Genomic DNA, 72,089 nt, shown 5'->3' on the forward strand with positions numbered 1-72,089 from the left:
TTAGTTTCAAAAAAATTTTAGTATTATTTTAGTAGTAGACGTTATAGTTTGTAGCAGGGCAAGGGTCCTATAAAGGGTTGTGCCACCGCCAACTTCAGAAGCTCAATCGTCAAGCCTCAAGTCTGTAAGTTTAATTTTTTTAAAATATTTTAATGATGTCACCTGCATGTTACATGATATATGTTTTACAGTACACTTTTAGCTTTTTACATGCTTTAGGAATTAAATTTTTGAAAACTAGATTGAATTGCATGATGGGTTACGTTTAGAATTTGGACTATATTCAGATAGTATGCCTCCCAGACGAGCCCCTAGCACAGACAGGCAAGACAATAATCCTGGAGGAAACGGAGGCTTTCCACCACTACCCCAGGAGATCCCGCTACTCGGGTTTTGGAGGGGATTGTGCGACTTATGGAGCAGGTGCAGCAGACTCTGAGACCCTAGAATGATATATATGAGTAGCTCAGACGGCTCAACCCGAAGGAGTTTGAGGGTATTACTGACACATTTGTAGCACTGGGTTGGATACAGTCACTGGAGCAGCACTTTCAGTATTTGGACATGAGAGATGGGGACAGAGTTAGATGTGCCACATATATGCTAAGGGATGATGCATCCTTGTGGTGGGAGGGAGCAGCGCAGGGAGTGGATTTGGCTACCCTCACGTGGAATCAGTTTAAGGTCATCTTATACAACAATACTTTACAGCTGACGTCAGGGGACGCTTGACATGTGTAAGAACCGGATTTTTCCATCTCGTAATTAAATAATTGCAAGGAAATTTGTTTAGCATAAGACTTTATTAATAAATAGGATATGATTATGGGGAAATTAATTGTTGGAAATCTTGATTACCAAGTCAAAAATACCTACAATAAGGCTAGCATATTCTCGAAAATATGCAAAGGGATATACTATATTGGGTAGAGACCATCCAAGACTAGAGGAATCAAGGCATGGACCTAGAAATTTTTGAAATTTTCACATACAAGAATAAACTATAAGGAAGTTGGAAACAAATCCCATAAATTAGCCATCATATTTTTCGAGAATGGCAAGGAAATTTGGAGCCAATATTATATGCAAAGGGATATACTATATTGGGTAGAGACCATCCAAGACTAGAGGAATCAAGGCATGGACCTAGAAATTTTTGAAATTTTCACATACAAGAATAAACTATAAGGAAGTTGGAAACAAATCCCATAAATTAGCCATCATATTTTTCGAGAATGGCAAGGAAATTTGGAGCCAATATTAGGGGATTTGATATGATTTTTAGTGCCAAATTTAGCTCCACCCTCCTCCCCTATAAATAGTGCATCAACCCTAGTCATTCCCCACACCTAATTTTCGAAAGTCCTTGCTGCAAATTTTCGAGAATTTCAGCAACTCTCCCTAGCGAAACTCTGCCCAAATATTGTCTCGAGGTTAGCCTAAAAGTCGAGCCGAAGCGCTGTCCGAGCCAGCACAAGAAGCAACCTAAATCCCGAAGCCAAGCATCTTCATTTTCTAGCATTCAGACACTGTAAGTGGGCTGTTTTAAATTTTGTTTTATGCACATGAAAATTTCGGTTTTGTGGTTTAAAAATACGGTCGAGTACCGTCGTTTTGTCTATATGTTTTTACGAAAGTTTTACGTTTATGTTTGACACTGTGAGGATTCCCTGAAAATGGGTGGAATTCCAATATATGGCCCTTAACAGTGGGATAGAACTGTGTTATGGCCTCGCCCCCTTAGAGGATTAAAACTTAGGGACTGACGTCAATAAACCGTTAAAGGTGAAAAATCGCAGTGTTATTATGTTATGAAATTTACGTTACGTTTATGAAAAGCATGATGTACGTTTATGATATGTTTTGAAAATGTTATTAAATTGGTTATGTTGTGTTCAAAGTCCCCCATTTACTGAGTATTCCCAAAATACTCACCCCCCTTACAACCCTTCCCAGATAAGTCCGAAGAGCAGGTTGAGGACGAAGAGTCGGAACAATTTTGGGGTTGGTGATTTGCCAGATTAGTAATAGGCTTTATTTCGAATTTTCTTATTTAAAGAATTGTAAGACGCTTCCGCATTATTTACTATTTCCCTGGATTTCGTTATTGTAAAGACAATGTTTATTTCGTGGAAATTATGATATATAAAATGGTTCGGTTTATACTGTGCTACGAAAGGCTTGTTGTTTCGATTGTGTGATTGTTAAACAACGCCGGTGTCAATCCCGAGTTTCGGGACGTGAAATTTAAGTGGTATCAGAGCCGCCAGGTTCATAATCCGAGTGGAAAAAAAATCGATTTTCAAAAAAAAAAATAAAAAAAAATTCTGGAATTCCGGCCAAACAGGCCCTTAGCGCGATCCGCCGCATTTTTCGCCAATTCCGGCCGCTTCCGGCCGCTTCCGGTAGTATTTCTTTGATCGGAGACCAGATGTAGGACCGCCTCGACGAGACGAATAAAAGCCCTCAAACAATTTCAGATTTCGTGCTCGGGTGCAATCGGAATTTCGGATCTACGGATTTGGCGTACGAACTTTAACGCCGAATCTTATTTCGTCCAATTACCCTATCAATCCTACTCCGATTTTCAATTCCTTTTACCCAAACATTATACTATCCATGGGTAACGTTTTCCAACAATCAATTTTGAGATCGGATCAACTAATCGGAAACGCCCAATTCAAGTGAGTTAACCGAGTTTGAGCGAGTTCCGGCCAATTAGGTAGTTTTCCGACCGATTCTGGCCGTGCCACCACCGGTTCTGTGATTCTGACCTCTTCGCCGACGCACGCCTTTCCTCCGACCATACTCTGGCGAGTCAACCCGGCGAGTCAACTCGGCCGAGTCAACGAGTCAACCCGTCAGCATGTGTCCTTCGATTTTTCGTAGGAAACTCCGAATTCGGTTCCGTCAACTGATCTGAAATCCTCTCGACATACTCTTTCAATCCATATGCCTATCTCAAAACTTTCCATTTTTCGAAATTTTCAAAAAATTTTAATTTTCAGTATCTTACTCTATCCTGATATTTTATTCTATCTTAGTGATTTTGTTCTAGGAGTTTTATTTTACCTTTCTTTTTCCGTTGTTGCTATTTTATTCATTACGACTTTTATTTCCTTTAGATTGGTCATGTTCTTTCTTTTAGAAATCAATAAAAATTTGTTCTATTTGGTTCATTGATTTCAATTTATTTCAGCACAACCTATTGTATGAACTTTACTCGTACAACAAATTCTTAGAACTTGCAATCTGTAGGAAATGGCCGGCAGACCCCCAAGACAGAACCGCAACCCGCGTTATGCTAATATCAACTGTGAAGGCGGACAGAAGAACGAGCAAGGAAATGGACCCCCGCCGGCAGTCAACTTAAGCCAAGCTGATCTGATGGCCATAGCCACTATTGTGGCGACAACACTGCAAGGGTTGGGAAACCCGAGCGCCAATCAGCCACCGCCACCTCCACCACCAAATGGAATCAAGTTCCACTATGAGTCACTCCGCAAGAATAGGTGTCCAACCTTCAGTGGAGCCGCTGACCCTGAAGTTAGCCAGAGTTGGCTGAAAGGTGTAGAGACTCAACATCGCCTATTGGAAGTTCCCGAGGCACTGAAAGTGGACGTGACTGTGCCGTTCCTGGAAGATAAAGCAGGAAAATGGTGGGAAGCAATCTCGCCAGCCATGACAGCTGCAGGACCAATGACTTGGCAGCGATTTCGAGAAGCCTTTCTGAAACAGTATTATCCAGCCGAGGTCAGACTGCAGAAACTGAGTGAGTTTGAAAACTTCACTCAAACTCCGGATATGTCAGTTGTAGAATACACCTCCCAGTTCAACGCCTTAGGATCTTATGCTCCGGCAATCATGGCGGACGAAGTTCTAAAATTACACCGCTTCAAAAAGGGTTTGAACAGCAAAATACAGTCGGCTTTGGCAGTCTACCAACCTGCGAACTTCTCAGACTTGATGGGCGCAGCCATCCGAGCTGAAACTGATATCCAGCGCAGAGAGAAGGAGATTAGGAACAAAAGGCCTATGAATGATCAGTCCTCTCATGGCAGTCAGTCGTTCAAGAAACCGAACCACTCCGGCGAACCACCTAAGGGGCCTTCGCCCGCCACCAACTACCAAGCCATTAAGCCTTGCCGAACTTGCCACTTACGACACCTGGGAGAATGTCGTAGAGCCAGCGGCGTCTGCTTTGGATGCGGAAAACCAGGACACCGTATGGCAGATTGTCCAGCCGCCAGCAACAAAACAACTGGACCAGGTAAAGGAGACGGGTCAAGCTCAGGGGCGAATACCAATAAACCACGGGAGAACAAACCGAATGCCAGGGTGTTTGCCATGACGCAGGAGGAGGACAGATGATGCAAGCAATGTTGTGTCAGGTACCATATTTTTTGGCAAGTGCCTGCTTATGTGTTATTTGATTGTGGCGCTACGCATTCTTGTATATCTAAGAGATTTGGTAAGAAGTTAGGACGTAAGCCCGATAAGCTAACCGAACCTTTCCAACTAGCCACGCCTACTAGTAGAGCCATTGAAACTGACGAAATTTACAGAGATTGAAAAATCAGTATTGGTAATTAGATTTTTAGAGCCGACCTGATACAGTTGATCATGGTCGATTTCGATATCATCTTAGGAAGGGATTGGTTAGCAAGAAACAATGCGGTAGTAAATTGTAAGGGAAAGGAATATCCCTACCTATTTGGAGACCAGGCCAACTCCAGTTTCGAGGACGAAACTTCCCATAAGGAGGGAGGGATGTAAGAACCGGATTTTTCCATCTTGTAATTAAATAATTGCAAGGAAATTTGTTTAGCATAAGACTTTATTAATAAATAGGATATGATTATGGAGAAATTAATTGTTGGAAATCTTGATTACCAAGTCAAAAATACCTACAATAAGGCTAGCATATTCTCGAAAATATGCAAAGGGATATACTATATTGGGTAGAGACCATCCAAGACTAGAGGAATCAAGGCATGGACCTAGCAATTTTCGAAATTTTCACATACAAGAATAAACTATAAGGAAATTGGAAACAAATCCCATAAATTAGCCATCATATTTTTCGAGAATGGCAAGGAAATTTGGAGCCAATATTAGGAGATTTGATATGATTTTTGGTATGATTTTTAGTGTCAAATTTAGCTTTAACCTCCTCCCCTATAAATAGTGCATCAACCCTAGTCATTCCCCACACCTAATTTTCGAAAGTCCTTGCTGCAAATTTTCGAGAATTTCAGCAACTCTCCCTAGCGAAACTCTGCCTAAATATTGTCCCGAGGTTAGCCTAACAGTCGAGCCGAAGCGCTGTCCGAGCCAGCACAAGAAGCAACCTAAATCCCGAAGCCAAGCATCTTCATTTTCTAGCATTCAGACACTGTAAGTGGGCTGTTTTAAATTTTGTTTTATGCACATGAAAATTTCGGTTTTGTGGTTTAAAAATACGGTCGAGTACCGTCGTTTTGTCTATACGTTTTTACGAAAGTTATTACGTTTATGTTTGACACTGTGAGGATTCCCTGAAAATGAGTGAAATTCTAACTTATGGCCCTTAACAGTGGGATAGAACTGTGTTATGGCCTCGCCCCCTTAGAGGATTAAAACTTAGGGACTGACGTCAGTAAACCGTTAAAGGTGAAAAATCGCAGTGTTATTATGTTATGAAATTTACGTTACGTTTATGAAAAGCATGATGTACGTTTATGATATGTTTTGAAAATGTTATTAAATTGGTTATGTTGTGTTCAAAGTCCCCCATTTACTGAGTATTCCCAAAATACTCACCCCCCTTACAACCCTTCCCAGATAAGTCCGAAGAGCAGGTTGAGGACGAAGAGTCGGAACAATTTTGGGGTTGGTGATTTGCCAGATTAGTAATAGGCTTTATTTCGAATTTTCTGATTTAAAGAATTGTAAGACGCTTCCGCATTATTTACTATTTCGTTGGATTTCGTTATTGTAAAGACAATGTTTATTTCAGTGGAAATTATGATATATAAACTGGTTCGGTTTATACTGTGCTACGAAAGGCTTGTTGTTTCGATTGTGTGATTGTTAAATAACGCCGGTGTCAATCCCAAGTTTCGGGGCGTGACAACATGAGAGTTCATGAGTCTCCGACAGGGGGACTTGTCTGTTGCCGAGTTTATTAGGAGATTCGATCGGGGATGTCATTTTGTGCCCCTTATTGCGAGGGATGCAGTTGAGAAGTTGAGGTACTTTATGGATGGCCTCAGACCCACTATACGCCGGGATGCCATGCTGATGAGGTCGGCTACTTATGATGCTGCCACTTCTTGTGCTTTTCAGACATAGCAGGCCCTGAGGGATATTGATGTGGAGATGCAGCGGAAGAGGCATCAGGCCTAGCAGAGCTCACAGCCGCAGAAAAAGCAGTTTACAGGGCCAGCCAGAACCAGGGGCAGCAGAAGCCCCAAGGACAGTTCAAGAGGCCGGGACAGCAGAAGCCACTACATGCTCTAGGTGCTCCTAAGCCAGAGGAGAGACAGCCCTGCAAGCAGTGCAACCGTTTTCATTACGATAAGTGTATGTAGGGGACGTTCAATTGCTTTATTTGAAAAGAAGAGGGCCACAAAGCTGCGGATTGCCCTAGAAACAAGGGCCCTACTACTGGCAGAGCCTGTGTTATGCATGCTGAGGAGGCAGAGGCTGAGCCAGACTCGACACAAATCACCGGTAACATTCTATTTATCGCCTCGATTACATGGTTTATTATATTGGTTGATGGGATTACTTTTTGGATCGGGAACTTAGAATAAAGTAGGTTGCATGTTATAACTAGGTGGAGTAAGGGTTGAATTGACTTAATCAAGAGTATCAAGGGTCAAATTGCAATAACCAAAAAATTGTAAGGACCAAATTGCAAAAATCGAAAGTTGAGGGTCTATTTTGCAAATTCTCTATATATGGGGTTGTTTTCATATTTTCTGAAATTTTAGGGATCAAATTAACGATTTTTGATATTTTAGAGCCTAGATTGACTAGATTCGAATTTTTATAGGACTAGAATGCAAATTTTCAAAAATGAGGGACAAAATTAAAGAAAAATTGAAACTTTAGGGTTGAAAATGCAATTTCCAAAAATTCCTAGGGTAAAATTGTGTAGTTTTCGAAGGATTTTAGGACTAAAATGGAGATTTTCGAGGATTTTGGGTAATTAATGATAAAAAATTTCCTTAAGTCTCAACACGATCAGATTTGATGGTGTGTTTTGTCGTAGGAAGGATATTTATTTCAGAAATAGCCACATATGCACTGCTAGATTCTGGAGCTACACGTTCATTTATATTCAAAACATTTGTCAAGTGACTAGGAATCATACCAGAGGCCATGGATTTGAGATTCAGAGTTTCGATTCCTTCCGAGGATCAGATGTTTACCTCGAAGATCGTAAAAAGTTTGAAGCTTCGATTACAGAAAAATGTGGTACAGGCAGGTTTGATTGTTCTAACGATGACCGATTTGAAATTATTATGGGTATGGACTGGCTTTCTTCGAATGGAGTTTCGATATATTTTCGACGGAGGTTAGTATCTGTCCGACCGCCCAACGGTAAATCATTCATTTTTTAGGCAGCCAAGAACCAGCAGATGCCACACATCATTTCTTGTATCTGTGCGAGGAAACTTATGAGGAGAGCCTGTCAAGCATTCCTGGCGAGTATTGTGACAGTTTCTGAGCCAATCAGCTAGTGTGGAGGATGTTGAGGTGGTCAGGGATTTTCCCAGTGTCTTCCCGGACGACGTTTCAGGCATTCCACCAGACAGGGAGGTGGACTTTTCAATTGAGCTGATGCTGGCTACAGTGCCAATTTCTAAGGCACTCTATCGTCTAACACCTGATAAGATGAAGGAGTTGAAGGATCAGATTCAGGACTTGCTGGGCAAGGGTTTCATTCGCCCGAGTTTTTCTCCATGGGTGCAACGGTATTATTTGTGAAGAAAAAAGACGGCATCATGCGACTCTACATTAATTACAGGGAAATGAACAGGGTTACAGTCAAGAACAAGTATCCTCTTCATAGGATAGAAGACCTATTTGATCAGCTTTGGGGAGAATCGGTGTTTTCAAAGATAGATCTTCGATCAAGATACCACCAGCTGAAGGTCAGAGAGTCTGACTTGCACAAGACGACTTTTCGGACACGTTATGGGCACTAAGAGTTTATGGTGATGCCCTTCGGACTGACGAACGCGCCAGCAATCTTCATGGATATCATGAATTGCATATTTCAGTCGTATTTGGATCAGTTCGTCATAGTCTACGTAAATGGCATTCTGATATATTCGTAAGAGCAGAGAGGAGCACAGTCAGCACCTGAGATCCGCAATACAAACTTTGCAGAACATACAGTTGTATGCCAAGTTCAGCAAGTGTGAGTTCTGGCTAAACAAAGTGGCATTCTTGGGCCACATCATTTCTAGGAGTGGATTCGAGGTGGATCCTAGCAAGGTCGAGGCAGTCAGAGACTGGCCAGTGCCTAAGAGTGTGACAAAGATCCGTAGTTTCTTGGGATTTGGTTGGGTTCTACAGGAAGTTTATTCAAGGATTTTCTTCTATTGCAGTGCCCATGACTGCTTTGACAAAGTAGAATGCCAATTCATTTGGGGATCAGAGTGCCACGAGAGTTTTGATAATCTGAAGCAAGTGTTGACTTCAGCGCTAGTTTTAGCTATGTCATCAGGGCAAGGCGAGTATGTGCTATATACAGATGCTTTGAAGCTAGGTTTGGGTGCGGTTATGATGCAGCATGACAGAGTGATAGCCTTTGCATCCATACAGTTGAAGGTCCATGAGAAGAATTATCCGACTCATGACCTCGAGCTAGCAGCAGTAATATTCTTCCTGAAGATTTTGAGGCATTATCTGTATGGGGAGAAATGCAAGATTTTCACTGATCACAAAATTTTGAAGGACTTCTTCACCTAGAAAGAGCTGAACATGAGACAGTGGAGATGTTTGGAGCTAGTGAAAGACTATAATTGCAAGATTAGCTACCATCCGCGTAAGGCTAATGTGATCGTAGATGCCCTGAGTAGGAAGAATGCAGTGATTGCTCAGTTGTCGGTATATATACCATTGCACGGAGATCTTCAGAGGTTTGAGCTTGCAGTTTATGTCCGGGGAGATGCTCCTAATCTTTCTACCTTGACAGTACAGTCGACACTGAGGGACATGATTCGAGCAGGGCAGACTTCTGATGAGCAGTTGCAGAAGTGGAGGCAAAGAGATGAGTCTAAGGGGCTGAGACTGTATTTTGTGGGGGATGGCATTGTCCGATACCACGACTGACTATGGGTTCCTAGCGTTGATTTGATGAGAGAGGAAATTATGAGGGAAACCCACAACACCCCATACTCTATTCACCCAAGGAGTACGAAGATATATAAGGATCTACAAACCTTATACTTGTGGCCAGGCATGAAGCGAGATATTTTGCATTTCGTGTCTGAGTGTTTGACGTGTCAGCATGTTAAGGCAGAGCATCAGAGACATGGAAGGAAGCTGAGACCGCTCCCTATTCCCGAGTGGAAATGGGAGAATATCACCATGAATTTCGTGACAAGGCTATCGAGGACAGCTGGAGGGTATAATGCCATTTGGGTGATAGTTGATCGGCTCACCAAGTCAGCTCATTTTCTACCGATCAAAAAGACTTCCACCATGACTCAGTACACAGAGCTGTATATCAGAGAGATAGTCAGAATGCATGGGATTTCAGTGTCCATCGTGTCAGAGAGGGACCCGAGATTCACGTCTGCATTATGGAAAAGTCTGCATCAGGCATTGGGTACCAAGATGTTATTCAATATAGCCTTCCATTCTCAAACTGATGGTCAGTCTGAAAAAGTGATTAAGATATTGGATGATTTACTCAGAGCTTTCATGATCGATTTTCAGGGCAGCTGAGAGCCGAAATTACCTCTCATGGAGTTCACGTACAACAATAGTTATCAAGCATCTATTGGTATGGCCCCATAAGAGGTACTTTATGGGAGAAAGTGTAGGTCACCAGTCTATTGGGATGAGGTAGGGGGAAGAGCAGAGTTGGGTCTGGAAATTATCAGACAGACTGCAGAGCTAGTGGTCAAGATCCGGAACACGATGAAGATCGCTCAGAGCCAACAGAAGAGTTGTACAGATCAGCGGCACAGGGATCTAGAGTTTGCAGTGGATGATCATGTGTTCATGAAGGTCGCACCAATGAAGGGTGTGATGAGATTTGATAAGAAGGTCAAACTCCGTCCTAGATTCATAGGATCATTCAAGATCCTCGAGAGAGTTGGGACACTAGCATACAAAGTTGCCTTACCGCCGAATCTGACGGGAGTTCATATCGTGTTCCACGTCTCGATTCTGCGGAAGTACATGTCGAACCCTTTGCATGTGCTGAACTATGAGCCTCTGCAGTTGACGCCAATCTTGTCTTTTGAGGAAAGACCTACCCGGATATTAGGCAGGTAGGCAGGAGAAGAGGCTCCAAAACAAGGTGATCCAGATGGTCAAAGTCCAGTGGCTAAATCATTCCAAGGAGGAGGCTACTTGGAAGACTGAGACAAAGATGAGGAGTCGCTATCCGGAGTTATTCGGTTTGTTTTAAATTTTGAGGACGAAATTCAATATAAGGGGGGAGGAATTGTAAGGTCTAGAAATTCGAACGACGTAACATGACTGCATCCGAATCTAGGGTTTTATTTGAAATGTGTATTTAAATATTTTAATGCAATAAATACATGATTATGGCATGAATATGTGTTTTATTTCATGGTACATTAAGATTGCATGTTATAAAGGTTTTAGTAGTATTTCATGCTCGAACGAGGAATGGAGACCAGAGACAGTTAAGGAAAAAAAATTTTAATAAATAATTATTTTTAATTATTTATTATATGGTGTAAATAGGTGTAATTTTTGAAAATGGACCTTTGTATAGTATTTCTACACATTGAGTCATATTTTAAACCAGTATGCAATTTTTAGGAAATCAGATGACTTTTTGAGGGTTCGGAAAATATTTTCAAAAACTCACCTAAACGATATATTTTATGGTAGTGTTTTTGGACTTAATGAGACTAATTGATATGAATCCACCTAACTCCACCTCAAAAGCTAGCTCATGAGAGGAAGATTGTGAATTCATATATATTTTGCCCAAGACAACTCTTGCTAACCGATGTGGGACACATCATTCCCGACCCCTTTAGACTGCACGTCCTCGTGCCAACTCCTTCGTTAACCCACACTCCATGGCACTTCCAGGCATTCCCGACCCCTTTAGACTGTACGTCCTCGTGCCAACTCCTTCGTTAACCCGCACGTCTAGGGCACTTCCAGGAACATGCACCCACACGACCAGTCAAGAGTATGGCTCTGATACCACTTGATACGATCCCGCCCACGAGATCTTTGATTTGTCCCGATCTTTGAAACAAGTAATCGATAGATGTGATAATCGCCTCTAGATCACGCGGTCTAGCAACAATTAATCAACGATAGAAACAATCGCGTTCAAGAGAACCTCCAAAGAACCCTGTCCTTGGCAACCCTCGTGAAAATCGATAGACGAACGACAAAAGAATCCACCTTTGAAAGTTCGATTTTGAAGACATCGAAGTGTATTTGAGAGAAAATCTCACAATTTGATATCAAATCAATAATGAACAAAAGTTGAATTGTTTACATGGTAATCTAGCTTAAATATAGGTAACGGAAAACCTAAATACAGAAAATTGCATATTTAAAGATATCAAATCTACTTGCCAAAATAATTAAAACTCTAAAAAGGAAAAAATATTCTCGCCCAAACGTAAAGGGCACGGACCCCGGGTAGACCTCCGGGTAAGGGTCCGTGTACACTCGGCCAAAAACACTCTTCAGCAAACAAAGGACACGGACCCCGTGTACAGGTCCATGCTCGGGTCCGTGTAGGCTCGGCTGTTCACAAAGATGCCTGAAAATTGTTCCTTTGGCCTCCAACGCGCTAAGTCGCAAGCTTCCAATTCATCCTCTACTTGATTGTGATGCAACCCGAACCCTTCGATCCTTTTTTCCAAGCTTTCATTGGTTGAATGAAGGGCAACATTCAACATCTTCGAGCGTACTCTCGGGATTGGTTTTTGGAACACATAGTGGCTGGCTAGATTCATATCACTAATTTAATATATAATGGGCCTAAAATTCTTCACAACCTCATTATTTTTAATTAAGGACCCATTATACACACAATACTATATCTAAACCTACCTTCAAACCCTAATCTCCTCACTCCCATAAGTCGGCCGCCCCTCTCCACCTTCAGCAGCAGATTTTCGAAAAATTCAATATCTCCCCACTCGACTTTCCTCAAGTTTCTTTCAAAAAATCTCTTCCTCGTCCCTCCAGTTCCGGTTCTACGCGATTGTGTCAAGGTTTTCGAGCGTAAATATGCAGAGGCACGCCCCTATATCTCGTTTTTCTCATCATTCACAATCACGATATGTTTATTTATGATTTTATGCATGAAAAATATCATCTCTATCATGTTGCATTTGATTTACACGATTTTGATATGAATATATGCATATACTTTGTCATGAGGCTCACGTTTTTCCTTGCTTGTGTGTAAGAGGCTGCTAGATCTCGACTCCTAGGGGCTGTGTCACATCAATATCGAAGGTGGCTAGGTGTGTAGATCGGTTTTGGGGTCGATTTAGGTAAGGGCCGATCGGATCATGGTTTTGTTTGGGACGACTTAGTGGAGATCGTGCTAAGGAGGAGAGGTGGCTGTGTAAGGGTCGAACCAGGCCATGGTGCAGATCCTAGTGGGTCTGAGTCGTGGTCCAGGATAGCTCAAACACGGCTGGTCACGGCCTAGGGGCATATCAAGGAGCTAGGGTCGGGTTGGGTAGGTTTTTAGCTTGTTTCATGTGGTTCTCGCACATCTGCGTGCATGGGGATAGGGTCTGAGGCTAAGTCCATCCAGGAGGGTCCAAAGGTAGTATATGAGAGGTTGCTTCGAGTCTGGTCTGGGCTGGTTGGAAATAGGAAGGGTTCGGCTTTGAAAGTCGATTTTGGGATTTTTCCCGCCTCGATTCTGGTCTGGGCTGGTTGGGAGTAGGGACGGTTTGGCTTCGAAAGTCGATTTTGGGATTTTTCCCACAGGGTTGGTGCCGCGACGTTGTCCTTGTGGCGCCACGGCACTGGCACTGGTGCATGGCGCCTAGGCGCTTACCCAACGCCGCAGCTCTACATTGCCAGCATCTAGGCACTAGTACTGTACGTTTATTGTCAAGATTTTTGTGGATATTTCTCGTTTTGGGGTTTCCAGTAAGTTAATGGTTTAAGTTGAGTCATACGGGGTTTGGTTAGGAGTCGGTTAACTATGATTAAAATTTGATCAAGTCTCGGGTTAATTCAGGTTAAACGGGACTCCGGTCTTAACCCTGAAACAAAATATAGAGGTTAATGCTGGGGTTCGGGATACGTTTAAGAAAATGATTACAAGTATGTTTAAGGAGTTTGATAAGTTTGAGCGGGTCGAGTTAGCAGTCCTGGCAGTGCCCTGATAACCAAATTGCATGTTTAAAAATGTATATGTTTAATAAGAATATGAATTTTTATGAAAATATGAAAACTAAGTTGCATGCTTGGTTTTAAGAAAATGTACGAATATGCATGAATTTTATAAGTGGTGAATACGATGACATGTTTTTGAAGGAGATGAGTTTTTTGTGGCTAATACGAACATTAACACAAACACGAACATGTAAGGCCAAGGCTCAGTGGATGGGTAAAACTGTCGTTGATGTCCCCAACGTTGGGTACCGCGGTTATATGAAGATGGATTCATCGATTTAGAGCTAATATGAAAGACACAACTAGTGATCTGAATTCAATAAAATAAAATGAACACGTATATGATTACATGATGAGAGATGATTCGAATACGTTTATGTTATTTCATGTTATGTTTAAGTTCACCTTGGTTTTAAGATCATGAAGCTTACTTTAATTACAATATTTTTCACTGTTGCATGATATATATATGTACTTGTTATAATGGTTCAGGTGTGTCGAGTTTTTAGGCTCACTAGGTGTGATTGTTGCAAGTGAGCATGATGAAGTAGAGACTGGAGGCGCCGAAGACTGAATAGGCGGAGCTGGGAGTGTGCACGATAACCCGAGGACTTTACGTTTTTCCGCATATTATGTTTAGGGGTCATGGATGAACATTGTTTTTACATGTTTTGCACCTTTTTATACGTTGTGGATTTGTCAGACTTTTGTGCATGGCTTTAAATTCCTTTCCACAGTAGGCTATGAGTTGATGTTAAATGGAAATGATTTAACTGCAGTTAGTTTTATTCAGTGATCGAATAATTTTTCAATACGCATGGTGAACTGTTTTTATTCTCATGCTTGTGTATGAGAATTTTCGAATTTAGTTTTAAAAAATTTCTAGTATTATTTTAGTAGTAGACGTTATAGTTATAGTATAATGTATAAAAATAAGGATATTATTCCGCCGATATTGTATTACACAAATTCTTTATATATTCTTTAGCAACCGATAATTTGAAATCAGATGTTAACTACTAGAATTTAATTAACTAAATGGCTCAGAGGTTAAATAAGAAATATAAAATTAATATTTAAAATCAAACAGGAAATCAAATTTTTGGGAATCTTGGTTCACATATCCATCGTTATTTTCAATAATTAATCTCGACTCTTGTTCATTGATTTTGAAAAAATTTCCTAAATAATTAACACACTTTCTCAATCTATGTTAAAGTAATTCAGCACGGTGAAATAATTAAACATCTATAATTATTTATCAGATGTGAATTGTATGCACGATTTATGGGGTCATACATTGCTTCCAATTTCTTGGGGTCCATAGATACTTATTTTTCTTAGATGAAATGACCCAAGAAAGTCACGCTCCTTAGCCAGAATTTGTATTTCTTGAATTTGGCTTAAAGTTCTCTCTCTCTCTCTCAATGTCTAAAGAGTGAGGTGAAGATGTTCTTTCTGGTCTTCTTCCATTTGTAAGTATACGAAAATATCATCAACAAAACCACCATAAACTTGTTAAAGAATGGTATGAACACTATAGTCACGAGATCTATGAATGTCGCTGGAGTATTTGTCAATACAAATGACAGTACCAAGAACTCGTAAGTCCACTTACTAAATTACGATCCAAAATAAAAACATGGAATTCTCGTTGGAATATTCCAGTTTCTTGGTATAAAGTTGGACATAAACTTGATCAACTCGCTGCTACACTGAATGCTACTAGCTCGATAGAAATTTTTACAGCATATCGCCCGCCTCTTGTAGATGCTACTTCTCGAAATACGAAGAGGTTTCTGTTTTTTTTTTTTGGTGGTGTGGTTCTTCGTCAGATTGTGAGATATTTATAGACTAGAATGATTAGCTGAATGAACTGTTGTTACAACTAAATTTATTATTGATAATGACTATTAAAAAGATTGTTACAACTTCATCTTAATTCAGCTGAATGTACCCTTTAATTTCTTGAATTTGATGGTTAAAAATTTTGGATTTTCACATCATCTCTTGTGGTACAATGAACATCCATAAGCATGTCTAAGTTATTGAAAACTTTCGACCTTTCCCACTCGGTCGAAAAAGAAAGCTAATAACAAACAAAACGTACTTAGTAAAAGGCTTGGATTGGGACAGACAAATAATGTGAAGCATGAAAGTCGGATGTCCAAATGAATAAGAAAGCAAGTGCAACATGTCCCATCCATATTCACAATAAAGACATTCATTGTATTGAAGATTTACAAACTCTTTAACACTTTTAAATATCAACATTTTTTTTACAAAGACCAAAACAAAGTTCACAAACTCAAAAATCTATGTAAATTTAATTTTAAAAATTCCAAAAAAAAAAAAAGAAGAAGAGAAAAAGCATTGTCTCTATCCATCATACGCCCGTTACTCGGTTTTAATCAGAAAATGGTCACCACACTCCTTCCCCCTTCTTCTATATAAGCCCTCAGACCTTCCACCACCTCTACTGCTCAGTCTCTCAAGCTCTCTCCTCTGTAAGCTTATATATACAACAATCCCACCAAGAGCTTCCCTTTTCTCTGCTGAAAACCATGCCCGAGGCACCAATGGAAGTTGCGAACCATACTGAATATAGTGTGGTTGAAAACAACAAGAATAAACTAGATTTCATTGAGGAAGTCACCAAGAATGCGGATGAGATTCAGAGGAAAGTTCTCGCCGAAATCCTGACCAGAAATGCCCATGTTGAGTACATTAAAAGACATGGCCTTAATGGACGGATTGACAGGGAAACTTTCAAGAAAATCATTCCTGTCATCACTTACGAGGACATTTTTCCCGATATCAATCGCATAGCCAATGGGGACACCTCTCCCATTATCTGTTCTGAAGCCATCTCTGAATTTTTAACTAGGTGTGTGTGACTTTGATGTGAAACTTTTGAGTTTTAAACAAGTTGATTTGTTTTGAGTTTTGAATTTGACAAAAATGGTTGTTTACTTTGTGCAGTTCTGGGACATCGGGTGGGGAAAGAAAAGTGATGCCCACCATTGAAGAGGAAATGGGGAGAAGATCATTGCTTTACAGTCTTTTAATGCCTGTGATGAGCCAATTTGTGCCTGGTTTAGATAAGGGAAAAGGGATGTATTTCTTGTTCATAAAATGTGAGACCAAGGACACCAGGTGGGCTACCAGCTCGGCCTATTTTAACCAGCTACTACAAAAGCTCCCATTTCAAGGACAGGCCTTATGATCCCTACACAAACTACACTAGCCCGAATGAAACCATTCTTTGCCCTGATTTTTACCAAAGTATGTATTCTCAGATGCTTTGTGGCCTTTGTCAGAACAAGCAAGTCCTCCGAGTCGGCGCCGTTTTCGCCTCTGGGTTCATCCGGGCTATCCGCTTCTTGGAGAAGCACTGGACCCTTCTTTGTCACGACATCAGAGCTGGAACCCTAAACTCCATGGTCACTGATCAATCGGTGAGGGAGGCTGTGATGCGGATCAACAAAACTGACCCGAATCTTGCGGACTTCATCGAGGCCGAATGCAAGAAAGACAGCTGGCAGGGAATTATCACCAGGTTGTGGCCTAATACAAAATACATAGATGTTATCGTGACGGGGACAATGTCACAGTACATACCGACTCTCGAGTATTATAGCAATGGATTGCCTCTTGTGTGCACAATGTATGCCTCTTCCGAGTGTTATTTCGGTGTGAATCTTAGCCCGCTTTGCCAGCCTAGTGATGTGACCTACACTCTTATCCCAACCATGGCCTACTTCGAATTCTTGCCGGTGCAGCGTAACAATGGCGTCGTGCCGAAATCTCTTGATGATCAGAATGAACAAGATTTGGTTGACTTGGTTGATGTCAAGATTGGACAGGAATATGAGCTTGTGGTCACCACTTATGCTGGTAAAATTCAGGAAAATTAGTAGTATATTCTTGAATGGTTTTGTGGAATAATGCTTTTAATGATGTTTTCTTTAACTTTATTTCTATCTTATTGCAGGGCTGTATAGGTATAGAGTTGGAGATGTGCTTCGAGTTGCAGGATTCAAGAACAATGCGCCTCAATTCAACTTCATCTGCAGAAAAAATGTAGTCTTGAGCATCGACACCGACAAAACTGACGAAGTTGAGCTGCAAAATGCTGTCAAGAAAGCGGTGAGCGTTTTGATGCCATTCGATGCATGTCTCACCGAGTACACGAGCTATGCCGATCTGACCACGATTCCAGGCCACTATGTGCTATATTGGGAGCTCAGCCACAATATCTCCCCTCAAATTCCTGAGTCGATATTCGAAGACTGTTGCCTGACCATTGAAGAATCCCTCGACTCTGTTTACCGCCAGAATCGAGTTTTCGACGCAATAGGTCCTCTGGAGATCAAGGTGGTGGAAGTTGGGACCTTTGATAAGCTCATGGACTATGCCATTAGCCTAGGTGCCTCCATTAATCAGTACAAAACGCCCCGATGTGTGAAATTCGCTCCCATTGTCGAGCTTCTGAACTCGCGGGTCCTGTCGACTTATTTCAGTCCAAAGTGCCCAAAATGGACTACTCCTGCCCTCAAGCAATGGACTGATATGAACTGAAAGCTTCATTTTCAGACGAATTGTTTCTTTGATAAGTTTAGTATTAGAACTTGATGGATCCTACTTAGTTTGACCAATTGTTGTTATGTCTTCTTTCTTTAAATCATGGTAGAATTATCATAAGCAGCCATGTATAAACACTCCTGTTTCAAGAAGGCTTTGTTTCTTTAAACTTGAAACTCGCGGAGACAATAGAATATCTTCTTTAATTATTCAAATAAATTGAGCTGAGAGAACATATAATAAATACTAAGTTTAATTAATAGTGACTTCCAAATATTTTTACTTTTTCGTTGGAGCATCTCCGATCTGGATTTGCTCCAATGGAGGCTGTGTCCGCCTCTGCGCCAAATTAGGCCCAAGAGGTAGCTTATGTGCCAATTTTTTTAAAAAAAATTTTGTTTTAATTAATAAATAATTTGATTTAATGATTTATAAATAATATAATTTAATATAAAGATGCTCACTTCGCACTACAAAATATTTGAATTTGTATTCGTATTTTTCAATTTAAATAATTTTCGTATAATAACTCATATTATATATAATTAAAAATATATTAAATAAAAGATAATAATTAATATATATAAAATAAAAAAGAATATTTCGAGAGTATTTTTTTGGTGTAAGATTTGAAGTAAATAGGTTGGAGATTAATGTTGTATTTGGTGCAGAAATCGCATTATTTTAGTGTAAAATTTACAGGCAAAATAGATTTTGTGGTTGGAGATGACCTTAATATCCATCTCACACGGTCCAAAGAATTTCAAAATTCATTGTTTAACTCTAAGTTTTCTTGAGTTTTACAACAACTGAAATTTTTTAAAAAAATACTTACATTATTCTATATTTTAATTTATCTTTTTCTACTTTCATGTTAGCGTCTCATGAACCAAGCGATGTCTAACCCATATTTTTAAAATATCTTTCTGGTGATTGTAATTAAGAAATTTTATTTTAACGCATAAATATACATGTCGGATGGAATTTACAAGCCCGTGTGGGCTATAAAAGAAAGGGAGGAAAAATTAATTGACGAACTATAAAATATTTGTGTTAGAAGAAGTATTGTGTTATTGATAAAATAAATGTGACCACTTGGATTTATGAGAAATATTAGAGCATTGAAGATCATAAAAGTTGGAAAAGAATTCAGTTTATCAAATCTATTGGTACATCAATTCTCAAGCATTCAAGGCAATTAAATCAAGACCCTTAACTCAAATAAAAAATCATTTTTATTTTTTTGAGAGAAAAAATCATTTTTATTAATAATTCACACTTGTAAACAATTATTCAATACCTTAAAATTGATGTTTTTAAACGATTATTATTCATTATCATAAACCGATGCGTATTATGTTATTCAGCATAATAGTGGACAAGATTCACACACATATGTGATTTTAAAAAAATTAGTGGACCTCGTGTATGTGTGGCTAAATTTGAGCCCTTGATTCTATCATGGGGGTAGTGCCCCTACATGTAGGATGAATCAACCGCATAATAGATTGACAAGATTTGTATGGCCAGAAGAAAAATGGATAGAAATTTGAACTTCCTAGACTCACGAAATGGATCTGGTGTTGTGCATACTAGAGGATCCAGATTCATAGATTTATCGGATGTGATCTACTTTTACACTTAAATTTATATATACGTATTTTAAATAAATTTTCAAGTACTCTTGAGAAAATCTGAATCTGGTGCCTAATTTTTGTTTTAAAAAAATTTAAATGGTCCATTCCTCGTCTTCTCTAGAATATGAACAGACTGAAGATGGGGGCTTGTAGCCCAGCAGTCTCACATGCTCGGTTGTTTGGTGGAGACTCGAGTTCGAGCCATATATGTACATATATATATGTATATATATTTGTTGTATGTGTGTAGATCACCGACCATTTATAAGATCACATAACAAACGATATGATATAGCTACATTTCTTTTATTATTGATAATTAGTTTTAAGTTACAGTAATAAAATAACTACCATTCAATGTCAAAAGTTAAAGCAATAAAATATCTACCATTCAATGTCAACTATGATTCTTTTATCCAAATCAAAAGTTAAGCTATTGAAAAGTTATAACTTACATTTCAGTTATATTTAAATAACAATGAGTCCAGATATAACGAGTACCCGAACCGTATATGGCTCTTTAAAATGATGTCTGGGCTAAAATGATTAAATTATGAAAGCTAAACTTAACTACGGAGGTCCAATTAAATTATGAAAGTCCATCAAAGGGGCAGATAGATTCTCATCGATTGAAATTTATTCAGATAAGTTAAGAAGATCGTGGAAGAAAATGAGAGAAGATCGTGAGTCATGGGGAGTGGAAGAAACCGCACCGCACAGTGAAGAAAAAGGAGGAATCGGCCACCACAGAAAAGACACCACACACATTGCAAAAACTCCAGGCAACTCCCTGCAGAATTCTCATAGATTTAGTCAAGCTTTTTTATGCTTTTACAGTCAATTTTAGCATCCACGTACATATTCTAGCACTATTTTATTATATTTTTCATGTTTTTGTAATTTTATGCTGATTTGTTGATACACAATCATGTTAGGAGTTTGTTTCATCAAGTTCTATTGTCTTTTCTTTCTTTTTGGCGTTGTATTTGTTTAGGATATTAGAACCGACGGTCGAATTTAGTATCCACAGTCGTCAAATTTTTAGAAGTTAGATTTTCATCATTTTTACACAAATCTGTGCATCTTCGTACCTAGCACGCCCGGTGGGACGCCATTATGCCGCCAAGAAGGAAAGAAAACGCCAATCAAAGGGATGAGGAGTCTCTACCAAGCCAGGAAGAGACTCATGCTCCGCAGACAGAACAACCGGCTGCTGAAGAGCCAAACCAGGGAGTTGGATTTGCATTCAAGTCATGTTCCAGAGGTATATGCTCATATTTCAAATCTTTTGGTTGAAAAGTTGATTGTGTTGAAAATTGAAGAAATATCACAAGCACTGTCCAAAGCTGTGTCTGATTGCTTGAGGACAGTATTGGGTAAACCGAACAAATCAACCAACAAAGAGCAGAATGCAAGTGAAAAAGAATTGAACCAGGGAAGCAACCAAGTCCATGAATTTGACCAGGGAATAGGAAACTCAAGGGCTGGTGATCCCCGCCGCCCGGAGTTCGCACTCCCAAACCAACAGGAAGGAAGGTACACACCACCACATAAAAGGGAAGAAACTTTAGGTAGAAGAGTTCGGCCATATCCACGTACAAATGGGGTAGGGAGTTCGAAACAACTTGTCAACCAAGTCTATGTGATTACTGATCATTTATATCAACCAGGAATGTATGACGACATACCACACTTGGGTTATCAGGGAGTTGATGGAAGTTTCCAAGGATGAATGCTGGTTACATTACAGAGTCTCAGGCTCGGGGGGTAAACTATTATCACCATCTGCTCCCCAAAAAAAATGCATCAATGATCGATCGTGATATGGTGAGAGAAACTGTACAAGAAATGTATGGGCCGACCTTGAAACAAATTGGCAGCCTAGAGTTTCACAAGCTCTACATAGATGTCAACAATCCATTTCCCAGAGGTTACAATGTACCAGATTTCAGTCTATTTTCTGGAGAAGATAGTCAATCTAGCCTTGAGCACATTGTTAGGTTCACTATAAGGTGTGGGAAGCTAGCGAACTTGGAAAAATTTACTAGTTTGAAGTTGAGATTTTTCCCAAATACCCTAACTGGCACTGCATTTTCGTGATATGCCGCTCTTTCCTGAAACTCAATCTTAAGTTGGAAAGATATGGAGAAGCAATTCCACACTCAGTTTTACCGAACTGAGCCTCATGTGTGCATCACTAATTTGTCAAGGATGTCTAAGAAAAAAAAGAGAAACAACTGATATGTTCATTGATAGGTTCAAGAAAACAAAGAACATGTGCAAGGTGTTTCTGCCAGAGACCGAGTTTGTAAAAATAGCCCAAAAGGGGCTAGAATTTGAGCTACGGAATAAGTTTCAGGGCATGAAATTCAGAGATTTCTCTGAACTTGCAGCAAAGATTGGGGAGTACGGGAACTATTGAGAGAGGAGTCGTCTAAGAAGTGGTCTCTTATTACCAGGAGGTGGAAGAGATTGTGCTGGCCAAAATTCGATCGAATGGCTCGTGCATAGTCCATTTACTCAAGAGAAAATCCATAGAGTCGGAGAAGAAGAGCACCACCCAACCTCCCACGGACATGCAGTACACATTCGATGTTTCCAAAATAGATGACATATTTGATTTTTTGGTTAAAGAAAAGTTCATCACTTTTCCACCTGATCATACCTGCTAAGGAAGATCTGAAAAGTCGAGAATATTGTAAGTATCACAAATCATACAATCATTATACTAAATTGTGTTGGGCTTTCAAGAATGTTCTGCATGAAAGAATCAACAAAGGAATCTTGAAGTTTCCTGACAAACAAGAATTCATGGTAGTGGATGATGATCCTTTTCCCCCAATAGCTTCTGTTAATGTGAATATGAAACATTTGAGGGATCTTCTCAATGAGAAAAGAAGTCGATCCTTTGCAGTGAAAGACCGAATAATTAAGAAATGCTGGATCCCGAGGGGTCAACTGTTTGAAGCTACTGGAAGGCATAGTACTGATCGACTAAGAACAGTTCAGCAGCGTTTCCCCAGAAGTGTTGGTGAATCCGTGACCTCTAAGCCGAGGAACCAACATTTCTTCAAGAAACCAGTGCCTGAGGGTCAGTGGTTTAGAGGGGAGTCATCTCGCAATCAGCACGAAAGGTACTCGGACAAGAAAAATGCATATGAAGTCGAGTCGCGAAGGATGGAAATCAAGAAAAAGTCAGCTGACCAAGAAGAGAGCGGCGTGTGAATTAAATCTCAAAAGGAAAAGTGATTGAGAGCAGTAGAGCGAATCCCAAGTATGTCCTTCCAGCTAGATGTGATTTCAGCTTGTCTTGGAGAGTGGCCCATCACAAAAAGTTCCCTAGGCCACTGACTAGGACCCAAAAGAGATGGCTGTTGAGAGAAAGAGCTATAGCAAGAAGAGAATCTAAGTTGAGAAATGAGCCCTCAATGGATATTTCAGTCACCAGGGATCAGGCGGGGAGTAAGTCCAAGTTTGGAAGATCGGCTACTGAGGATAAGTTAGTGGACGACGATGATGATTTGTTAAGTGAGGAGGATGATCAAAGAAGAAAAAGAATCAATTTTTGTGTTGGAGAGTTTCACATCACTGTAGATTGTGCTACAAGAGTAGTGATACTACCAGAGATGTTTAAAATGATGGAAGAGGAGAATGGGGAGTTGATATCCAAAGAATCAGTGCAAAAAGAAGATCATGCAAATAAACTCTGTGAAGGGAGTTCAAGAGTGGTTATCAGGGAAGATCACCCTAACAAGCCTAAGCCGGTGATTTTGGAAAAGCCGACAGCTGCTATGATTAAGCACATAAGGCCTTTGTACATCAAGGATCACGTTAATGGCAAGCCAGTGTCAAGGGTCTTGATTGACAATGGCTCGGCTGTGAATGTTCTTCCGGTAAGAATGTTAAAAAGTTCGGGCAAAACTGAGGAAGACTTAATTTCTACGGAAGTCTCTGTTGCTGCATTTACAGGGAAACCACCAAAACCATTGGGGTATTCCCCGCTGATGTTAATGTGGGGAGCATGTCATCTTTGTGTGTATTTTTTGTGGTAAACTCATCTGCCAACTTTCAAGCTTTGTTAGGAAGAGATTGGATCCATGCAAATCAGTGCATCACATCCTCAATGCATCGATTACTTTTATTTTGGAAAAGAGATGGCGTGGAGATTGTGGAAGCCGATGCACTGCCCTTCCAAGCTCATGCCAACACAGTGGAAACACAATACTATAACGAAGATTTCGGGCCCATCAAATTTTATGGCGAGGATAGAAAAGGGAGCCCATTTTACATTCAGTCCCCAACCCCATGTTTAGTGTTGAACCAGATACTTAAACCTACTGTTATCGGGCCATATAGGCCGATGCACAGCCTTTCCAAGCTCATGCCAACACAGTGGAAACCAAATACTATAACGAAGATTTCTCTCATATGGCCCCCGATCTCCGTTCCTCGATCACGTCCTAAGATTTAAAATACAGTTTTATGCATTCATGTAGAAAAGTGCATTTTAAACATGTAAGCATGCACCCTATATTTAATTCATGCAATAAAAACCCTTTAATTAGTCATTTTCTATTTTACCTAGATTTGCATGCAGTTAGGTTACGTTATCGCATTTTGAACCTTACATTATTAGACGACTGAAAGAGGAAGATCCGTTCATAGAGATTTACAAGAAGGACTATATCCTCTTGAAATCCGAAATAGTTGGAACCGACATTATATACGAAAAAATAAAATATTCTAAAACACCTTATGAATATTTTAAATTATATTACACGCAAGGAATGTTTTGAACGTCAAAACAAAATAAATTTAAACTTATGTTGCTCTTTAGCTGCGAGAAAACTGTACACCTACATACCTTGCACTGACTTTCATAGTTTTGATGTACTCAACATTTTAAATTTTACTTAACAAATTCCAAGTTTAACTTTGCTTCACCGCGTAAATAAAAACGAAAGATATACTTGTATTCTACCATCCAATTTGCAAAAACATATTTAATTTTACTATTGTGTTTTTTGGTAAAAAAAAAAAAAAACACATTGTAAAAACTTTCAAAGCATGCCCTTCACCGATTCTTGATCCCGAAGAGACCGATCAAATAAATGAAGGGAAATGCTACTCAGAAATTGCCACACAATTAAGAACCAAACCCAAACATTTGTTGCAGATTTATTTACTCTCACTCAGACTCTCTTCGAACCCAAATAAATACATACTTGTGATGTACAATGCATCAACCAAACTACATTAAAAGGTGTCAAATTATTTTTTGCTTCATCTTTTGACCAGTCTTTTTGGGTTGTCTTTTATTATTATTATTATTATTATTATTATTATGTATTTGTATTTATATTTTATCTTAAAAAATTCGGGTTTTTTCCGGCAAAACATATTAATCTACCCTTCCACCCGATCTTGTCCGATATTCATGGTTAACCTCTACCTATAATTTAAGAGTATTTTTCATATAAGATGGTATCACGGATTTATATTTGTGAGACAAGTATACTATGTCCAAATCTATAGCAAAAAGATATTTTTTATATGAAACATAATAACTTTTTATGGGACAGATCGGCAAGATTTTCATCTCACAAATTAACTCGTGAGATAGGCTAGTAAAAAATTTTGTGTTAGTTTTTATTATTATTTAAAAAACTATGATTTTTAAAAGTTTTAAATTAATTGTTATCCTGGTTTCCTTTTTGAAAAAAAAATGAATGGATATTCAACTGAAGTAAACAAAAAAAGTATGGCCTGCCATGTCGGTGCTGTGATCAGGGCTGATTTCCCCAACCGATACTGAAATCTTTTACAGGATGATCTTTTCTGACGCCACCACTTACATTATCCTCTTCAATTTCTTTTCCTTTTCTTTTTCTATATATGTTAATTTTTTTATTTATTTAAAACAAATTTTATATATATATATATTAAAATGTACTTGTAGATTCATGGAAATCTTATAAAAACAGAACGATCGAGCAGATGGTTAGGCTCATAAGATGAGGTTGTGTAAATGTTTGTGGCCATCGTGCAAAAGAGGTGTAGAGACTCTTGAAAAAAACTCGAATGAAATTTATTAAATGAATTTTTAAATACTGTTGTGTTCAAAAAATATTCCTTGAAGCCCATAAGCAGTAGCCCAACAAAGTAAAGCCCAGGAGAATAGCGGTTGGCTCAGGGAAAAGCACGATGCACCATTACACGACGTTGAAATCGTGGGGAGATCGTGGAATGTGGTTGAAACTCCCCCATGGAGGGTGACAAAAGCAGAAGGAATAAACAGAAAAGGCCCGACAAAATCAACACAAAACAGCTTCAGCAAAAGCTCTGCAGAATTTCTTATCAATTTTATGTCTGTTCATGCCAATTTTTAGTTCTAGTAGCAAAGTATTCCAAATATTCTATATGTTCATCAGTCTTCTTTGTAAAAATATTGACCAAGTTCATTGCAACATAATGATAATTGATGTTGTTAATGGATTCCTCCTATAATTTTGTCATATTAATGTTTACATTTTTGAGCCATTTCAAATGAACTATAACTAACGGTCAAATCGAGACTCGCAACGCTTGATAAACGAAGTCGGATCATTTAACATTTGACACGAACACGTGCCTGGCACGCCCCACAATTTTCGTGACAAACAAATACATTGTTTTGATTTGAACAATACAAAAATGAACCACAAAATGTGTTGAAATTGTCTTTCGAAGATATGGTTTTTTTAAAAAAATACATTGTTTTATTAAAAAAAAAACTACAATTTGGAGGGAAATAAAAGTTGAGGAAAAAGGCCAAATGAATAATTAAAATTGATAAAAAGGGAAGAAAATTCCTCAAAGTAAACAGAAAGGCGTAAAAATCGGAAATATTTAGGGGACCCGCTCTCACTTTATGCCACGAATCCGTTGACCCCTGTTGTACAACCACTACTTTTGTTTTTGTCCTCATAATGAAAATATAATTATTACTTTTTCAAATAATTCCATAATCATAGAATGATACTCGATTTTTCTTTGTTAGGTTAATTTATAAAGTATTTACAAACTAAAATGACCTGTGACATAGTCTAGAAAATGGAGTAATTAAAAACCAGAAACACAATATATATGTATATATATATATATATATACACTACGTTGATTTATACCTAAAGCTTGATAATTTCCGTACAACGTAATCCAACTCAATTATTACAACGTAATACACTAAGGCTGTGTTTGGTTGGAGGATAAAATAAACTAATGATTAGTATGTAAATGATAAAGAAAATAATTGTCGTAGAAATATAACATATGGTATAAAATAATATTCTGTTTGATAAGATTTTAAGTGTAGGATAATTTTGAATTTTTTTTTGAAAGCACAAAATTGTCCTTTTTCTTTCTTTTTCTTCTTCCACTCCGGCAGGGGCGGTCCAGCATTCCGGCGATGGTCCGGCGGCAGAGAAGGTCGGCGGCCGATCCGGCGATCGAGGTGGCGTCGACGGTCCGACGGTGGTACGGCGACTGTGTCCGACGACGGCGGTCCAGCGGTGATACGACGACGGCTGTGCGACGACGGGTACGGCGGCGGTCCGGCAGCCGAGGTGGTTCAACAGCGGTGAAGGAGGAAGGGTAAAATTAGAAAGAGAGTAGGAATAGAGGAAGGATTAATAATCCTACATAGGAAGGATATATTATTTAATCACACATAATACAACCTAATCAGTTATAGAAGGGATTGAGTTGGTTAAATAAAAATCATACCAAACGTTGGATAAAATGTGATAAAATAATCTATCCTACTTAATCTCATTAACCAAACGCAGCCTAATACTGTAATCCAGACTTTGTGTATCAAGATATTATTATATCACGCAACATTGACCTGTAACATAGTCTAAAAAATTTCGTAAAACAAAGGCAAACACGATCATATTTATTTATTTATTTTCTAAAAAATCAGAAATATGAAGTATATATAATCCAATATATTATTATTCGACGCAACATCAATATGGAACAAAGAAATATTACAGAAAACGGAACAGAATACTTATAAATAAAGGTCCATCGTTATTTTCCACATATTTATTAATTATTATATTATTATTATCATTATTTTCCTTGTTTTTCTCTTAAAAAAAAAATTGGATCCCTACATTACATTTGCAAGATCTATATATATATATATATATATATATATATATATAGTTTTGTGAGAAACACAGTATTCTTCCATCGTTAATAATATTCAGGACATCTCCAACCGTAAAATCTATTTTGGTGCAAATTTTACACTAAAATAGTGTGATTTCTGCACCAAATACAACATTCATCTCCAACTCATTTACTTCAAATCTTACGTCAAAAAGAATATTCTTAAAATATTCATTTTATTTTACATATATTAATTATTATATTTTATTTAATATATTTTAATTTTGTATTTGTATTAAATTATATTAATTAAAAATCATAAAAAATTTAGTTTTTAAATATTATAATTAAAGTAAATAAATAAATATTACTTTATCATTTTTATGATTAAATATCTAATTATTCAAATAATAAAATCAATAATATACTATTATTTAAATAATATTTATAACTTTAAATATAAATATTTATAATAAATATAAATAAAAAAATCAAAAAAAAAAAAATAGAAAACCCTGCGCCAAATTTGGCGCAGGAGGAAGGGGCTACGCTATTTTGGTGAAATAGCGCTAATTTGATTTGATTAATTAAATTTGGTGGAGAAAATGAGCTTTGCCTTTTCGTGATAACACTTCCCACAGGACCGCTTTGATGCTAGGGTGTTCAAATTTTTGTTTAAACCGGAAAAAATTGTAAATGGAAATTGTAGAAATCGAAAACCAAATCATCGAATTTTTAAATTTGGATATAAATATTAAAATCGAAGTTTATATGATTCGGTTTTGTATTATATTCGTTAAAATCGAACTGATTGAAAAACCGAAAATTTAATTAAATTTACAATTTTATTGATATTCTTATTAGATTATATATTTTATTTGATGATATTTAGTGAATTTAGAATATTTGTGTTGATTTTTAGTTGATTGTTATTTATTTAGTTTATGTAGACTTTATATTTTAAAATTTTACTAAAACATTAACTAAAAAAAATTATACTATATTTTAATTATTAATTTAAATAATTATCAAAACTGAATAAATTAAACCGCTATGTTAGCAAACCAAATCGAAGGAAAATAGTTTGGATATCAATTATATATTTATAAATCGAAAAAACCGAAAACTAAACCGATCAATCACACTACGGAACAACAATTATCTTCATCATCATACATTACTCTTAGGATCAAGCGCTTAACACCATGCCAAAAACTATAGTTATATCTGTGACAACGCAGAATACACATACTTGAATGCTAATGGGTTGGACTGTTAGTTCTATGAGTCTAGAAACATGCGTGTCTCTTTGTTGATGTTGTCTCATATCTCATAAAGATCGGTCATATCATTTCTCTCTAAGGACATCTCCAACCGGGACTTGAAAATAGCATTTCACGCTATTTTGCTGTCCTATGCCCTCCAACCGGGGCGCTATTTTGGAATCCAAAATAGCGCCCAGCGCCTCCTGCGTCAAATTTTGACGCAGGGTGTTGTATTTTTTTTATTTTTTTTATTTACTTTTTTATTATTTTTAAATTATGATTAATTTAATAAATAATATATTTAATAATATATGAATTCTTTAATATATTTTAAATGATTTAAAAGCATTTAATTAATATATTAAATAAAAAAATATTTTGTTAGTATTAATAATTGAAATTTATTTGATTAAAATATTAATCTATAAATTAAAAGGTTAATGTAAATCATTACTGTAAATAACATAATCTAAATACACAAATTTATTAAACAATTAAATAAATATTAAACAATAATTATTAAACAATTTAAATAATCATTAAACAATTTAAATTAAATAATTTAAATAAATATTAAACGATACTTATAATTATATTAATAAAATTAGAAATATATATTTAATAATTAATAAGAAATTATTTAAATATATATTTTTTAAAAAAATATTCTGAGAATATTCTTTTTAGAGTAAGATTTGAAGTAGATGAGTTGGAGATAAATATAATATTTGGTGCAGAAATAGTTGGTGCAGAAATTACACTATTTTAAAATAGAATCGCTTTAAAATAGAATTTTAGGTTGGAGATGAACTAAGTGCATGCATTGTGTGGGGGGTGGGCTTACGGTAACAACTTTTCTCCTTTCTAATTTGAATTTTCAACACCACCGGGTTTGGGTCCCTATTTTCGTCTTCAATTCCTATTTAAGTCTTTTTTATCTTTACTTTTTATTTTTATTTTCTAATTCATATATCAAAATAACAGTGTAGTCCTTTAATATTTTTTATAATTATATTTTGATCATCATTTAAATATAAACAATTAAATTTTAAAAAATATTATATAAACATGTCATATGTGTGTGAGTGCAGTAATATTAATAAAGCGGGGAATTGACTTAGATATTTTGAAGATAAAAACAAATGATTCTCAAATATATGTAATTATTGTTGATCAAATAAATATATATATATATATATATATATATATATATATATATATGTTAGCAAAGGAACATATCCACCAAATTCCCGGATATGAGACAAGAATTCACGTGAAATGGAGGCCCAAGACAAAACCTCGCACGTGTCTGCCATTGATAAGACTCTCTACGTCAGCACGTGTGGGTGTGGAACCCTTTGACTTTGACTGCACATGAACTACACGAGGGACTTCTGTTTGCTTGTCGGGCCTCCTCACCAGGCCCACCACCAAACCAAGCCCATCTCAGGCCCAAACTTTTTATTTTATAAAATTAAACGAGTGGAGCGGGCACTTGACATGACTAATGAACACTTTAATTTGTCATCTCTCTATAACCAATTTTTAACGTCCTCCAACATTTTTTTAATACACTTCTTGTTCAAAAATATATATATTTTTATAATTCTTATTCAAAAATAATAACTTTTTTTTATATTTAAGAATAATTTGTATTGTGGATGTGGTAAGTTTTGGTTATTGAACTATGAGATATTATATCATGGATTTTATAGATTAAGTTAAATATTTTTTCCCCATGTTTTCTTGATTTTTTTTTAGAATACGTTGTTCCAGACTATAAGGTACCGTTTGGTTCATGGTATGAGATATATAGTATGGAGATAAGTAATATTTTGTAATAATAAAATAAATAAAAAATGATAGTTAATATATTGTTTGATTTAATTGATTTGATTGATTAAAATTGAGATAATATGATATTACCATTTTGTCATTGTTGAAAATATTAATAGAATATTAATAATATTATTTATTAAGGATAATATCGTAATTTTATATTATTGATTTGATTGATGTGAGATAAATTATTACGAATTTGATTGATGTGAAATAAATAATTAATAATTTGATTGATCGAGATAAATAATACTTGTACAAAACAAGTGGTATGATATGACTATTTATGTTAGTACTTACAAGTACTTGAACCAAACAGTACCTAAAGATATAATGTAACTATCCGCACTATTGATGGGACTTGATCCTGAACCCGATACTTATTTATTTCAAGCAAAACAAAATACAAAAAAACAACTAAATCTACCCGAAAACTACATACAATAAACGAAAGCCGAAATAAATTTTTTTTTTAAAAAGCTACATACAATAAACGAAAGTCGAACATGAGAACATTCTTTATTCTTTTCTTGTGGCAATCTTTTTCGAGGGAAAACGGGTGGATGGGGTGTTTGATATGACTGATAAATTTAAGTGCATGAATTCCGACAAAAAAATTCAATGATTTTCAAGTCATGTCATTCGAAGTTTGACAAAAATGCTCAGCTTTACATCAATACACTATTTGATTTGAAATTCGTTCCCTTAAAATTAAATTAATTGTGCTTTATAGATATAATATACTACTCGGATCATTATATTAAAATAACATCTTGTATTTAATTTTTCATCTAACCACGGATAGATGAAGGAGAGTCATAAAATTATAGATTATTATGTTTATTTTAACTTTTAAAACTTAATTTTAACACGAATCAACAAATTTTTAATGATATCTATTTATGTCGCGTTTTTCTAGTATATATCACTGAAGACCAAAACTTGTGTGTAACGATCTCACGAGTCGTATTTTGTAAGACAGATCTCTTATTTGAGTCATCCATGAAAAAATATTACTTTTTATGATAAGAATATTATTTTTTATTATGAATATCTATAAGATCGACATATCTCACAGATAAAATTCGTGAAACTGTCTCAGAAAAAATCTACTCATCACTGAAACTGTGGCAACCATCTCAAATATATACCTAATTTTATATACTCAGATTTAATAGATTGTTCTCTAGATTCTTTGCCCGTTTAAAATTCTTGATTAGACGCTGATAATAAATGTTGTAGGGTAGTTTGGTATAACTATTGGTAGATATTATTATGAAGCCGATAAGTTGATATTTTATGTGCCACCAACAGACCATATAAAATAAAGTTGAAGATTTGCGATATTTGCCTTAAAAAAGTGTGGTGGAAGGACAAAATATATAAAAATCAAATAGGAAAAGGTTAATTATATGTGATAAAGATCTTATGTTTGGATAAGACGAAGTGGGGGACGTTGACTAGTATATAAAAGTTTTGATTGAAATCATGTACTTGTTTCCACTGTCCTTTCATATATAATATTATTATATGAAAAAATTTTATGACACAATTTCAAAAGCATTGATTGGCATCAGTATAGCTAACGAATTTATACCAGTAAATAATCAGCATGTTACCAATTTTCAGGACTAGTCCAAAATTTCAAGTACAAGCCTTTAGGAACTTGTTATGCTAATGTACATTCAAATCTTTATCAAGCAACTATCACATATTTATATATAAAAGTTACCAATAAATGTGTAATACGCTTGATATAATATACACACAAGCGTATTACACATTTATTGGTAACTTTTATGGGAAACAACTGTTACGTGCTTGCATATATACAAACACACGGAAACCCGGAAACTGGGTGAGGTCATGAATAATGTGTAACCAAATGGAGATGGTATATCATATAATAACCAAAATAAAATAAACGTTCGCAAGAAACACTTAAATATCCAGGTGAAGGAATTCAGATTAAACTAGAAAAATGATACCGGGCGAACAAAACGACGTCAAAAACTCAAAATACTGTGAGGCATTAGAAAATGTTCGCGTTTATGTATACCATGTGTCGAAGTTACGCTCACAGAAATACTGGAGCCATTACAAGAGTTATGGTTGCAAGCATCTTGATAAGAACGTGAATTGATGGACCAGCAGTGTCTTTGAATGGGTCTCCGACGCTGTAAAATATTGGAAGGAGATTGTCACTTTATCTTAAATTAACAGAGGTGATGATTGGTACCAAAAAAAAAAAAAACAACACATGGACCAGTACTTGTAGAAGGGAGAATATTGAATAATGAGAAATGGTATCAAACCAACTAAGAATTACGTCAAGAGCAGCTCTCTGTCTTTTGGATTGACAAATTTAGGGTTTTTTTTCAAGTGATTGCCCCTTTTAGTGTTTACCACTGAGATTTGATTGAGAATAATATAAAAAATTTGTCTACCAAGTTATTTGAACGGTTAACACTTACGTATCACCAGTAACTGCTGCTTTGTGGCAATCACTGCCTTTGCCTCCGAGAGCACCTGTTTCTATGTATTTCTTTGCATTATCCCAGGCACCACCCGCAGTGTTGAGGAAAAGAGCCATGAGGATACCAGAAACGGTAGCAAACATCAACATGGCTGCCACAACTTTGGCACCCAACAGAGGATGACCGGTATAATGTCCCAATACCCTGAATACCAAACCTAGAAAAACGAGACGTTTTTCATTAATTCATTTTTATGGGTAAAACAGGCAGACCCTACTTAACGACCACAATCACACAAGTAGCAGAAGGAAGGCCTATGGAATGCTGGAAAGCATGAAAAATGAGAATTAAAGACTTGCATACAATGTCAATGATTTGCTATCAAGATCCGACTTGGGTCTGGTTGGTAATTCAGATGTATAAAGCAGACACTTGACTAGATGGAAATTCACTTGAAATATAGAAGTTCCATAAGATTCTCATTTCACGTTATACCAACTAATTTAATACGTTGTAAGATTCTCATTCCACATTATGTCAGCTAATTTATTATGAGCACCTGAAACCATTCATAAAAATTAATGTAGGATTTAGGAAGCAGAATCATATCAATACAATGCTACTCTGGAGACTAGGCTGTGTTTGGTATCCGGATAAGGTGGGATTGTAGGATGGTTTTGGGGTAAAACACTTGTTTGGTTCGTTTTTTTTATCAAACCCATTGTATCAACCATTATTTTATTTTTTTATAAGAAATGATATTATATTGATTAATAGAATTAGTTACAAAAGTGAATCAATGGTCACAAAAGACAAAGCTAATTCAAATTCAAAATAGATTATCACAAAACTAGACCCCAACTCCTATATTTAAACTCTGCAATCCTCGAACTCCAACTTGAAACCCATAATTTAATCTTGTCCCGACACTCTGCAATTGAATCTTCATGATCTTCAAAGATCCTCTTACAGACTAGCCCAAACAGTGAACCACCGAATTCCAAAAAAAATTGTCCACCCTTCTCCCCAGATCCCGTCCAAGATCCGGCTTGAATAAATGCCAAGTTGTTCTAGGAGATATTCAAATCAAGCCGAACCGCGCCAAAGCTTTAAACCAAAGACAATGTGAGAAAGGACAATATATGGTCAAATGGTCCTGAGTCTCTGCCTCTTGCCGACATAGAACACACCAATTTGGACAAAGAGAACATGAAGGGCAAAATCTCAGACAATAATAATTTCCGAGCACCGCAATCAATGAGAATACTTGCACCTTGGATAGATGCTTTCCAAATTGTATGCTAAAGAGAAAAGGCAGGATAATAAGAAAAGAAAGAGTCAAAGAAAGATTTCACTAACATGAAGGATCCTAAAACCCACTCCCTCCTGCCTTCTACACCCTCAAACAATCCGACCTATCTAAAGACTCGATCAGATAACCTAATTTAATTACTCATCCTCTTTAAGATCCCGCTGAAAATAAAAATTCAAAGAAAGAGAAGAATAATTAGATGAAGAATTGAATTGTATAAAAAAAGAAATGAGATGATTATGGATTGACAAAACCGTGACCCTCGGGGAGGAAAGCTGCTCTTGCAGATTTGGCGTATTCTCGAGTTGCCAAACACCTTAAAAGGATTCCCACCTTCGCAATTGATCCCCAACAAAGCATTTTTTTTTCAAATTGATATTTAACCCGACATCTAACAAAATGAATATAGAATTTCAGTCATAAACCTCATATGACTCTCATTCTTCAAAAACAACGTATCATCGGCAAATTGAATATGAGAAATTTCCACCTCTCTGCCTACTTCCCATCCCCTACAAAGATCCATCGCCTTGCCTTGTCAACCAATCTGCGCAACACATCCACCACCAAATTAAAGAGGAAGGGTGACAATGGATCACCCTGTCTAAGTCCTTTTTCACCTTTGAATTTACACCTAGGCCCACAATTAATGAGAATAAAAAAGATACACTAGATAGCCATCTCTTAATCTATTTCCTCCATCGCTCCCCAAAAACCTTTCTTGATGCAACACAAAATCCATGAAACCCCGATCAACATTATCATAAGCTTTCTCAAAATCGACTTCAAAGACCCATCCACTCCTTTTCTTCGACCTATATTCCTTCACCAACTCATGTGCAATTCGATAACAATCTAGAATTTGTCATCCCTCAATAAAAGCATTCTGAGATCTGCAATTGTGAGAGATAATACTTTTTTTAACTTGATGATAAAACTTTAGCAATGATCTTGTAAAGACTAGTTACCAGACTGATGGGCCGAAAATCATTAATTTGAACCGATTCTTGTTTTTTTGGTATCAAACAAATATAGGTCTCTTTTGTTATTCCATTGATAATTCGCCCTTCAAAAAATTCATTAAACACCTTCAACAGATCCCCTTTGATTGTATCCAAACACTGCTGATAAACTGACAGCGTAAATCCATCCCGACCCGGTGATTTTGTTTCATCACTATCAAAGACTGCTCTCTTAATCTCTTCGTATGAAAAAGGTTCCCCCAATTCTGTCATAGAAGACTCCATCTATTCCCCACCATCCACCATCGTGTTTACTGTACAAACTTTTTAAAAACTCTATACAATGAAGTTCAATATGTTCTCTCATAGAAGCTCTGTCAATGGAACTCCATTCCACTCCATCTATTCCCCACCATCCACCATCGTGTTTACTGTACATATTTTTGAAAAACTCCATAAAATGAAGTTCGATATGTTCTCCGTCTGAAATAATCGATCCATCAGCCCTTTCCAATTTGTTGCTGATAGTTCTGCTCCTTCGTGTATTGAGTAACGAATAAAGAAATTTGTATTGCAATCCCCAAGATAACCTTAGCCTTTTGACTGATCAATTGGTTCTTCTTGCAAATTAAATCTTCTAAGGCGCATCTAGCTTCTCCTCTCATTCGACAAAGTGATTGATCCTGGCCCTCACTCTCCTTCTCATCCACCTCGCGGATCCTTTTTTCCATCTCCGCACATCTCACTTCTAAATTCTACCTCTTCATTACATTTCTTGAGGTAAGTCTTTATAACATTAAGCTTCCTCGTGAATTTATATCATTCGGTCATTCCCAACCCTGAAAGTCTTTGTTGTTCCACCAACTTGCAAATTCTTTCTTGAAGTTCTTATGCTCCAACCACGCATTATCAAATTTGAAAGGAGTCGGGCCCCAAGTTCCTTTTGAAGTGACCGGAATCAAACGAAAGTGATCTGATGTAATCCTAGATGCTATTGTTTGTCGATAATAAGGGAAAAAATCCAGTCACCCTCCTGAAAACAAAAATCTATCGAGTCTACAACAAATAGGAGATGCCCTCGTATTAGACCAAATAAACTTTGCATTCAAAAGCTCCACATATAACTCAATCCTGCCAGTTCATCCCAAAAAACTTGTATGTCCCGTGGTTTACACTAACCATTCAACAAAAATAGTATATTAGACATAATATGGAATGATCCTTAATTTATCTCCTCCACATAAATTTTATCAAACATAATACTATTTTATCACCGTATATTACATTTATTTATCACTCATTCATTAGTCATTCAATAATCTTAACCTTCGAAATAAGTGTGGCGTTAGGAAATATCATGAAAATTGGAAACACTGCAAGTTTTATGCTCTATGGATAAATTTTTTTTTTTGATGAGAAACATAATTTTATTAATATAGTTCTTTTAACATTACAAGAAGTGGACTAGCGATCCACTGCACCCAAATAAAACCATCTAATTTTAACAATACACATAGGACCAATCCCTTAAAATGTCAAATGTAGAGACTCCATAAAAGTTTTTATCCGCTCCAATCCAATCGGCTAACGTGAACTTGACTTTCCCCCAGATATCTTCCGTTGTTTCTTCTAACTCTTGGAAAATTCTTCTATTCCTCTGCAACCAAATTTCCCATGTAACTCCGTGGATTACCATTCTCCAAAAAATCTTACCTTTCTTACCGAGCATATAGCCAAGATCCGTATTAAACAAATCATTAGTTGTCCTCGGCACCACCCAAATCAGTCTCAATTCCACCAAAGCCTTGGCCCACAATGCATGAGTGAATTTGCAATGAATGAACAAATGATCTTGTGTTTCCACCTCCTGACGACACAACACACACCAATTTGGACAAAGAGAACAATTAGGATATCTCTTTTGCATCATCTCAGCTGTCGGTAATTTAGCAAGGATTGCCGTCCATGAAAATATCTGAATCTTTGAAGGAATAGGCACTTTCCAAATGATATTGAAAAATTTGAAATCATGAGCGCCATTATGTTGCACGAAAAAAGATTGGAAAAAAGATTTGACCGAGAACCTCCCGGATGGATCCCCCTGCCACTGCTGAAAATCTTCAACTCCTTCCTCTAATCTCACCCCATCTAGAATGCCTAATAGTGAAGATAGCTGCGTGACCTCCTCCTCTCGTAGTGATCGACGGAAATGAAGGTCCCAAGAAAAAGCATTTGTGGAAAAATCAAAGTGAGCAAAATAAGAAATAGGCAAATTATGAGCCAAGGAGACACGAAACAAAGATGGGAACAACTCCCGGAAAGATGAATCTCCCAACCAATTATCCTCCCAAAATCTGATTTTTGTCCCCCCTCGAACCACTAATCTCACCTAGTCGGTGATAAGTCGGGTATGATTTTGAAATGAACTTCCACGGACATCTAAAAGTCACATTCTTAGCCAACCCCGCATCCCATCCATTTTCTTGTATCCCATACTTGCTCCTTATTATTCTTTTCCACAACGACTCATTTTCAACATTAAACCTCCACCACCATTTTCCCATTAAAGCTATATTTCGTAAACAAATATTCCCAATGCCTAATCCCCCTTTCTCCTTCGGTCTACAAACTTTTTCCCATCTAACCATATGACAATGTGATTCGCCCTCATTCCCATCCCACAAAAAATCTCTCATTACTTTTTCCATCGCCCCCGCTATTCCTTTTGGTACCTTGAAAAGAGACAAAAAATATATAGGCAAGGCAGTCAACACCGCGGCAATCAATGTTAGTCTTCCGCCCTTAGACAAGAACGCCTTTTTCCATGATGCCAATCTTTTTTTTATCTTAATGACGATAGGTTCCCAAAAAGACGCTTGTAATGGGTTACCACCGAGAGAGAGTCCCAAATATTTTATTGGCCATTGTTCCCTGCGGCAACCAATTCCCCTCGCCAAATCTCCCTCTTCTACTTCATCTTGATTTAATCCCAGCAAAGCACTCTTATCCCAGTTGATCCTCAATCCTGACATATCACAAAACTCTTTCAAAATTCTCACCAAAAATCCCAAGTGATCCTCCCTCTTAACAAAAAACAATGTATCATCCGCAAATTGTATATGAGATACTTCCACCTTTTCTCTGCCCACTTCGTATCCTATGATGAATTTCTCTTCTTTTGCTTTGTCAACTAATCTACCCAAAACATCCACAACCATGTTGAACAAAAAAGGTGATAAAGGATCTCCCTGTCTAAGTCCCTTAAATGCTTTAAATTTCCCCCTTGGTCTCCCATTAATCATGATTGAAAACGATACATTAGACACGTATCCTCTTATCCATCGTCTCCACCTTTCCCCGAACCCCTTCTTCTTTAAGACGAAATCCAAAAAATCCCATTCAACATTGTCATATGCTTTTTCAAAATCAATTTTCAAAACCCATCTTTTTTTATTTTTCTTCCTCCCTTCTTCCACCAACTCATTTGCAATCAAACAACAATCCAAAATTTGCTTGCCCTCAATAAATGCATTTTGAGATTCAGACAATGTATGTGACAACACATTTTTCATCCTTGTAGCCAAAACTTTTGCAATTATCTTGTATAAGTTCGTAGTGAGGCTAATTGGCCTGAAATCTTTTACCTTTAACGAGTCATGTTTCTTAGGTATCAAACATATATACGATTCATTGGTCAACCCATTAATGATGCCTCCTTCATGAAATTCTGTGAATACCTTCGTCAAATCCCCTTTAACTACATCCCAACAATCCTGGTAGACCGCCATAGTATAACCATCGGGCCCCGGTGCTTTACACCTATCACAAGCAAACACCGCCTTCTTGATCTCATCTTCACAGAAAGGTTGTTCAAGCTCTACCCTCATATCATCGTCGATAGGTGTCCATTCCACTCCTTCAATCCCAAATCTTTCCACATCTGTCTTGCTATACAGTTGCTGAAAATAATCAACAATGAATTGAATTATTTGACCATCATCCTCTATGACCCCTCCGTCATCCATTTCCAACTTAGTAATCATTGCCTTTGTTTTTCGGTGGTTCAACAATAAATGGAAGAACTTGGTGTTGCGATCTCCTTGTTTTAACCATTTAATCTTTGCTTTTTGATATAGCATTCTATTTCGCCGGCACACCAATTCTTCCAATTCCCATTTTAACTTAATTTTTTCAGCCACCCCCTTCCGCATTCTCCCTCCCCTCACTCTCCTTTTCATCCAATCTCCCAATTCTGTTTATCATTTCTGCCTCCCTCATGTCACTCCTCCCAAATTCCTCCTCATTCCATAATTTGATCGCTTCTTTAATGTACTTAAGTTTTCTCATAAACTTATAACCCTCCCATCCTTGGAACTTGTGTGCTATTCCACCACATAGAAAATTTATCCTTGAAAGCCTTATTTTGCAACCACATGTTCTCAAATCTGAATGGACAGGGCCCCCATTTAATTTTCTCTGTTTCCAATACAATTGGGAAATGATCCGAAGTAATGCGAGGGAAAACAATTTGCTTATGATGTGGAAATAATTCCACCCATCCTCCCAAAAACAAAAACCTATCTAACCTGCTACATATAGGATTTGCCCTCAAGTTTGACCATGTAAATTTCGCATTCATCAATGGTGGGTCACACAATTCTAATTCCTGAATCAACATATCAAAACAAGCCATACTTGTTGTTTGTGAGTGGCTGTTAATTTTCTCATTCAAAAATCTTACAACATTGAAATCCCCTCCCAAACACCACCTATCCCCACACAAAACTCTCAAGCCCGCCAACTCATCCCAAAATCTATTCCGCAATGATGCTGTGCATGGTCCATAAACTGCCGTAAACCACCAAATATCCAAATCATTATTTTTATCGATGCAGAACGAAACTGTGAATTCACCAATCATATTATACGTGATGGATACCACTCTCGGATCCCACATAACCAAAATCCCCCCCGATGATCCAATTGAAGGTAAATGAACCCAATCAATAAACCTTGATTTCCACACGCTGGATATAAATTTTCTATCAATCACTTTCTTTTTTGTTTCTTGCAGAATAACTAAGTCGGGTTTCTCCTTTCGTAACATATCTCTAATGAATCCTCTCCTCGTTGCCGACCCCACTCCTCTTATATTCCAAGACAAAATCTTCATGGAACCACCTCTTCTCCCAAATTACGCAGTCCTTTTCTCTTCAACTCATCCCCGATCTCTACTCTTTTAACTCCCATCATCTTCAAACAACCATAATCTCCATCTTTGTCTGCCAATATCATCAACCCCCTACTATCCCTCTCACCCTCGTGGTTATTGATTCCTAACATACCCAACTTATCACCAACCAGTAAATCTCCCTCAACCTCGGTAATTCTCCCCTCCCCAGAGTTGTTTTTGAAAGATCGTTTGGAAGAATGAGATGAATGATTGGAAGAATGAATATGGGAAGCAGTAGTGGTGTGGTGTACCTTAGCCGAGGGTGATGCGAAGAGATCCCCTATGTCCTCCAAACCCAAGCTGGTGTGTGTCGTCGTGTCTGATGTAATGGTTATATGAGTCCCGGCATCGCTGAAATCACTATCTTCTTCAGAACCGTGGCATTGATCCTTCGTGAAATCCCTGTCATCCCATGTGGTATCCTGTTCCTTATGCAATAATTCATCATCCAGCCACTGTCTCTTTATCTTTGTTGTTGTTTCATCCTGTGCATTAAACCAAGCAAGCTTTTTCCCTGATTTCCTTCTAGTATAAACAATCTGATAATCCTTTTCTTGTTCACTAATGTCATGTTGATGATCGCAGCGCCATGTATGCTCACTCCATTTGTTGCTCAGAGATTGAACTATTCCTTTGTTGAAACCATGTACTCCTTTCGGACTCACCCTTTTGAGAATTTTGAGATGTTTGCTCCTTCTCGCTGGTTCTGATCCCAACACTTTAGAACCCTTACCCCCGTCCCTGCTTGAGGTCGGATCACCATCCTATTTTTTGCCAACAAAGACTTCTATCCCTTGAACAATCTTAGTATTGCTGTATTCCCATGCTTTGTGTTTGAAATGGACCTGTCCTTCTAATACCTTTTCTATTCCAGTAAATTTTTGTTGTGTATCTTCACCAACACTTGTATTCTGTTTGTATGCTGTTGTTACCATCACCTCCCTCGCATCTACTGCTTGTTTGAAATTTTCAGCGGTTTCCTCAATAGGTCTTTTCACTCTGCCCCAACCCGCTATCTATCTAGCCCCATCAACTACTACCTGAGCGTATGATCTTTTTTCGTAGATTTCATACGCAGATTTGTTGATTGAATCAACATAAATGCGCACGGTCAAAGGTCCACTAAGTGTCTGAATTGTCAAGGAGCTATTAATGAAACCCCCTTCTAGCCCCACCACTTTAATCTTTGCAGCTGCCAAATCCTTGAGCATAAATGTATCTTGACTAATATCCACCAATCCCCCACAACTATCCCCCACACTTTTGAGCACAGCTGTTGTCCACATATCCCATGGTAGTCCAACAACCCTGATCCAACTATTGCAGCATTCATAAACTTCTTCATCAGTGTTGACGTCACTCCTCCAACTTTCAAAAGTCAAGCAAATCCTCTTCTCGAAAAAGCATCTCTTGATTTTCAGATAAAACTCGAAATCCTCTCCACTATTCGGCCACCACATTGCTTTATTTGGATTGAAAGGGAATATCTCTATCTTCTTGGCAACCGCTTTACCAATGGCTGACTTTACCATCTCCCATGAAATATTAACACATTCCTTCGTGACTACCAAAGCTTTGTTCCACTCTTTGGTCAAGCACTGGCAGAATTCTCTGTGGGCATCAATGTTCCCTGATTCAGTAGGTTTTGAATGAATCTTTCCACCAAACAAGGATTGTCGATGTTGTTGGTTGGTTGATCTTCAATGTTCCTTTGAACTTACTGTTGTTCAAAATTCTTTCAATATAGTACACCAAACATTTCCAGACCTCCTCATATCTTCCGCTTGGAATAATAATTCGCTGCTTCTTACTGGATCGCTCAAATTTTGACACCTCAATGTAGCTTCCTCGGCTGTTAACAAACTTTTGCACCGAAACAACTGCTTCCCCCCTTCTGAATCTGTTAAAGGTATTTTGTGATTTAGGATATGTAATGTAATCCCCCATAATTTTCCTCATCCCATAAGCACTGTCACGATCAATATCCAGCATATAACTCGCATTCCGCGTTCTCTCTGTGATATTAATGAATTCTCCCCTTCTGCCCAGTGAGATTAGAAATAATTTTTGCTCTATTCTAACCTCCTCTACTGCTTCAGCAAAGTGGTAATTGCTAGTCTTCCTTGGTAACATCTCTGATGGTGGTGAAGGCTTCAATATTCAAAGTGGTTGACAATGTTCGGACCAATAACTGAGGAAAAGTATGTACGCTGAAAGGATTGAGTAGTATATATGTTGGGTTGATACAATAAACAGCCACAAATCGCTTGAAGATGTTCGACGATGGACGAAGAATAATCGTCGTAAAAGTAAATGATGGGTGACGGAATGAATGGTAGACGCAGTTGGACAATGGTCGGAAATGGTTGGTGATGGACGGCGGAGTAAGGCGAAAGTCAGCGGATTACTGCGTCGGATTATGGCAGCCTACTTACGTCATGTGAGGGCAAGACATTTTGGTCAGAAAGGACAGAAAAAATATGAGAATAAGCGTCGCCGGCGGCCGACGGCCATCGCCGGTGACTGGGAAAAAGTGTGACGGACAAGACTCAGTAGATGGAGACGCTGGTTGGAAGAAGGAAGGAACCGGTTGTTTGAACGTTGGGGAAGGGAGGAAGCATTTTCAAATTTTTCTCTCACTAGGCAGCATAATCCTCTATGGATAAATTGTATTACACTTGAAATCAATTGGGATCAGCTTGAAAATACTAGTCCACTTAAAGGCATCACATCGCTTCTAAAATGCCAAGGTAAACCTCCTGTGGATGCACAATGCAAAATTATGTCGTGTTTTCTCAACATTATAGTCGTATCTTATTACTCATGATGCATTGGTTGCAAAACCAATTAAAAGTAACAAAGGCTTGGAAAAGAGATGTAGAGACAAACCAACAACTATAGGAGATATGATTGCCAAAGCTCCAGGCTTTATCATCTCCTTCAAAGAGGCAGCTGCAACGATTGATACACATCGACCATAATCTGGTTTTTCCTTGTAATCCTGAAAGAGAGATGGTAGATAATTTGTTATTATGATTAAGACAAAGAATGAGAAATTAAGAAGTCCAAAAGAAAGTATGCAGGATACAAACCATGATGCCAGGTCTCTCAATAAACTGTCTTCTTACTTCATTGACAACCTCTTGTGCACTTCGACCAACTGCAGAACAGGCCCAACCACTAAAGAGAAATATAAGCATAGAGCCCAACAATCCACCAATAAAAACTTCAGGAATGGCAATGTCAACCTGTAAATGCGTCCCAAGAGAAGAAAAGATCTATAAATGCAAAAATGATCATACAATACAAGTAAATAAATATTCAATTTCAGGCAACAGAAGTCACGAAAAATACAAGGCTACAAGTTGAAGGATTGAGAGCATCTACCTGATTAAAGGGTAATTGTGAAAAGGCAGATATTTCATCCATATAAGCGCTAAATAAAAGAAAAGATGCTAGTGCGGCAGATCCAATGGCAAAACCCTTGGTGGTAGCTTTTGTAGTATTCCCAACCGCATCGAGAACATCAGTAATCTCCCGGACACTTTCAGGCTGTAAGAGTCAAATGTTCCATAAAGTCTCATATAAAGATCATTATGAAAACCATAAAAGTCTCGTACAAAGAGTGTTATTATAGCCTAATTAAAAGACAAACCTCACATTCACAGGTAAACATTATAAGATATTCCTTTGTACCTGCTGACTCATTTCAACAATCCCTCCAGCATTATCAGCTATTGGACCAAACATATCCATGGTAAGAACATAAGCTGCTGTACTGAGCATTCCCATTGTCGCAACAGCAGTTCCAAATAACCCACCAGTTGGGTTTCCAGATTCGTCAACCAGTCCTGAAGTCTGACCCAGCCAAAATGCTAAAATAATTGATATGCTTATCACGAGGACAGGAAGAGCTGTTGACTCCAAACCCAAACTAACTCCAGCAATTATATTTGTTCCATGTCCTGTGGAGCTAGCGAGTGCTAAATTACGTACAGGTTCATACTTGTAGTCGGTGTAATATTTGGAGATCCATACAAAAATATAAGCCATCATAATCCCAACCAAACCACACAAGACAAAGTTCAACCAAGCAGAAGGTGCTTGCTCAGTATATAGCATCCAGCGTGTGCACTGCCAATGCATACCACCATCATCAAATTAAGCAAGTAAGAGAAGCACCAGGAATTAAAAACACATGCATGCATGCATGCACACACAAAGGGGAGAAGGAACGAGTGAAGAAGAGGGAGAGAGAAATAAAATCACATATAGAAGAATCCTAAGAAGGATACTCCAAGAATCTGTAAAAATATTACCAGGCCAAAAACGATTACAGCTAGGATTATTGTCACAGAATATCCTTTCTGAAGAACTGCCATTGGATCCTCTATAGCACCAATGACTCCAGAGTCACGTGTATTCCGAATGGAAAAGATTCCCACTGATGATATCACCAGGTCAAATGAGTGAATAACGAGAGGAAACAAAATGAATCCCGATGGATCTGCATGTGATTGATAATACAGCAGCCACTTAGATTTTGTTTGGCAATGATATAACAATTGTCATGTAAAATCATCTCTTTACCATGTATCCAGACCACAGCATTGAATAGCCCTAAAGATAAAAGCAGTAGAAAATACATAGCAAGCCAAAACTGTAACAGCATTAGATTAACAGAGCCAAAAATTAAATAACTAGTGAAACATGTGTTCTGACCAAGGGGATCCAAAAATTAAATAAACAAAAACCTAGAAAACATGTGATCAAGGGGTGAAAAACCGGGACCGTGATTTCTTTCAAGAGCAAAAGACTCTGGAGAGAAACTGTTGGAAACGAAATTTCGGAGTTTGACAAATTAAGTGTGAAAAGATTGAACAACTGATCAAGAAAACTGAAGGCAACTGAACTGAAATTCATGAACTGATAGTTGCCTAAACTGAAGATTAATGCGTATATAATTCTAGCCAACTGAACTGAGCGAAACTAACTGAACTGTGTTGTCAACTGAACGATCAGTTGAGACTGATCAGTTACACTACAATCAGTTGAGACCTGATCAGTTAATCATATCGGCTAAAGAAGTCAACTGATTTTATCAGCTTCACATGTCATCAGTTAAGGACGTAGCCGACAACCGACAGTTTGTACAGAAGAAGTGGGAATGCCGCATTTCAGAAAAGATACAGTGCACGACTGTCAGAAGAATGTTGACATGGATATACAACAGATATAAAGATTCAAATGCATTCATTGCTACCATTGGAATCAAAGCCTATAAAGAGCCGAGAAGATCGGCTGAGAAAGATACGAAAGAATAACACAACACATACGAAGTTAACTGAGTCATCCGGTTATCAAGCGTTTCAGGCTATATCCATTCTACGCATATTCTTTCAAAAAGCTGAGTTTTACAAAAGCTCACACTTATCATACATATCCATAGCTTTCAGGCTATACTTTGAGCTTTAAGCACAAACATTCATTGTTGTTTTATTCGATCTTGTAAGATCAGTTGTGCTTAGAAATTACATCAGTTGAGTATTGATACAAATTGCAGTGATACTAAGAGTTTCAGTTTTTGCATTGTTAAGTCCAAACTGAAGTGGGTTTGTACAAATTACTGTATAGATCAAAATCTTTTAGTAAATATCATATCCTTGTGACAGAAGGGATGACGTAGGAGTGTTTGAAATCTCCGAACATCCACAAATCTTGTTTTGCTTATTATCAGTTTTTATTCTATCTGTCTTTCAGTTGTTTCCGCACTTTTATTAAGTTAACTGATTGACATTTGACAACAAGATTCCTCAATTCAGTTTATCACTAAACTGATTCATCTATCGAAAAGTTGTGCAAATTGTCAAGTGTTTATTCAACCCTCTTCTAAACACTTTATCACACGCAACAGATCCTAACAGAAACACAACCTCCACTCAGGTTAATTCTACAAAAGAGATGATTCCTTATGAGTTCCCACCAACCATATAAATCAGACAGCATTCTCAACCTCACTAATGCAAGAAGAATGATGCTGTTATACGATTTTAAGACAACTGATAACAGCAGATAAGCAGAATCAAGAATGTCCATCCCTCGCGTATTCACCACGACTGGCATACGGAACTGGAGAGGCCATAAACAATATTTTTTATGAATAGAAGACAGACTGCCCTTATTTGTGACTATGATGCAGGAATATGCCACGATATCAAGCCAATGGCAACTCAAATTTTACCATAGATTGCCATGCTAAATCCACATTGAACAATGCTAATAGAGAACAATTATTATAGACTATAAAAATGTTTCCAAGCAGATTACTGATTACAAAACAGAGAGAAATTTCAAAGTCCCTAATGATGTTAGTGCCTCCAAACGTCAGATATCACAAATAGGATAAACAAACTCAATTATAAGCACAAATATAGACAAAATGAATCCATGCAGTTAAGATACAGACGCTAGAAGTAACTTAAGTCACTCGCCATTTCATTTCTGCCCTATGTTCAAACTTCAATATATCGGATTCTGAAAATGACCTTGAACCTGACAATATGTTTCCAAAAAGAATAGGGTTTACATTATTTCCCATCCTCCAGGAAATTATCCTTCCTAATACAGTGGATAAAGAACAAAATTCTGTTAACCCTAATCAGCTCAAATGTACTAATCAACCTCAAAATATTTGGTGTATGCAGTTATCTCTCATATAAACCATGCAAATGCAGCCCATCCCCCATGAGCGCATGCTAAAAAATGTGAAAATAAAGTTAACTTTGCAGGTATGCTAAAAGACAAGTGCATACCTTCAATTTTACAACGTTGTGCCATTGCTCCACCAAGAATCATTGCACTGATTATTTCTGCAGAAATACTCTCAAACAGATCGGCACCACGAGCAGCACAATCACCAACATTGTCTCCAACCTTTAACATAATAAATTATGTGAGCGACTATAAGAACCAAATCAATGCTTTCCCAAGCTCCCACTATATAAGATCTAGTACCTCAATCATAGACTTGTAAAAATTGTGAAAAAGAAAAATCGTGTATATAAGTTTGTCGATCTCCTATAACTAATACGACCCAAAACGTAACTAGATGTAAACAATCAAATATAGCGAGACAAACTCACCAAATCAGCAATTACAGCAGGATTGCGTGGGTCGTCTTCAGGAATACCCTGCTCAACTTTCCCAACAAGGTCCGCTCCAACATCAGCTGCTTTTGTAAAAATCCCACCACCCAGCTGAGCAAAAAGTGCAACAAATGAAGCTCCAAAACCGTATCCGACAAGTAGAAGTGGCACTAGGAAAGAAATGAAGGGTCAGAGTATGGATAGCTTACATTGGTTGCCACAAGATTAAAAACAACAGCATTTCAAAGTTGACAAGAGTGTCGGGAAGATGAGAGAAAGGAACTTACAGTCGGTAACCTTCATTGTTCCAGGCGAGTCCACACCCAACCAAACATAAAATGTCGCATAAAGTATAGCAATACCAAATACAGCCATACCAACAACCACCAAAGCCGAAAAACCACCAGCACGAACAGCAATCTGCACAAGAGTGATGATAACTCATAACATTTTTTCTAGTTGCAAATGGTGAAATACAGGAATACATAAAGAATAAAAAACCTGCAATGCCTCTCTAGCAGATCGTCTAGCTGCACTAGCAACTCGAACATTTGCACGCACAGAGACCCACATTCCTACGTAGCCAGCAATACCAGAACACAGAGCTCCAAGAAGAAAAGACACAACGGTAACAAATGCAGTTGTTGACCTGAAATCATAGTTCATGCATTCTCAGAAACTTCTCTGTCCATGTAGTTTTTATATAAATGAAATCATAGTCAATGCATTTTCAGAAACTTCTCTGTCCATGTGATTTTTATATAAATAATTTTTTTTAAAAAAAAAACTTCAAAATTAATGTATATTGGTGGAGTTTTGCAAAAATACTGCAAAACTCCACTATCGGGGGACCAAAATGGGCAGCGGCAGCTTTTTTATTTAATTTTTTTCTTTTAAAAATTCGACACATCTCTGTCTAAAAAAATGGGACTTGAGACAACAAGCCAAAAATGAGAGTTGAAGCTTTCAATAACAGATCACCTTAAAATGATGAACCAGTCAACCAATTTTTTTTCCAAAAATTTCTTTGTTTGTATAGTATTAGGTATTTTATCTTTCAAACAAATTCGTACTTTTAAATTTTTTTAACAAAATCTTTTATTTATTTAAATAAAAGTTATTTAGTTTTAAAAAATAAAGGAATGTGTGTATGTATCTTGATCCACTTATTTTTATTTTTAAAAATTAACAAACACATATTTAAATAAATGAATGAAATTTTGGTTTATCAAAAATTACACCACTTTAAGGTGATCTATCTTTCAATTATTGAACTTTAGCTTCAACTCTCATTTTTGGTATGTAGCCTTGAGTCCCATTTTTTTTACATAAGAATTGTGCCCAAGTTCTAAAAGAAAAACAATAATATAATAATAATGAAAAAAAAATGAAAAAAAATTGTGTTGGTTTATTTTTCGAAAAATAAAGAAAGGTATGTCCACTTATTATTATTATTTTTTTACTAGTAATATGATTGATAATGATTGTCGGAATATGAAAATTCTTGAATTTTCACTTAAAATTCTTGAATTTGTGCATTTTTTTTAATATTTTATTTATTTAAATATACATTGAGTTAGTTTTCAAAAAATATAAAAGGTGTTTATGTGTGTCGATACACTTATTTTTTATTTTTTAAAATTAATGAATTAGAACTCCAACTTCCATTATTTATTGAACTATGCGTTGGTTTAGTTTCGAAAAAATAAAAGAAAGTATGTTTGTAGGTCTACTTATTTTTTTATTTATTTTTAATAGTAATATGATTAATAATAATATTAATAATATCGAAGGCTTCAACTCTCAGATTCGATAAACGAAAATATTTTAAAGATACACCATCTTAAAATGGTGTAATTTTTTATAAACCAAAATATTCTTTCAAATTATTGAAAGATCACTTTTGGTTTGTTGTCTCAAGTCCCATTGTTTTAAATAAAAGATGTGTCAAAGTTCTAAAAGAGAAAAAAAATAAAAATAATAATAAATACAAAAAAGCTGGCAGCGGATGCTTTTGCAGCATCTGCTACCAGCATCCTCTGTCCATTGCGGACGCTGCAAATTTCCGCAAAACTCCACCATAAACATTAATTTTGAAATTTTTATTTTTAAAAATTTGTTTATTAAAAAAACCTTGTCTATGATATGCTGCTAACTTGCTGTTTGAAGAGACATAAGGTAAATACCATATGGAAAACAGAAATCCAAAGTTACCTCCCCAAACCAGAAGATTCTTGTTGAGGAGTTGTACTGCGAAACAGGTATATGCTGAGGATCACTAATCCTAGTAAAATAGCCATCTTAGAGATAGTTCCATATTGTGTCCTAAAAAAACCTTCAGCACCATCACGTATAGCGTCTGATATCTACCATGAAAAACAAGAAACTCAAAACACCGAAAAGAGTTACTAAGAATAATAAAAACATGTTTCAGTGTGAAGGAAGAGTAAATTGAAAATGGTAAAGATGGTAAAGAACCTGGACCATTTCAGGAGGCCCCTCGTCCTTACTGAGCACCCACTTAGTCAGATACGTTGACAAGACAAAACTGACTATGCAAACTGAAAACACAAATACAATAATCGGGGAGGTACTTGCACCAATATAAAAGATAGTCCCAAGTCCCAAGAGCAGAAGCATAAAAAGTACACGAACATTTATTCTCATGATAATACGAAAGATCTGCAGAAAGCAATAACAGTAATATGTTAAAGTGAAAACAGAAAGCACAATGTTTCAAGATCTTTAAAGATAATGGAACAAACAATGAATAGGAAAAATATAGCAGCTCGCTTGATTTAATTTAATATACGACATCCACAGGAGAAAGCAACAATTCTCAAATGGAATATAAGATTCCACGTTAAATTTGTATTGCTACTTTTTCTTAGTACTTAGTTCCACACAATTGATGTCTAGAAAAAGATCCTGAAGATTATCCAAATTCGAATTGAAGGTGATGAATAGACAAGTTTATCCGGTGTCGGTCACTTCTGAACATATATACACAAGGAAGCAATTTGTGGGATCAGAAGCACATTTATCTCCTTGCACCCAAAAACAGAAAATACGATAAAGACAGCCCATAGAGGGAAATTGAAAACATGGATTTATGTGATGGATAACAGGTAAATTTACAAATTGTAGTGTTGTAAATTTTAACAAACCTGACAAAACAAGTTTTTGACGTACCGTCTTATTTTACTTTGGCAGCACAATATTTTTCTTATTTGGACAGACATGATTCAAAAACTATCACGCAATACAAAACTTTATCCTCCGATGATGAGTTCTTAACAACCCATTGGATGTTATTGTCAATAATCACTTGAAATTGAGCTCATTAGAGTAAATACTGGGTGCAAAAATAAGAGAATGAGCAACAAGATGACACAGGCAAGGAGACAAGATGCTACTTTGACAAGTCAAAAGGAAATAAATCCCCTTACCAACGGCATGTAAGGCTTGCCTCGCATATTAGGGAATGTCCTTGGCCTGTCCTGATAAGACACCAAGTTTCCACCCTCCACATCCTCATCCATTGCAATAGCTTGGAAGGAGTTCGCCCTCCGAGCTACAGGGTAAGGGTTGAACTCGCCACCTTGGGGCAAGTCACCCCCTGAACCTGATCGCTGTATTTTGAAGTTTGTTACTCGAGCAGCGAAGATAATAAAAATAAACTATGCCAGTATGTGTGAAGAACGGATGATATTATGCTGCTTTTCTCTTTTATCCCACCAGTTTAGTTTTTACTGTCAAACCTTCAAAACAATCAAATTGCCCTGAAAAAAATAATAACAAATAGTCAAGCTCCAGTTATCTAATTTTGCAATCACGAGACTGAAAAATTCTCAAACCCGCATTACTTCTGACTAAAATTTGAACAATTATCCTCAGAATTGCATTATTTGTCGACCTAAAAACTAATTTCCGATAACGTAGCAGGAAGTTAAATCCAACATTGGAGTGGACACGTGAATATACAAGACGAAATGCAAAAAAAAAAAAAAAAAAAAGAATCGCATCAGAACATTGTATTGTATACAAAACAATTTCAAACATCACCATGAAACAAATAGATTAGGCGCCAAGTACACATACAGATAATCGCTACAAGTGTTCGAAACTCTGGAGTAAATAATCAAGCATGTAAACAACTGAAAAAACAAACGAGGAATAGATAAGAAAACTACCAACAAGTGATCATCCGGGGAAACGAATAGGAGCTGAGATTCGCAAATTGGGGAGGAAAATTGACTAATCTGCGGCGGAATCTGGACGCCTATTATGCCGTTGAGTGATGGTGGTCTTGTTCGTAGCGGGTTTTAACAGCTCGGCTCCACTACAACTTGCTATTTGTCACGACTGAGGATCCAGCCAATAGATCGCTGCCACGTCGATATACTTGGCCTAGTCATCCACCCACTTACAGTAATCAATCTTTTTAATCCAAATATAAAAGAGAAGATATGATAATCCTAAGAATTTAATTAATTATAAATACATAAAAAAATGTAATTATGTAAACATCGCTAGTTATTTATAAAACACAATAAACAAATATTTTATAGTTTTCGACATTAAGTACTTTTTACGATCCAATTATCGAACCAAAATTGACCGCTATGATAATATACGTGGGCCTCAATTACTGAACGTATAATATAATATAGTTACAATACAATTATAATAAAAAAGAAACATAATAGCTGAAGCGTTACTACAATTTATTTATTCATAGCATGACGTCAAATGAATATTTTTCTACACAATCATACTTTATTTTATTTTACAACGTAGTACAACACAATCTACTAGTTTAACACATTGTTTGTCTTTCCTCCGGTTGTGGTTCTGGTTCTCCTGTATCTGGAATTTAAAGTAAATGGAAGAAATATATGTTAAGTCTTTGAGGACTTAATGAGGTAATAATCCAAGCTTCATGTATATATATATATGTGTGTGTGTGTATAACAAATGAATCATGATGAAAGAAAATGAATCATGTATATATATATGTGTATAACAAATGAATCATGATGATAACCCGACTTTGATCAGTAGGTTAGAAGATTCTGAAATGAAAGAAAATGAAGTATTAAGTCCCGACTGTCCCGATTCTAGAGTGGATATGCAGGCTAAAGAGGTGGCTCCCACCATTATTCGGTGTAGCATTTTTTCCCACATACTCACGTAGAATCTGTACCATTGATTAATACGAGCCAATGTGAACTCACACGTCACGTTGTTCAAATGAACCATATAACCGGATTTGAACATGTTGTTCATTGGACTCACTTTCCGGGCCTTAGCACGTTGTCCAGGTGGCTAGAAATCCAATTCGATCATTCAATCATTTAATCATTCATTCAGTCATTCAATTAGTAATAGCGATCGGTAACCAATGAGAAATTAATAAATTCAGGAAGTCAATATGATATACAAATGATCAATAACTAGGAAATACATGATATGATGTAATATATATGATTCAAGCAGTAGTTATGAAACTATTTGATAAATTCCTTGCCGAATGCCAAATATGTCATAAAATCAATGCTAAACATCACCTTTCTATCTTACGTAGTGATTTGCTTTGATAATCCAATTGCTTCAATATTCCTATATTCATCAATTTTGTGATAATTCATGTGTTAGTAAGATTCTTCGATAATTAATTTGTCTAAGTTCATATTTTGATTAAATTTGGTGCTTGGATACACTTTAAAATTACGAAAAAAAATCATAATATTTTGAAATTAATTCCAAAAATTCTGAAACTTTCACAGTAGGTGTATTTTGTAAAATGCTATAACTTTTGTTTAGAAAGTTTTTTTTAAACTCTAAACTCATTCTACCTAGATCGTAAAATTTCAGGCTGGTTGACTAGGCGTATTTTCGGCCCAAAAACGAAACCCGCGATGCTTTTTCTGGCCATTGATTGAACCTTAAGCATACTTGACATCATGTTCGACATTTTCCTTTATATACTCAAGTTCAAAAACAGTGTGCATGATTGAAATCCAGAAGCCTCAAAATTGAAGATAACCATTTCAAAACTTTGTGGATCTCGATTTTGTTTTTCTTTCAAAAATTCATAGAACTTCACAGACTAGTCGAAAAGCATTGAAATTTGAAATTATATGTAGAACAAGTGCAGAAACCTTTGGACATAGAAATTCCGGCCATCAGGGCGGTCTATTCAGGCGTGTGGCGATGATGCTGATGCCACGCGCGACTGAGATTTTCTGGAAAAACTCCATTCATCAAGGTCTACAACTTTTGTATATAATTTTTTTCGAAAATAACTACATATTTGCCCAGATTTTGAATTTAAGAATGGATGGCTTAGCAACTTTGCTACCGGAAAATAATAGTTTCTGATAACTTTCCGACCGATTTTTTGACATATCTAGATTCTACTCAACTTAAATAACAACTTTTATGTTATAACTGAACCCTGAATAAAGTATTAAGAAAGAGTTTCAAGTGCATGAACACGCAATCAAAAAATGTTATTTCTGGAAATATACTTTTATAGATTCTCACGGTTTTTGATTTTTTTAAAGTAATTCGTGAATCTTTTTGCTACACATCCTGCACCAACTTGTTTTTGAATATGATAGGAAATTTAGGTAATTTTTCTAGAATTTTTGAACATAGATTACTAATTTTCAAGAATTTATCTGATTTCTTGACATTTTCTCTCAATTTTTTCTCTTCATTCTACTATTTTTTCTACACGAATTTTATTATTTTGCTGATTGTATGAGGGGATTTATAGGCAAATTTAATTGAGAAGAGAATGTCAAGTGTCTAAGGTAATTGACACCTAATGAGGAAAGGATGCCAAACGTCTAAGGTAATTGACACACACCTTTCATTTATATCCACTAGTAGAAGCAAATATATCTATATATATATATATATATATATATATATATATATAGATATTGGTATTATTATTACTATTATTATTATTATCATTATATAATTTAAATTTATTACTAATAATAATTATATTATTATAAATGGGGTTGTTACAATATATCATGTCTCGACTGTTAGCAGCGTAAATTAATGAATAGGACAAATACTATTTAGAGAGTATTTGACAAAAATAACTTATAAGTTTTTAAGTTTTATAAGTTGTATGATCTTATTTTAAAAAAAAGTTGTTAAAGTATTTGAATCAAATAAAATGATGAAACTTAAAGTTGTTAATGTGTTCGATATTTTAACATCCTTTTGTTATGATAATTATATATAAAAAACATAACATTGTGAAAAATAAATAACTTTAATATTTTTACCATATATATAATATATATGATTTTATATTTTGATTAATATAAGAATAATTGTTATGAATATAATTATAAGAATAATTATTACATATCATTTCAAACTCAGAATATTCATTCAAATTTATTATGCATGGATATTTTACAAAAAAATCAAGGATTTTACCTAGGATCACTTCAGAAAATATAAGTTCATAAAAAAATCAACCATAAAAACCTTTAAACGCATTCTCCTAGCAATGCAGACAAAGGGCTACAACATGACTTTATAAATTCCTGGTTAAACTTGAATCTACTTGTTTTAACCAATAATAAATCATTTTGAATCTCATAGTTGAATAGAATTACACCATACTTTAGTAAGGTTATGATCTAATACAAATGATTTAACATATATCTAGGTTAGAAATAAAATTGAAAATCTAAATATTTAAAATTAAAACCGAAATAAAAATAAATACTTAAAAATTTGTACACCAGAATTTGAGTGCTTTATTATGTAGACAGGAAGATTTTATAAAAGAGAGATAGAGGATAGTAAACTCAACCGTGTCTTTCTTGTAATATATATAGATAATAGGATCGGATTTCAAATTTCGAATTCCAAAAGAAAATATAAACAATAAATTACATAATGATGATATGTCACTTTCTCTTATGGTGGTATGTCCCTTTCTCATGGTTGTGATATATAACTTCTTCAAATAGTCCATAGTAAGTCCATCTTGCAATTTGATATTATCCTTTGATATGATCGGTTGGTCAATGAAAGAGTGTTTAGAAGGGAGGGAGAGTTGAATAAACACTTGACAACTTTACCATCCTTTTTGAATAATGAGTCAGTTTAGTGATAAACTGAACTCGGGAATCTTGATATGTTAATGTCAATCAGTTTACTAAAGAAAGTGCGGAAATAAACTGACTGACAGATAGAACAAAACCTAAATTAAGGGACACGAGATTTATGGATGTTCGGAGATTTCAATCACTCCTACGTCACCCATTCTATCTAGAAGATAGGATATTCACTAAAAGACTTTGATCAATACAAGACTTGTACATACCCCCTTCAGTTTTGGACTTAACAATACCAAACTGAAACTCTTAGTTTCAATACAATTTATTAGTTCTCAACTGATCTGAAACTACTTAACACAACTGATCTCTATAAGATCGAATATTACAACGATGTGTGTTTGTGCTTGTAAGCTCAATGTATAGCCTTGAATGCTATGAATGTATATGCTAAGTGTGAGCATTTTGAATCTTTTGAATATAAACAGAAAACTTGTGAAAAGATTTCAGCAGAATAACAAGTTGGTAGTTTAGTTTGTTATATTATCTCAGCTACTCTTCTCGGCTATTTATAAGATTTGCTTCCAACAGTAACAATGAGTGCATTTGAATCTTTTTATCCGTTGTTTGCCACATCAATATCCTTCTGACAACCGTACAATGTAGCATTGCTGAAATGCAGCGTTCTCACTACATGTTGCAGTCTGCTTTTGTACAGTTGTCGGTTGATAGCTACATTCCTTAAATGATGACGTGTCAAATTGTTTTATCAGTTTGACATAGCCGGTAGAATTGGCTGATAGTTCTCAACTGATTGTAGTAAAACTAATCAGTTCCAACTGATCATCCAGTCAACTACATAGTTCAGTTAGCTTAGTTCAATTGCCTTATCTGCGCACTAATCTTCAGTTAGACAACCATTAGTTTGCGTATTTTTAGATCAGTTCTTTTCAGTCTTCTTGATCAGTTTGTTCAATCTTTTTACGCTTGGTTTGTCAAACTTCCGAAATTAAGTGTCCACTGATTTCTCTCTTTTTGGTGTTTGACAAAACTTAGAAAATGCGAACTGATCAATCTGAATAATTGTAGATAAAATAATCTTTTATTGACAACTCTTTCAATGTACAGATTCGTATAAAGAATGAAAGAATAAAAGAATCTTCTGCTGACTAAAAAATTCTTCAAAATATGCCAAACTCTTCAACTGAAAAAGAATATAAAGACTGTTTTCTAACTGATCTGGATCTCTTTATTTCTTTGCTCTTTTATAAGCTAGTACTTGATCAGTCGGTTGACTAAGTCTCTTTCTTGGATTCTGATGGTCTTCTTCTTTTTCTACTTCCCCTTTTTTGTCAAACTGATCAACCATGCTGGATAAGGCACAAACTTCCGAAGTTACATTTGATAAGGCATGCACTATATGTTCTTGCAGCAAATCCATTTTCTTTGCGACTATGTTCTGGAGGAAATCCATACGTTTTGTGAACACATCTTGAGTTTGGAAATGAGCTTGAATCGTCACTCGGTCCTTCTTTAACTTATCTATTTGGAAAAATAATGAAGTAATGTTGTAAACTCTTAAAAGTATTCTCCTTTATTGAATCAATCTTCATGGTGTGCAGCAGTTGAGTTGATTTGATGTCAGAAATGGATGAGATCACATTGTGAAGGTTGGACTAAATTGCTTCAATCATATATTCAGTACCCGTTGGTATCTTAGGAGACAAAGCTTCAGAGGATTCTGGTTCCTGCTCCTTGTCTTCTTGATTAAAGATTACCAAGGCTCTATCAGTTGATTCACTCACAACATTAATCATTTCTGAAACATCTTCTGGTATTGCTTCATGTTGAAGTTCTGGGGAATGAGTGAGAAACTGAACAACAATAGAGCTCGAAGGCTCGTCAATTTGTTTATTAACTGATACTGTAGTTGGCACTTCAGTTTGCACTTCTTCAGTTGGTTCCTGGTGCAACTGAGACACTTCAATTTCAGCTAGAACTGTTTGTTCAGTCGTGGCAGCCGACTGAACTGGTTCTTCAGTTTCTTGCAAAATAGCCTCTGAGGCTGGTTGTTCAATTAAGCTCAGTTCTTCAACTGCTTCTATAGATAGAATATTCAGCTGGATATCAGTAGCGACTGATTGTATGACTTCGTTAATATTTGCCAATGATAACTCAACATCAGTGTAGAGCTGAAGGTTTGCAGTAGAAGATTGAGGAACTGAAGATGATGGTTGAGCATCTTTTGAGGAAGGAGCAGTTGCTGACTCAGTTGATTCAGTAACTTGTTACTGGAATGGCTCAGGGTGTTGAACTGATTGTTCAGCTGGCTCTTCAGATGAAGGACTTTGAGCATTTTTTGGTATAATCAACTCTTGATCCATTTCCCAACTTTTGGTCTTCATCTGTAGTCAGCGTAGATCTGTGTCCAGCTGATTATGAACAGCTCTGTCATCGAAAGCAGTTGGACTGGTTGGATCATAATTTTGCGGAGCTGAGCGATCAGTTGTGAAAGTTTCTTGACATGCACCAGATCAAAGAAGTATGCCTTCATTTCCAGTGCTTGAACAATCGAGGCAGCTTTGACTGCCTTCAAAACTACAGTTTCTAAAGTAATGAATTTATTCAAAATTGCTTTATTCTGCAATTGCTTTGCAAAAACTCCTGTTCTAAATTTGGCACATTCATTGTAAGTCTTGAGCTTTGATTCAGAAAACTCATTGACCTCTTTCCATATCTGATCGATATGAGTTTGAATTGAGTTTTTCGGTCGGGGCTCTTCAATCAACTTGCCCTTTTCTTTCGGTTCAGTCAGGATATGAGGGATACTTCAGTCCTGATTCAGTTGCATCCACTTTCTCCCTTATGACTACTCCTTTTGGTCTGGCAAATGGTAGAGTAGTTGGAGCAGTGATTGAGATCAATTGAGCTTGGATGCCTGCTGATTTTTGCTTATCACCAGATTTGGTGATAATCTTCTTAGATGGATCAGTTGAAGGTGGAGACTGACATTCAGTTGAAGACTCTACTGGAATTTCCTCCAAAGGTATGGCGATGATAGGCTGTTAAGCTCCAGTCAGTTTCAATCTTTCAGCTGGGATTGTTTCTAGAACAACTGCTGGTTTGGTTTTGAGAGTTCTTGGCTTCTTCGTGATTTTTGGAGATGGATTTCTCTCTGAATCAGTCTCACTGACAATCAGTTTTCTTTTGATTGTCTTTTTCTGAGCTATCTTCTTGACTTTCTTGACTGATTTGGGAGCTTCCTGCGTCCCAATCTCCTTCTTTACTTCAATGAACTGCTCAGGTGACATGTCCAGCTTGATTTTTTGTAGCTGAACACTCTTGGCATTGAAAATGTTGAATTTGGATGACTTCTCAGAAGAATCACCCACCAAACTGTTGTTCTTCAACAAGTAGCTGCTACAACAAATCCATTGGACTGTTTGGAGGACTAGCATGTTCTTGAGGATAGAGAAGATGATGGCTGACCATTTCAGTCTTCGTCCAGCCATGATAGCAGTCATCACCTGGAATTTTTCCAAGGTGAGAGCAACAAATGAGCCTGCTTTGTCGAGTAGTCCCTTGGCCACAATGTCAGTCAGTAACTGAATCTTTGGTTTCATATTTTTCTTAGGATCAGAAACCTTGATTTTCCGTCCATCTGCAGTAAGAGCGTCTGCATCTCCTCTACATCAAACGTTTTAACTTCAGAGATGTTAACCAAGCCAGCAGAAGGCAGTTGGAAGATATTGCTGAAGGAGTCTTCGTCAATGATCAGCAGTTGACTGTTGACGGTTGAAGTGATTTTGCCGTCAGCAGAGATGAAGCCATTAGCATACAGATCCTGAATCTCTTTAGGATATATTTCTTGAGATAATAATCCCAGAAAGTTCTTCAGTTCAGCTGCTTCAAGCTTGAGAAATACATCCTTGATAGCTTCGTCCTTGACAGACAGGACTGAATCAAAGTCAATAGCCATTGCGTTGAGAATGTATGCAGGGACTTGATTTGCCATTGCTGATAGTTTGAATATCTGCGAGAAAAAGCTCTGTGTATTTGATTTTCTCTGAGAGTTGTAATGCACGTAAAGAAACTGAAATGAAGCGGGTTCAATTTCTTATGTTTGTTACTGTTCAATTTTTTGGACACGTGTCAGTCCAAGATAAAATCGTATGTATGTGCGGTGAAAATGTGAGCATAAGTCGAATGAACCACGTGGGGCCACGTTTCAAATTATTATTTGTGAATTACATTAATTAAATGCAAGATTTTAACAATCACATCACTTAATATGGAATACTTATCAAATAATCAGTTAACTTATTGGATAAGATCAGCTAGGTCAGTAATTGAGTGATCAGTTGAAAACTGAGTCAGTTCAGTTGAAGACCAACTGACTATTGTGTTATCAATTAACCATTTAAATTCAACATTTCCCCTCAATAAATGCATATAAATAAAAGAGGGTAAAAGAAACTCAGTCTGAGTAAGTCAAGTGCATTCTGTTAACTGATGTCTCTTCGTCTTCTTTTACTTCTTCAATACGGGTCTGTCTATAAATAAGATCACTGTCATTAGATAATAACAACAACAATTAAGCACAGATGGATAGAGCAAGTAGTTCCAACACCCCTCTTCCTTTAGCAACGCTTCGCCGTTTGGAGAGTTTAAAAGAAGCTATAGAGGATTTTGTCTTTGAAAATGTCATGTCCACCTGAATTAAATATATGATCTCCAGACCATTCAGTGAGATAGATTAGTTACTATTGATAAACAGAGGGCGACTGAGGTCAAGTATAAGAGGCGTCTCGATGTTATCCATACTTCTGATCTTGCCAGTGATGAAGGTTTTATAGAGTTGATGCTTTTGAAGGAACAGAGAGTGCTGGAAAAGATTGTCCTTTCGGAAGGCTACAGAAGAATTTCCTGTAATGATTTGTCTAGTTGGATGTCCCTTTGGCGAGATGCCATTGAAAGGGAAATAATTCGTGTAATGTGTGAAATATATCATCAATTAAATTGTTGTTTCGATTTATTGCTGTTTATTTTTCTTCATACTAACTAATATCAGTTGACTATCTAGCAGTTGGCTAACCTGACAATTGATTAACTGAATAATAATTAGCAATAACTGACATATCAAAGCTTCCCTCTTATGCTTCTGAGCCTCCTCCTTATTAATGTATTTTTCTGCACGGTCCAAAAGATCTTCAAAGTCCCAGGCGTCTTCTTGGTCAATGATTGAAAAAATTCTCCCTCGTAGCCCTTCAGTGAATGCAGTAGTTTGGGTCTCGGGAGTACTGGAGGGAACATCCAAAGCAACTCGATTGAACCTTCGGATGTAAGCCCTCAAACTTTATTATGGGCTCTGTTTTACTTCAAAAAGACTGAAGGCAGTCATTTTATACTTCTTACTGCTGCTGAAGTGGTGTAAAAACATCTTTGAAAAATTTTCAAAAGATTTTATGCTCTGAGGGGACAATCTTTCAAACCACCTCTGGGCCGGTCCACTAGAGTGGTTAAGAACACCTTGCACTTGATTCGATCCCCATAGCAATGCAGCATGGTCATATTCTCAAACCGAGCCAAATGTTTCTCAGGTTCAGCATTGCCATCATAATCCTTGATTTTTGCAGATTTAAAATGCCCAGGCAGAGGTTCCCGGACAATGGCATCAATAAAAGGGCATCCTTTAATGATTACCTGATCATTATTCTAGCTCTCCATTTGCCCCTCCAAAATCCTCATATTCGGCCTCAATTCTTCCAACTCCTCGGCCAAAGTAGGAGATTTAAAACCAGCACTAGACTCCCTCTCTTCCATTCTTACCTCCTCCTCTCTCGCCTCCTAATCTCGCTCCTGCTCCTCTTCGGGCGGAATAGCATGATGAGAAGGGGCCTTTCTTGCTACGACCTTCTCCACGGCGTCGGATATAATCCTAGAAAACTCCTCAGGTGACAAAGTAATAATAGGTGGAGGTCCTGTGAGTGGAGGACCACCTTGACCAGAGATAAGTGGATTATCTCCAGGAGCCCGAGAAGTATCTTTATTAGTCCTTTGGGTATGAGCCATATCTTTGTCTTAAGCTCAATTTCCCACAGATGACGTCAATGATGTGATCCGTGTGAATTGGGTGAGCTGGGTTAGGGCAATCCACCAGATCTGATGAAAGTTTTGTTTTGGAAGATGACCAATGAGATATATCTTGAGGATTGTGGCTTCAGATGTAACCTACGAACAAGAAAATGTACTCGTGAATGGGCGTCGGAGATGTGTCTGGCGTGGCCACTCTGTTGCTTAAGTCAGCAGGTGAGGGATGAAGAAGAAAAGCTGTATATGTGAGTGAATATACGTGAATGCTCAAAAGTCCGGAATCCTTTGAATGAAATACATAACTACTATTTATAGGAGAAAATCCCATGATTACCTTGTTTTATGTGCCCACTTACTACTTAGGGTAATATAGCTGCCCATACCCTGCTTCTGAAAACTTGTTCTGACACGCCAACCCCTGTGGATATGTCCGTAATGATTGTCAAGCATAAGGTAGCCCATACTGTTGCACTAGAGTGAAGAGCTATTTTCGAGGTAACCCGGGTAGAAATCATCTGGGAGCTTGTATGAGAGCCTGGGCTTTTATAACCCGGGGAGAAGATGTCCCAGATGTGAGGACCCGGATTTTCGAAGCAAATCACCTCAAAGAGCTCGGAAAGTAGCTCAAAAAGAAATCGAAACAATGAAAAACAATAGGAATTGAAAGGACGTCGCTCATTGATGAAACCCTCAGCTCAAGGAAGCTCATTGAAGAAACTTTTAGCTCACAAGCTAAACCCTCAGCTCAGAAGATAAAACCCTCAGTTCAATGAAGCTAATTGATGTTTGTCCTAAAAGATACAACAATATATCCATGAAATGAGCTAAAATTTGGACATAATCATTGTGTAATAAGTGACCATTGAGTGCAACAAAGTGACATTTGGTTTTTGGATAAACTTTGACCATTTGGAGGCTACTTGGACCATCAACTTTGGGGCATTTCAAAGGTTATTTCGGCTGAATGAATGGGGTAGTAGAAGAGTCATTTTTCACCTATAAATATCTCATGTATTGTAGCAAACAACACACTCAAATCTCCCATCAATTCTCTTCAATGTTCGGCCAAGGCAAGGAAGGAAAAGAAGGCTCTGTGCGGTCATTTCAAGCCTCGACAAAACCTGTCAAAGTGCTGCTGAAATTACTCCATATTCTTCTTAAGAAAATAGGCGAAGTGCTGCCCAAGTTTCAGCTGAAGCAACGTTCAAGAAGCAATCAAATTTGAGCCCTATCTTTCGAACTAAGATTAAGTGGGCTTTTGCTATGTATTCCTTTGCAGTTTAAAATTTCTATAAATATATCATGACATGCTTGTATGTGTGTCAACCCATTTTCAAAAAATGTTAATTATTTTGATAAAAATATCGATCGATGTACGATATGTTTCTTCTATGTTCGATGTTTTTTGATTCTGCTGAGTCCTTTCACAATTCTGACGAGTATTGTTTGATAAGTCTGATTCTGTGGTTCACTGTTATGATTTGAGTTGGATATGGAACGATGATTTTAAATTCTGTTTTGCCCCCATCAGTGGATATAAAATTGTGTTTTGGCCCCCATCAGTGGGTATAAAATTTTCTTCTGTCTGGCCCCATCATTTGGTATAAAACTGTGTTCTGGCCTCACCCCTTAGAAGACTAACATATGGGGGACAATTTGACCATGGATGATGAGATGAATAACAGTGTTCCGTTTGTTTTGATTTATTCTGTTCTGAATTGTTTTGATAATATCTATTCTACATTTCGACTCTGATTTGGTAAATGTTCTGATATGATAGGTCGACATAATAATTTTTGAAAATCTGTTTTAAATTATCATTATATGTATTTGTGGTAATCGATCGTCCCACTAGCTGAATGTTTCCCAAATCACTCACCCTTACATCTCTCCCAGATAAGACTGAGGAACAACTGAATGATGAAGAGGAGAAACATTCTGGGGCTGGTGATCGCATCAAAAGATCTAGGATCAAGACTTTGTACTTCTTTTGTATTTCGCTTCCACAATACCGATGTAATTTTCATTCTGTTGTCATTGTAAAGACAATATTTATTTATGAAAAATACTGGTGTTTGGCTATTTGTTAAGAGGCTTATTGTTTTCATGGATTTCACCGACGACTCGGTTTCAAGGCGTGACATTTAAGTGTTATCAGAGCCGTTTAAGGCGTTTGATAGAAATTTAAGGCTTTTGATAGAAAAATTTGGCGAAGTCAAATTTTGGCAAACGCCCATGCCTTCCTATCCAAATCATTCTGATATATCACAATCATCTCCGTTTGTTTAAATCTTCAAATTTATGCTGTCACCATAATTTGATGGCTTATACTTTTGCATATATTTTCGAAACTCAATCTTGTCAACTGCTTTCAATCTGTGTGAAATTACCCCTTCCTTCCAATTTTGGAAAATCCCATTTTGTTTGATCCAAATACCATGCTTATCTGATAATGAAACTTTCATCCCCTTTTTCATTCTATATGTATTGGAAATGGCCACCCCTCGTACTCGTGCTCAATCCGCCCTTCGCATGTGTCAACTTGACATTGAAAACCAAATATGAGATATTGAAACCCTAAAGGCTCAATTCGCTAGAGGAAAACAAGAGAAACAAGAACTGGGAGATTAGGAACCTCTTTCAAACTGATGTACAATGTCTCACCCATCATCTTGATCGAGCAGAGAGTCAGCTCGCCCGAACCCTATGTAACCCATCTCACGTGGAACGACTAGTTTCATCTAACTAAAAGTTGATAGTAAGGATTGAAACTGAGAAGGAATTTGCTAACTGCTCTCGTCATCAACATGAATACCTTGCTAGCAAGCAAGAAAATTATATCGGCAAGAATCATGGCGCTATGGATAGACTGCAAGAACAAATTAACTATATTCACATTGTCGTGGAAAACGTGAAAGAAGAAGAAGAAGTACCTATTTATATAGTGGAAAAAGAGAACGATGATGGAAAGATGATAAGGTAGGCTAGACTGGTATTATGGTTATATGATACGAAAAGAAAGAAGTGTAGATAAGTTGGATTATATTGGGAATGTACCTATCAGATAGAAGTTGACTTATATTTTTGGGAATACACCTATCTGATATAAGTTGACTTACATTTTTGGAATTTACCTATGAAAGATAAGCTTCTGACTTAATATGAAATATTTGACTCGTGGATAATAACATATTTATGAAAATATGAGATAAGAATAATATAAGCTTTAATATTCAGATGTAGAAATTGATCTTTGTTTCAATAATTAACGATATGTACATTAAATTTGGGATGCTAAGTGCTAAATTTAAATATATAGGATTTTGTAATATCTTATGAAGGTAAGAAATAATATCCATTAAGAAATTTATATTATTTAGGTCATTTTCTTATAAAAATAAAGTAATATATTGATGGGCATCGAGGAAGTGTAGCAAACATAATAAGTTCTGACTCTTTTTATAGTACAAAAAAATGGAAGATTTGAGGAGAAAGACATCCAACGAAACTTGTTTGTGTTAAAGCATGCTAAGCTCATAGTCTTGATTAAAGAAATATTTAGTAAAGAAGAGTTGTTTGAGGAATTGGTTTCTCCCGTACAAGGTCGAAAGAAATTTTAACTATGTTATAATTATTGGGACTTGAGTCAATAGGCTTATAAGGAGTTATGTTCTAAGATTTTATATCGGTTTTAAGTTTTGAGATAGTAATCATGATAATTTTAAGATAGAATAAAATCAGTATTGATATGCACATATTCAGTGCCGATTTTATTCACTGTACTATGGGAATGGATTGGTTGGCAAAGAATCATGTCTTGGTGGATTGTCAGAAGAAGAGTGTCAAGCTGCATACTCCAAACAATGAGGAGATCATATACCATGGTAGATCTAAAGAGAAAAAATCTCTTCTATCGGCATCATAAACTTGGAAAGCCATGAAAGGTGGTGAAGAAATTTAGCTAGCAACGATCAGCAAGGTAAATAACGAAATTACTCTGAAAATAGAGGATATTCCAGTTATTCAGGAATTTCTGGACGTCTTTCCTGAAGAATTGCCTGGAACGATTCCTGATCTTGAAGTGGAGTTTGAGATCAACTTGATTCCTGGCGTTGCACCGATCCCAAAAGCACCATACAAAATGGCCCTAGCATAGTTAAAGCAACTCAAGGATCAACTCCAAGAGTTTTTGGATAAAAACCAAATTCAGCCCAGTGCATCTCCATGGGGAGCCCCTGTACTATTTGTGAAAAAGAAAGACGGGAGCATGAGGTTATGTATCGACTATAGAGAGCTGAACAAGATCACGATTAAGAATAAATACCCACTCCCGAGGATAGATGACCTTTTCGACCAATTGAAAGGAGCCAAGATCTTTTCAAAACTCAATCTGAGGTCAGGATACCATCAACTGAAGGTCAAAGCGGAAGATATTCATAAAACAGCCTTCAGGACAACGTACGGACATTACGAGTATACGATAATGTCGTTTGCACTGACCAATATTCCAACAGCATTCCTTGACCTCATGAATAGAGTCTTCAAACCATACCTCGACAATTTCGTGGTCGTATTCATAAACGACATCCTTCTATACTCACAAAGTTAGGAAGATCACGAGGAACATCTTCGCCTCATCTACAGACACACTCAGAGAAAAAAAATTATATGCCAAATTTAAGAAATGTGAATTTTGGCTAACAAGTGTCGCCTTCTTGTGTCACATAATCTCTGAGATAGGTGTTTCAATAGACCCAAGAAAGTGGAGGCAATTGTATACTGGCCTCAACCAAAGACCGTAACTGAGATTCGAATATTTTTGGGTTAGCTGGTTATTATAAGAAATTCGTCGAAGGGTTTTCTTCAATAGCCATATCTCTCACTAAACTTACACAGAAAAACCGCTAGATTCATTTGGAGCGAAGAATGCAAGAAGAGTTTTCAGATTCTTAAAAGAAAACACGCTTCTACACCTGTGCTAGTACTCACCGATGATGGCACGATATATAGTGATGCATCAAAGGAGGATTAGGGTGTGTGCTTATGCAGGAAGGTCAGATAATTGCCTACGCATCAAGGCAATTAAAATCTTATGAGCAAAATTACCTAACCCATGATCTCGAGTTAGCTGCAATTGTATTTGCGCTAAAGATCTGGAGATGTTACCTTTACGGATTCAAATGCGAGATATTCACTGATCATCAGAGCCTCAAATACATATTCACCCAAAAAGAATTAAACATGAGGCAAAGAAGGTGGATTCAACTCTTGAAGGATTACTGTAATACCCGAAAAACCAATATGCGTATATATGTGCATAATTTCTATTATTTAATTTTAAATGGTTATTTTTTTAAGAAATGATTGATTTAATTGCATTTAAATCATTTACGTTATTTTTAAGGATTTTAAATCGCGTATTTCAAATTTTAGCTTTTTAGATATTTAAGCGAGACCGGACCGGAGATAGAAAATCGGAGATGAATTTTATGATCCAAAAATATTCCTAAATTTATTCTGAGCTAAGAAATAATTTATTTTTTTGAAATCAAGTGGATTTAAGTCTACTTTAATTAATTAATCACCAATTTAATTATAGGCTTCTTAATTCATTTAGATTGTGCTTAATTAACTTTTAATCAAGCTTATCTAACATAGGATTCTACTTAGCAAAACTTAAATAAAATCTTACACTAATTGAGAAGACAAGTCTCGGTCATCTCCACTCCACACAATTCCAATGAATACCATTTAACTCTCAACAACAAGAAAACAAAGGCCAACCAATCAACATGCATGTTTTTCCCCCCAACTTGGCATCATTTACTCCCCCATGCACACCATATTTGACCACAAGCCTTCACCATCTTCTTCACTTCCCCTAGAACGAAATATTAGAGAATTAGAAGCTCCCATTCTTGGCCAAGACAACAACAATAGCAATGTGTCTTCATTTTCGTTGCCGTGTCTCCCGATCCGACGTATTTTGTTGTTTATTGTAAAAACAACTTAAGGCATGTTTATATTATTTCTTTGCTCTTCAATCAAGTTATATATCTATTTTTAAACCATTACATGTGCTTGATCCATGACAAAACCGAAATCATGTCAAGAACATTAGAAAAAAATCTGTGCAGAATGTTTTCTCGGCCACCTTCATGCTTCACGGTTGTTGTTGGTTTTGTGATTTCAGGGGTTGGCTCGGTTCTAGGCACTCAAGGCTGCATCTAGACATGTACTAGGGCATGTTAGGGTCATGTTAGTCCATTGGTTCCAGCCCCTACACACTGGAGGAAGAGATTTGACAGCAACTTCCCATAGCTGCCATTTCGAGTCTCAATTTCTGATTCTTGTTTGTCTAAGGCAAGGGTTTGGTTCTTGGTTGGCCTAGGGCCTATAACCATGGTTTGAACACTTCCTTAGCATGTCTAGGACGTGACAAAGATGACCTTTCATGGCTTGGTTCATGGTCCCATCGGTTTTAAAAATAAAACAAGAACAGCGCCCCATCGGTATTCATTTTTCTGGTTTTGGTTGTGTGTGTTGAGTTTCGAATTTATGGTGTCAAGTGGGTTGTGGTTGGCTTCTAGCCCTTAGCCATGACTCATACAACACCTTAGCATGTCTAGCATGGACCATGGTTAACCTCATAACCATTGGATCCTTCATTTGACAGCAAAACAAGCAAGACACCCCACGCGTGTGAGGTGTGTTCTCGGTTTGAGATTTGTATATTCCTAGGTGTTTGGGTGGATCTTGGTTGGCTTCTAGCCCTTAGTCATGGTTCACACAATACCTCATGATGTTTAGATCATGCCATGGTCGATCATATGGCCACTAGAATGATACATGACAGCAAGAACAAGCAACACTCCCCACGGTACAACATATGTGTTCTCGGGTGAAGCTTTGGATTGTTTTGGGTGGTTGCTATGATTGTGGTTGGCCTAGGGCCCTTAGCCATGGTTCAAGCCACACCTTAGGATGTTGGTAAGATGCTATGGTTGGTGGTTCAAGCCCCAATGGCCATTAGCCTTGTAAACGAAGCAACACAAGCAAAACTGCTGCCACTGGAATTTTACAGCAGCTTGGGCTTCGGTTCAGAGGTCATGTACGAGTTCTTGGTTGGCTTTTAGCCTATGGACTTGGACTCGACAGTACCTTATTGAGTTAGGAAGGTCATGTTTTTGGCCGTTCATGATTTGGTTAAGTTTAGAGGTCGTACGAGAACTTACGGTGCAATGTGCCAAAGTGACTCTCGAAAGAGCGTTTCATGATTTTGGCCTCCATGCACAATTTTCGTGTATTACAGCCCTTGGTATATATTTTCCAGTATTTTAGGTGTATTTTAATCATGACTAAATGATGGTTCGATGTTGGTTCGGGTTGGTACGGAGTCATTGTTAAATACTAAGTTTGTTGGGCGTAATTGTCTCGTTTTTAGTTTGAATATGAAGTGTTGGTCAAGTTTAGATTATTTGCATGTGTCTCATGTTAGAATTAGGTCGCAGCGAGCCTGGGAACGATCCAACTCAATTGGTAAATTAAAACAGGATAATAATTATATTACAGTGCATAAAAATAGAAAATGTTTATTTTTGAGATATATGCGATATGTCTTGTGACCACCTTACGCTTATGGGATTGCTTCACCCGGTGACTTACGACCGGTTTACGATTATGTATGGGTACGGATATCCAGACCAAGGGCTGTGATGATCTCTACCGCCCAGTATATTGTGGTTTAGTCTGATCAGACGTGCATGTTATGTTATGGGCCACTTGCGTAGAACATTATCCCTACAGAAAAATTACGATATGATATGTTATGACAGAGCTCTATCGAGCAAGGCTTTTACGTATGATTTTCAGATATGCACGTATTTATAATTTCTCACGATACTATTTTCACGTTACGCTTTACGATACGATATTTTTACGTTGCAGGCGATTTTATGATATATTTACTTGTTATTCATGATATATGCATGCTGGGTCTTTAGACTCACTAGACTTGATTGATGTAGGTACTGACGATGCAGAGGCTGAGGGCGGGGACCAGTGAGTTAGATCGGATCGGCGGTAGTACGAACCCGAGGACCTTACGTTTAGTTATTCAGTTTTATGTTCAAACTCTTGTTATAACTTTTATATATTTTAAGTTATTGTTTAAAACATTATTCAGTTTTCGCTGCTATGTTTATGTTAAACCGTTGGGTTATTTTATGAAAGTTTTTATACGTTGCAAGTTTATTTATTTAAAGAGAAAATTTTTAGTAATTCCGCAAAATTATGAATACGAAATACGGGCCCTCACAGTTACGACTTAACAATCAACTACCATCCGGGTAAAACCAACAAGGTAGCAGATGCCTTTAGCCGAAGAAACATAGAAAGAGTAAATTTATCGGCTCTTTCAGCTCAACCATGCCTTCAAAAAACCATCAAGTTGAAACAAAATCACGATCCTTACATAGCGAAAATTAAGAAGCAAATTAAAGAAGGAAAAGCCCATGAATTTCAAGCTGATGAGAAATGTGTCATATGGATGAAAGGAAGTTTGTGTGTACCAGGCCTCGATGAGATTCGACGAGAAGTAATATTTGAGGCACACAAATCAAAATTCTCAATTCATCCTGGAAGTACCAAAATGCACCAAGACTTGAAAAAGAATTACTGGTGGAATGAAATGAAGAAGGATGTAGCTGATTTTGTCGCTAAATGCCAGATCTGTCAACAGGTCAAAGCCGAAACATCAGCGACCGGGAGGACTCCTACAACCACTAGAAATCCCAACATGGAAGTGGGAGAATATTTCCATGGACTTTGTGGTAGGATTACCAAAGTCAAGACAAAACCATGATGTGATCTGAGTTATTATCGAAAGACTAACCAAATCGGCACACTTTTTACCGGTGCTAATGAACTACAACCTAGGTAAACTAGCCACCCTGTACATGGACAACATAGTAAGATTACATGGAGTTCCAACAAGTATACTATCTGATAGGGATCCAAGATTTGTGTCCCGATTCTAGGAAAATTTTGCGAGATTCCATCGAAACCAAAATCACCCTCAGCACGGCCTATCACTCAAAAAATAGACGACCAAACTGAAAGGACGATCCAAACCTTGGAGGATATGTTAAGGGCGTGTGCTCTAGATTTCAAAGGAAATTGGAGTGAGCATCTACCCACCCCTAATAGAGTTCTCTTACAATAACAACTATCACAGTAGCATAGAAATGGCCTCTATGAAGAGCTCTATGGTGGAAAAGGTAGACCACCGCTGTATTGGGACGAAATCGGGGAGAAAGCTGTCACCGGACCGGAACTGGTAGATGTCACGGTTGAAAAGGTAGTCAATACCAGAGAGAAACTCAAAGCGGCACAAGTTCGACAAAAGAGCTGGGCTGACTTGAAAAGAAGACCGTTGGAGTTTGAAGTCAGAGAAAAGGCTTATGTCAAGGTTTCGCCTAAGGAAGTGGTCTGCTTAAGCCAATCGGGAAAAAGAACCCAAGATATGTCGGGCCCTTCGAGATTCTTGAAACAGTTGGAACCTTGGCTTATCGACTCGCCATGCCGCCGGACATGTCAAGAATCCACAACGTTTTCCACGTTTCGTAGCTGAGAAGATACATTCCCGACTCGAGTCATATCCTTGAGGTCGCACCTCTAATACTTGACGACAAC

At 37.0% G+C, this 72,089-nt stretch overlaps 1 protein-coding gene and 2 pseudogenes across 2 annotated transcripts; 2 read left to right on the plus strand and 1 right to left on the minus strand.

Moving 5' to 3' along the window:
* The first annotated feature begins 16,072 nt into the window (after positions 1–16,072).
* Positions 16,073–18,353, plus strand: LOC142555043 (indole-3-acetic acid-amido synthetase GH3.6-like; annotated as a pseudogene).
* A 14,602-nt stretch (positions 18,354–32,955) lies between these two features.
* LOC142555044 (pyrophosphate-energized membrane proton pump 3-like) lies at positions 32,956–52,539 on the minus strand. Of its 2 annotated transcripts, none has more exons than XM_075665687.1 (15): positions 52,398–52,539; positions 51,654–51,986; positions 50,683–50,886; positions 50,419–50,570; positions 48,706–48,853; positions 48,492–48,624; positions 48,202–48,374; positions 47,872–47,992; positions 45,379–45,566; positions 44,756–45,193; positions 44,447–44,611; positions 44,152–44,307; positions 43,949–44,060; positions 33,550–33,769; positions 32,956–33,252 (listed from the first exon to the last, which is right to left on the minus strand). In XM_075665687.1, the coding sequence occupies exons 2-15, from the start codon at positions 51,744–51,746 to the stop codon at positions 33,153–33,155; spliced, it is 2,403 nt and encodes an 800-aa protein (XP_075521802.1). In that variant the 5' UTR covers positions 51,747–51,986; positions 52,398–52,539; the 3' UTR covers positions 32,956–33,152. The 2 variants fall into 2 exon arrangements, with proteins under 2 accessions (XP_075521802.1, XP_075521803.1); XM_075665688.1 differs by having other exon boundaries at positions 52,402–52,535.
* Positions 52,540–62,560: 10,021 nt separating this feature from the next.
* LOC142504329 (F-box/FBD/LRR-repeat protein At5g53840-like) overlaps positions 62,561–72,089 on the plus strand; it is a 15,007-nt pseudogene continuing 5,478 nt past the window's right edge.

The sequence above is a fragment of the Primulina tabacum genome, chromosome 9, assembly GCF_025594145.1.
Source record: "Primulina tabacum isolate GXHZ01 chromosome 9, ASM2559414v2, whole genome shotgun sequence".
NCBI lineage: Eukaryota > Viridiplantae > Streptophyta > Magnoliopsida > Lamiales > Gesneriaceae > Primulina > Primulina tabacum.

Bases quoted from the DNA above. Each gene is read 5' to 3' on its own strand.
- LOC142555044 (XM_075665687.1), bottom strand. From the start codon at position 51,746: ATGGATGAGGATGTGGAGGGTGGAAACTTGGTGTCTTATCAGGACAGG. The intron at 44,612-44,755 runs GTACAAAGGAAT...TGACTCTTACAG, and splicing joins TTGTTGAAATGAGTCAGCAG to CCTGAAAGTGTCCGGGAGAT. The intron at 33,253-33,549 runs GTAAGTGTTAAC...AATATTTTACAG, and splicing joins GCAGCAGTTACTGGTGATAC to CGTCGGAGACCCATTCAAAG.